Source organism: Entelurus aequoreus, linkage group LG12, assembly GCF_033978785.1.
Source record: "Entelurus aequoreus isolate RoL-2023_Sb linkage group LG12, RoL_Eaeq_v1.1, whole genome shotgun sequence".
NCBI classification, from domain to species: Eukaryota; Metazoa; Chordata; class Actinopteri; order Syngnathiformes; family Syngnathidae; genus Entelurus; species Entelurus aequoreus.
In genome coordinates this window covers 62,781,011-62,851,010 of record NC_084742.1, presented here as the reverse complement: position 1 = coordinate 62,851,010, position 70,000 = coordinate 62,781,011, and the positions used below count along the sequence as shown (strand labels likewise).

The following is a 70,000-nucleotide window of genomic DNA, read 5'->3' as shown; positions in this document are numbered from 1 at the left end:
TTGTCTAAATAAATAATTGTTTTGTATAAAAATATGTCTTGAATTATGAAACATTTTGGATAAAGAATAGTCTTGAATCTACAAATGTTTTGAACCAAGAATTGTCCTGAATCAAGAATCTTTTTGAATCGAGAATAGTCTTGAATCGAAAATTGTTTTGAATCTGGAATCGTCTTGACTCGAGAATCCGCTTGATTCAATAATTGTTTTGAATCGAGAATCGTCTTAAATCTAGAATCGTCAAAAATGGTCTGAAATAGTCTTGAATCGAGTCGTTTTGAATAGAGAATCGTATTGAATCGATAATCGTCTTGAATCGAGAATCACGGAGAATCATCAAGAATCGTCTTGAATCGAGAACTCTTTTGAATCAAGAATTGTCTTGAATCGAGAATCATCGAGAAACGTCTTGAATAATTTGAAATCAGAATTGTTTTGAATAAAAAAAACGTCTTGGATCGAGAACCGTTTTGAATCAAGAATAATTTTGGATAGAGAATAGTCTTAAATTGAGAACAGTCTTGAATCAAGAATTGTTTTGAATCGGGAGTCGTCTTGACTCGAGAATCTGCTTAATTCAATCATAGTTTTGAATCGAGAATAGTCTTCAACCGAGAATCATCAAAAATTGTCTGAAATCGTCTTGAATCGAGTCGTTTTGAATCGAGAATTGTATTGAATCGAGAATTGTATTGAATCGAGAATCGCCTTGAATCAAGAATCACAGATTTAGCAAAAATCATCGAGAATCGTCTTGAATCGAGAACTGTTTTGAATCGACAATTGTCTTGAATCGAGATTCATTGAGAATCATCTTAAAATCGTTTGAAATCAGAATTGTCTTGAATCGAGAATCATCTTGAATAATTTTAAATCAGAATTTTTTGAATAAAAAAAAACGTCTTGGATCGAGAATCGTTTTGAATCAAGAATAATTTTGGATAGAGAATAGTCTTAAATTGACAACAGTCTTGAATCAAGAATTGTTTTGAATCGGGAGTCGTCTTGACTCGAGAATCTGCTTGATTCAATCATTGTTTTGAATCGAGAATAGTCTTCAACCGAGAATCATCAAAAATTGTCTGAAACCGTCTTGAATCGAGTCGTTTTGAATCGAGAATTGTATTGAATCGAGAATCGTCTTGAATCATCGAGAATCATCTAAAAATTGTTTGAAATCAGTATTGTTTTGGATAAAAAAACGTCTTGAATCGAGAATAGTTTTGAATGAAGAATCGTTTTGAATAGAGCATAGTCTTAAATTGACAACAGTCTTGAATCGAGAATTGTTTTGAATCTGGAATCGTCTTGACTCGAGAATCCGCTTAATTCAATAAGTGTTTTGAATCGAGAATCGTCTTGAATCTAGAATCGTCAAAAATTGTCTGAAATCGTCAAAAATGTAGTCGTTTTGAATCGAGAATTGTATTGAATCGAGAATCACGGAGAATCATCAATAATCGTCTTGAATCGAGAACTCTTTTGAATCAAGAATCATCGAGAATTGTCTTGAATCATTTGAAATCAGAATTGTTTTGAATAAAAAAACGTCTTAGGTCGAGAATTGTTTTGAATCAAGAATAATTTTGGATAGAGGATAGTCTTAAATTTACAACAATCTTGAATCGAGAATTGTTTTGAATCGGCAGTAATCTTGACTCGAGAATCCGCATATTCAATCATTGTTTTGAATCGAGAATCATCTTCAATCGAGAATCATCAAAAATTGTCTGAAATCGTCTTGAATCGAGTTGTTTTGAACCGAGAATTGTATTGAATTGAGAATAGTCTTGAATCGAGAATCACGGAGAATCATCAAGAATCGTCTTGAATCAGAATTGTTTTGAACAAAAAAAACGTCTTGGACCAAGAATTGTTTTGAATCAAGATTAATTTTGGATATAAAATAGTCTTGAATATACAATTGTTTTAAATCGAGAATCGTCTTGAATCCATAATCATATTAAATCAATAATCGTTTTGAATCAAAATACGTCTTGAATTAGGAAACGTTTTGTATGAAGAATAGTCCAGAATCTACAAATTAACCAAGAATTTTCCTGAATCTAGAATCGTTTTGAATCGAAAATTGTATTACATCATTAACCGTTTTTTAATCGAAAAACGTCTTGAATGAAGAATCATTTTGGATAGAGAATAGCTTTAAATTGACAACAGTCTTGAATAGAGAATTGTTTAGAAATTCGAATCGTCTTGACTCGAGAATCCGCTTGATTCAGTCATCGTTTTGAATCGAGAATCGTCTTGAATCAAGAATCATCAAAAATGGTCTGAAATTGTCTTGAATCGAGTCGTATTGAACCGAGAATTGTATTGAATTGAGAATAGTCTTGAATCGAGAGTCATTGAGAATCGTCTTGAATCGTTTGAAATCAGAATCGTTTTGAATCAAGATTCATTTGGATATAAAATAGTGTTCAATCTACAATTGTTTTAAATCAGGAATCGTCTTGAATCGAGAATTGTTTTCAATTGGGAATCGTCTTGAATCCATAATCGTATCAAATCAATAATCGTTTTGAAGTTAAATATGTCTTGAATTATGAAACATTTTGAATAGTCCAGAATCTACAAATAAACCAAGAATTGTCCTTAATTTTCCTGAGGGAACTCTCCTGAAGGAATCAATAAAGTACTATCTATCTATCTATAATCAAGAATTGTTTTGAATCGAAAATTGTATAACATCATGAATCGTTTTGAATGAAAAAACGTCTTGAATCGAGAATCATTTTGGATAGAGGACAGTCTTAAATTGACAACAGTCTTGAATTGAGAATTGTTTTGAATCTGGAATCGTCTTGACTCGAGAATCCGCTTGATTCAATAATAGCTTTAAATCGAATGGTTACCCCAAGAATCGTGAGTTTTATGATTCACATCTCTTGAAGCGCCTACAGAGGTCGTGAACTCCAGAGAGTTAAAGAAATGAACAGCATAATGATCCTTCTCTAGTTAGCATACATCGCATGTTTTTATAATTGTAATATTAGAAAATGTTGCAGGCTAATTAAAAAATGACCCCTGGGCCGCCCCTGCTTTTGTCCAACGCAACACACCTGTGGAATACATTGGACTAATGATAATCAGGGCCGGCCCGTGGCATAGGCCGTATAGGCAAATGCTAAGGGCGCCGTCCATCAGGGGGCGCCACGCCAGTGCCACAAATGTTTGAGGGGGAAAAAAAAAGAAAAAAAAAAGTTGGTACTATTATTTCTAAATACAAAAAATAATCCCACGTTAATTAAAATGCAAGGTAAAGCCTATTTAATAGAAATAATATTTGTTACAAAATTACACCCCCCCCCCTCCTATCCCCCCGCACACTGCGCCCCCTCCCTTCCCGTATCATGACTTATTTTGGACGTCACCACATCAAAAAATCAACACAAGATGTCAAAACGGCCAAAACTGTTAGGTGCCCAGGGAAGAAAAAAGAGAAAAGAAGAGGAGAAACGAGAAAAAGACAGAGGTAGCAGGGAGGTAACGTTAGCCTACATGAAATTATTTGTCTGTTACAGAATGTGATAGTAACCTGGCTTTTTAGCATTAAGCTAATGTTACATGATTCGGCAATTGCTAATCAATAAACAGCTAGTTCTGTTTTAACGTCGGGTTAATATTGTGGAGGGGGCTAAATTGTTATGGAAAATAATAATGTAACGTTAGGTAATTACAGTACTCCCACCTTACATTCCTCAGGGACATTTGTATTAGATCTTTTAAGCAGGTGTTTTTTGTTGACATTGTTATTGCCTTCTGGTTAGCTAATGTTTGCCCTGCAGGTAATAGTCACTTTTCCACCCCTTTATATATTAGGTATAGTTGTAAGCCTAGTTGTTAAAGTGCACATCATTAATGTTAATTAAGCAATATCACATGAGAGGGAATGCTGTTTTTTTAAATTTGAGCACTGCTGTGTTTCGGTTAAAGATAATCATAACATTCTCATATAATATTATATGATAGATAGATATATCTACACATATCTAGATAGATAGATATATCTACACATATCTAGATAGATAGATATATCTACACATATCTAGATAGATAGATATAGCTACACATATCTAGATAGATAGATATAGCTACACATATCTATCTAGATATAGCTACACATATCTATCTAGATATAGCTACACATATCTAGATAGATATAGCTACACATATCTAGATAGATATAGCTACACATATCTAGATAGATATAGCTACACATATCTAGATAGATATATCTACACATATCTAGATAGATATATCTACACATATCTAGATAGATATATCTACACATATCTAGATAGATATATCTACACATATCTAGATAGATATATCTACACATATCTAGATAGATATATCTACACATATCTAGATAGATATATCTACACATATCTAGATAGATATATCTACACATATCTAGATAGATAGATAGATAGATATATCTACACATATCTAGATAGATAGATAGATAGATAGACCTACACATATCTAGATAGATAGATAGATAGATATATCTACACATATCTAGATAGATAGATAGATAGATATATCTACACATATCTAGATAGATAGATATATCTACACATATCTAGATAGATAGATATATCTACACATATCTAGATAGATAGATATATCTACACATATCTAGATAGATAGATATATCTACACATATCTAGATAGATAGATATATCTACACATATCTAGATAGATAGATATATCTACACATATCTAGATAGATAGATATATCTACACATATCTAGATAGATAGATATATCTACACATATCTAGATAGATAGATATATCTACACATATCTAGATAGATAGATATATCTACACATATCTAGATAGATAGATATATCTACACATATCTAGATAGATAGATATATCTACACATATCTAGATAGATAGATCTACACATATCTAGATAGATAGATCTACACATATCTAGATAGATAGATCTACACATATCTAGATAGATAGATCTACACATATCTAGATAGATAGATATCTAGATAGATAGATAGATAGATAGATAGATAGATAGATAGATAGATAGATAGATAGATAGATAGATAGATAGATAGATAGATAGATAGATAGATAGATAGATAGATAGATAGATAGATAGATAGATAGATAGATAGATAGATAGATAGATAGATAGATAGATAGATAGATAGATATTATACTGCTGATTGTTAATTTGCTTTCTTTAAGTAAAAAAAAATGTCAAAGACAAAGCTATTCGGTTTCTTGTGAGTATATACACTTCACCTCCGATGTGGGGGGGGGGTGGGGGGGGACGCGCCACCTAAAATCTTGCCTAGGGCGCCAGATTGGTTAGAGCCAGGCCTGATGACAATGACGCATACAAATAGACGCTCTTGAATGGAGTTTTTGACACTTTGAGAACATAATTGAACCTTCCAGAGTCCAATAACCGGAATTAAGGTGTCAAACAGCTCATGGCCTCCAGACCGGAGAGGACTCGGTGCACGCAAAGAAAGAACAGTTGAGTAAGTTGGACTTACCGCTGGAGTTCTTGGCACAGATGAGGTGCTGGTAGGGTTGCAGCACCCCCCAAATCTCCGAGTCCCCGCCGACGGCTTGCTCCAGCGCCTCCAGGCTCAACTTGGGCACGCCGTTGTCCCTCCGCTGCAGCAGCGTGCCGCGCAGGACGCGGGCCGCCAGCTCCCTGAAGAGGCTCTCCACGCACGCCGCCAGGTAGATGGCGGCGTGTTCGTGGACCCTGAGCGCCACGCGGCCGTCCACCATCCAGCGGAAGAACTTCCCCACGGAGAAGACCAGCCCGCAGCGCGCCGACTTGCCGCGGCTCAACTTGTCCGCGGTGCTCATGCTGTAGAGGGAGAGCGCGCTCAGGGCGGCCGCGATGCAGTTGACGGAGACGGTCCAGGAGAGGACCATCTTCACGGCGCTCTGCACCTCCAGCTTGGTGCACTTGGCGTAGCGGAGGCTGAGCCGCTGCGCCTCGCGGGCTACGCGGACGAGCGCGCGGCTGACGAGCACGGAGAGCCGCGCCAGGACCTCCGGAGGCGGAGGCTCCCCGGCGGCCATCAGCTCCTCGTCCCGCCGCAGCGCGTCCTCCACCTCGGCCAGGCTCCACGGCACCTCCTCCGGCTCGGGCAGCTTGGCGCACTCCGGCCCCTCCGTGTCCTCGGCCAGGACGGTGTTGACCGTTTCCAGACTGTTCTGGCGGCTGTGCATGGATTCCGTCAGATGCCAGCGGTTGGCCCCGTGCGGGAAGGACTGAGGCGGGTCGGAGCAGCACAGCGACACGCTGGACGACCGGACCGAGTCCGCGGCTCCACCATACCCGGAGTCCAGCGTTAAGTCCTCCAGCGTCCTCACCGCGGTCTTACCGGCGCCTGCCATCGCTGCGCCGCATGCTGTTGGCTCCGCTGCTCTCGCCCTCCTATACGGAGACTCCCGGGCCTGGCGGGGGTCTCTCACGCTTCCGGGAGCCGCATCCGGTTGCGCCAAAGTGCCCGGAATTGGCGCAGCGTCGGCGGCGAGACGACAACTTTTGCAACCTCCTTCTTCTTCGCTCGATGCTTGGACGTCTGCGTGGAGAGATCCTCCACGCGCACACGCAACTTCTCTTCGTGACTGAGGAGGAGGAGGAGGAGGAAGGGGGGGGGGGGGGGGAATCACCTTCATCGTTATTGATTGACAGCTGCAGAAACACAGATGTCATGAGCATGAATATGAACATAAGTATATAATATATACTATAAAGTCGAATTATGAGATTTAAAAAAAAAAAAAAAAATTATGAGATAAAAAGACAATTATGACACAAAGACAATTATGAAATAAAAAGTCGAATTTATGAGATAAGTCATAATTATGACATAAAAAGACAATTATAAGAATAAAAAGTCGAATTATGAGATTTGAAAAAATAAATAATTATGACATAAAAAGACAATTATGAGATAAAAAGACAAGTATCAGATAAAAAGTCGAATTTATGAGATAAAACGTCAGAATTATGACATAAAAAGTCAATGATAAGAATAAAAAGTCGAGTTGTGAGATTTGAAAAAATAAATAATTATGAGATAAAAAGACAATTATGAGATAAAAAGTCAAATTTATGAGATAAAAAAGATAAATATGAAATTAAAAAGTCGAATTTATGAGATAAAAAGTCATAATTATGGGATAAAAAAGTCGAATTATGAGATTTTTAAAAATAAATAATTATGAGATAAAAAATACAATTATGAGATAAAAAGACAATTACGTAATAAAAAGTCGCATTCGTGAGATAAAAAAAGGTAATTATGAAATAAAAAATCTAATTTATGAGATAAAAAGTTATAATTATGAGATTAAAAAAAGTCATAATTGTGAGATAAGTCGAATTATGAGATTTAAACAAATTATAATTATGAGATAAAAAGACAATTATGAGACAAAAAGACAATTATTAAATAAAAAGTCGAATTTATGAGATAAAAAGTCATAACGATGACATAAAAAGACAATTATAAGAATAAAAAGTCGAATTATGAGATTTGAAAAAATAAATAATTATGACATAAAAAGACAATTATCAGATAAAAAGTCGAATTTGTGAGATAAAACGTCAGAATTATGACATAAAAAGACAATTATAAGATTAAAAAGTCGAGTTGTGAGATTTGAAAAAATAAATAATGAGATAAAAAGACAATTATGAGATAAAAAGTCAAATTTATGAGATAAAAAAAGATAAATATGAAATTAAAAAGTCGAATTTATGAGATAAAAAGTCATAATTATGGGATAAAAAAGTCGAATTATGAAATTTTTAAAAATAAATAATTATGAGATAAAAATACAATTATGAGATAAAAAGACAGTTACGTAATAAAAAGTCGCATTTATGAGATGAAAAAAGGTAATGATGAAATAAAAAATCTAATTTATGAGATAAAAAGTTATAATTATGAGATTAAAAAAAGTCATAATTGTGAGATAAAAAGTCGAATTATGAGATTTGAAAAAAATCATAATTATGAGATAAAAAGACAATTATGAGACAAAAAGACAATTATTAAATAAAAAGTCGAATTTATGAGATAAAAATTCATAACTATGACATAAAAAGACAATTATAAGAATAAAAAGTCGAATTATGAGATAAAAAAGATAAATATGAAATTAAAAAGTCGAATTTATGAGATAAAAAGTCATGGGATAAAAAAGTCGAATTATGAGATTGTAAAAAATAAATAAATATGAGATAAAAATACAATTATGAGATAAAAAGACAATGACGTAATAAAATGTCGCATTTATGAGATAAAAAGTTATAATTATGATATAAAAAGTCGAATTATGAGATTTTAAAAAATCATAATTATGAGATTAAAATACAATTATGAGATAAAAATACAGTTAAGTAATAAAAAAGTCGCATTTATGAGATAAAAAGTTATAATTATGAGATAAAAAGTCGAATTATGAGATCTGAAAAAATAAATAATTATGAGATGAAGACAATTATGAGATAAAAAGTCGAATTTATGAGATAAAAAGTCGAATTTATGAGATAAAAAGTCATAATTATGACATAAAAAGACAATTATAAGAATTAAAAAGTGGAATTATGAGATTTGAAAAAATAAATAATTATGAGATAAAAAGACAATTATGAGATAAAAAGACAATGAGAAAAAAAGTCGAATTTATGAGATAAAAAGTCATAATTATGACATAAAAAGACAATTATAAGAATAAAAATTATGATTTTTTAAAATCTCATAATTCGACTTTTTATCTCACAATTATGACTTTTTTAATCTCATAATTATAACTTTTTATCTCATAAATTAGATTTTTTATTTCATAATTACCTTTTTTTATCTCATAAATGCGACTTTTTATTACGTAATTGTCTTTTTATCTCATAATTGTATTTTTATCTCATAATTATTTATTTTTTTAAATCTCATAATTCGACTTTTTTATCCCATAATTATGACTTTTTATCTCAAATTCGACTTTTTAATTTCATATTTTTCTTTTTTATCTCATAAATTTGACTTTTTATCTCATAATTGTCTTTATCTCAATTTATTTTTTCAAATCTCATAATTCGACTTTTTATTCTTATAATTTTGTTTTTATGTCATAAAAAGTCATAATTTTGACATAAAAAGACAATTATAAGAATAAAAAGTCGAATTATGAGATTTGAAAAAATAAATAATGTCAGGACTAGGTTCTCGGGTTGTGTTTCTCCAGAAGGCAATGGAAAATTGGCGCGTGCAAGACGTGAATTTAAATACATGATTTATTTTTAACACTAATAAACTAAAAAAAAGGAAGCAAACAAATGGCGCGCACAAAGGCGGACATACAAACTTGACTAAGAAACAAAAGACATGCACGTGGGCACAAAAACTATGAACAAAGAAACAAAAACACTAACTGTGGTCTTAATAAACAAAACTTACTTGGCATGTGAAAAAACATGAAAAAGAGCAGCATGGATCATCAGAGTGGCAGGAGTGTGAATGTGTGAGGACGCCAGGACGAACAACAGAAACAGACAGATTTAAATAGTGACGTGATCAGTGAAAACAGGTGCGTGACTCGAAACGTGAAACAGGTGCGTGACAAGACAGGTGAAAACTAATGGGTGACCATGGAAACCAAACCAAACAAGGAAGTGCAACCAGGAACTAAAAAGAGTCCAAAAAACAAACACATGGCCAAAACAAAAACATGAACAGACATGACAAATAATTATGAGATAAAAAGACAATTATGAGATAAAAAGTCAAATTTATGAGATAAAAAAGATAAATATGAAATTAAAAAGTCGAATTTATGAGATAAAAAGTCATAATTATAGGATAAAAAAGTCGAATTATGAGATTTTTAAAAATCATAATTGTGAGATAAAAATACAATTATGAGATAAAAAGACAGTTACGTAATAAAAAGTCGCATTTATGAGATAAAAAGTTATAATTATGAGATAAAAAGTCGAATTATGAGATTTAAAAAAATCATAATTATGAGATAAAAAATACAATTATGAGATAAAAAGACAGTTACGTAATATAAAAAAAAGTCGCATTTATGAGATAAAAAGTTATAATTATGAGATAAAAAGTCATAATTACAAGATAAAAAGTCAAATTATGAGATTTTTAAAAAATCATAATTATGAGATAAAAATACAATTATGAGATAAAAAGACAGTTACGTAATAAAAAAAAGTCGCATTTATGAGATAAAAAGTTATAATTGTGAGATAAAAAGTCATAATTATGAGATAAAAAGTCGAATTATGAGATTTGAAAAAATAGATAATTATGAGATAAAAAGACAATTATGAGATAAAAAGACAATTATGAGATAAAAAGTCGAATTTATGAGATAAAAAGTCATAATTATGACATAAAAAGACAATTATAAGAATAAAAAGTCGAATTATGAGATTTGAAAAAATAAATAATTATGACATAAAAAGACAATTATGAGATAAAAAGACAATTATCAGATAAAAAGTCGAATTTATGAGATAAAACGTCAGAATTGTGACATAAAAAGACAATTATAAGAATAAAAAGTCGAGTTGTGATATTTGAAAAAAATAAATAATTATGAGATAAAAAGACAATTATGAGATAAAAAGTCAAATTTATGAGATAAAAAAATGAATATGAAATTAAAAAGTCGAATTTATGAGATAAAAAAGTCATAATTATGGGATAAAAAAGTCGAATTATGAGATTTTAAAAAATAAATAATTATGAGATAAAAATACAATTATGAGATAAAAAGACAATTACGTAATAAAAGGTCGCATTTATGAGATAAAAAAAAGGTAATTATGAAATAAAAAATGTAATTTGTGAGATAAAAAGTTATAATTATGAGATTAAAAAAAGTCATAATTGTGAGATAAAAAGTCGAATTATGAGATTTAAAAAAATCATAATTATGAGATAAAAAGACAATTATGAGACAAAAAGACAATTATTAAATAAAAAGTCGAATTTATGAGATAAAAAGTCATAACTATGACATAAAAAGACAATTATAAGAATAAAAAGTCGAATTATGAGATTTGAAAAAATAAATAAATATGAGATAAAGACAATTATGAGATAAAAAGATAATTACGTAATAAAAAATACGATTATGAGATTTAAAAAAATTACGTAATAAAAAGTTGCATTTATGAGATACAAAAAGATAATTATGAAATAAAAAATCTAATTTTTGAGACAAAAAGTTATAATTATGAGATAAAAAGTCATAATTATGAGATTTAAAAAAAATCATAATTATGAGATAAAAAGACAATTATGAGACAAAAAGACAATTAAGAAATAAAAAGTCGAATTTATGAGATAAAAAGTCATAATTATGGGATAAAAAAGTAGAATTATGAGATTTTTAAAAAAAAATAATTATGAGATAAAAATAAAATTATGAGATAAAAAGGCAATTACGTTTCAAAAAATACAATTATGAGATAAAAAGTCGTATTTATGAGATAAGAAAAGAATTATGAAATAAAAAATCTCATTTATGAGATAAAAAGTCAAATTTATGAGATAAAAAAATGAATATGAAATTAAAAAGTCGAATTTATGAGATAAAAAAGTCATAATTATGGGATAAAAAAGTCGAATTATGAGATTTTAAAAAATAAATAATTATGAGATAAAAATACAATTATGAGATAAAAAGACAATTACGTAATAAAAGGTCGCATTTATGAGATAAAAAAAAGGTAATTATGAAATAAAAAATGTAATTTGTGAGATAAAAAGTTATAATTATGAGATTAAAAAAAGTCATAATTGTGAGATAAAAAGTCGAATTATGAGATTTAAAAAAATCATAATTATGAGATAAAAAGACAATTATGAGACAAAAAGACAATTATTAAATAAAAAGTCGAATTTATGAGATAAAAAGTCATAACTATGACATAAAAAGACAATTATAAGAATAAAAAGTCGAATTATGAGATTTGAAAAAATAAATAAATATGAGATAAAGACAATTATGAGATAAAAAGATAATTACGTAATAAAAAATACGATTATGAGATTTTAAAAAATTACGTAATAAAAAGTTGCATTTATGAGATACAAAAAGATAATTATGAAATCAAAAATCTAATTTTTGAGACAAAAAGTTATAATTATGAGATAAAAAGTCATAATTATGAGATTTAAAAAAAATCATAATTATGAGATAAAAAGACAATTATGAGACAAAAAGACAATTAAGAAATAAAAAGTCGAATTTATGAGATAAAAAGTCATAATTATGGGATAAAAAAGTAGAATTATGAGATTTTTTTTTTAAAATAATTATGAGATAAAAATAAAATTATGAGATAAAAAGGCAATTACGTTTCAAAAAATACAATTATGAGATAAAAAGTCGTATTTATGAGATAAGAAAAGAATTATGAAATAAAAAATCTCATTTATGAGATAAAAAGTTATAATTATGAGATAAAAAGTCATAATTATGAGATAAAAAGTCGAATTATGAGGTTTAAAAAAATCATAGTTATGAGATAAAAAGACAATTATGAGACAAAAAGATTGAATTATGAGATTTTTTTTAAAAATAATTATGAGATAATTAGACAATTATGAAATAAAATGTCTTATTTATGAGATAAAAATTCATAATTTTGAGCTAAAAAGACAATTGTGAAATAAAAAGTCGAATTTATGAGATGAAAAGTCATAATTATGAGCTAAAAAGACAACTATAAGAATAAAAAGTCGAATTATGAGATTTAAAAAAAAAATCATGAGATAAAGACAATTATGAGATAAAAAAAAAAGATAAATATGAAATTAAAAAGTCGAATTTGTGAGATACAAAGTAATAATTATGAGCTAAAAAGACAACTATAAGAATAAAAAGTTGAATTATGAGTAAAATAAGAGCACTGACAGGAAATAAACACCAACCCAGAAAACACAACCTGACGAGAATGTGACAGATCGTCACAATAACTTTATGAATTATTGTGGCCACTATGTGTTAAATTAAATTAACCTAATAGTTGGGTTATGAATCAACCAACATTGAGTTAGCATATTTCAGCTTTTGGGTTAAATAATTCAACCCAATAGTTTGGTTGGGAATAACCCAACATTAAGTTATCATAACTCCACTTTTTGGTTCAATAATTAATCGCAAAAGTTGGGTTGCAAAATATTAACCCAAAATGTTGAGTTAAAATAACTCAAATAAGGGATTCGTCCTTTTCTAAACCAGCAGTTGGGTTAAAATTGGGTTGTTTTTTTTAACCCAATTTACGAGTTGCAAGTGTTGGGTTACATTTTTGAGTTATTTTTATGAAGAGCAATCCATTTTTTGGGTTATAAGGGTATTATTTGAATTCAATTTCTGGGTTTTCAAAACTATGAACTATTTTTGGGTTGTTTTTCAATGAGTAACACATTTTTGGGTAAAATACTTTTTTATTATTAAAAAGGTACTTTTTTCTTGAAGGGAATTTTACTAAAAATGAATCTTATCAACATTATTTACAATCACACATCTTATGTACATGAAAATATTTGAGCATGCTGTAGAACTACTATGACCATACACGGCTAGTCTTGTAAAAAAAAAAATGCACTCATATCTTGCTTTTTAGTATATTTTAATGGAATAAAAATAATTTTGATCAGTAGTTGTGAAGGAGTAGGACAAACCAGCAGTAAAAAGTATCATTTTTAACCAACTATTGGGTCAATGAGCACTAAATTGCCCAACCCAATAGTTGGGTTTGGAATAACCCAACATTGTAGTGAGCAGAACTCAGCTTTTGTGTTAAATACATTCAACCCAATAGTTGGGTTATGAATCAACCAACATTGAGTTATCATAACTCAACTTTTGGATTAAAGAATTCAACCCAATAGTTTGGTTGGGAATAACCTAACATTAAGCTATCATAACTCCACTTTTTGGTTCAATAATTCAACGCAAAGGTTGGGTTGAAAAAATTTACCCAAAATGTTGAGTTAAAATAACTCAAATAAGGGGTTAGTCCTTTTCTGCAGTTGGGTTAAAATTTGGTTATTATTTTAACCCAATTGACGAGTTGCGAGTGTTGGGTTAAATTTTGGAGTTATTTTTATGAAGAGCAATTCATTTTTTGGGTTATAAGGGTATTATTTTAACTCAATTGCTGGGTTTTCAAAACTATGAACCATTTTTGGGTTCTTTTTCAATGAGTAACGCATTTTTGGGTAAAAGGCTTATTTTTTTATTAAAAAGGTACTTTTTTCTTGAAGGGAATTTTATTAAAGATTAATCTCATTAACATTATTTACAATCACACATCTTGTGTACATGAAAATATTTGAGCATGCTGTATAGAACTATTAGGACCATTCTTGTAAAAAAAAAATGTCCCTCATATTTTGCTTTTTAGTATATTTTAATGGAATAAAAATAATTTTGATCAGTAGTTGTGAAGGAGTAGGACAAACCAGCAATAAAATGTATCATTTTTAACCAACTATTGGGTCAAGGAGAGCTAAATTGCGCAACCCAATAGTTGGGTTTGGAATAACCCAACATTGTAGTGAGCATAACTCAACTATTGTGTTAAATAAATTCAACCAAATAGTTGGGTTATGGATCAACCAACATTGAGTTAGCATAACTCTACTTTTGGGTCAAATAATTCAACCCAATAGTTGGTTTATGAATCAACCAACATAGAGTTAGCATAACTTAACTTTTGGGTTTAATAATTCAACTCAATAGTTGGGTTATGAATCAACCAACATTGAGTTAAAATAACTCAACTTTTGGGTTAAATAAATCAACCCAATAGTTTGGTTGGGAATAACCCAACATTAAGTTATCATAACTCCACCTTTCCGTTAAATAATTCAACGCAAAAGTTGGGTTGCAAAAAATTAACCCAAAATGTTGAGTTAAAATAACTCAAACAAGGGGTTTGTCCTTTTCTGAACCAGCAGTTGGGTTAAAATCGGGTTATTTTGATACCCCAATTTACGAGTTGTGAGTGTTGGGTTAAATTTTTGAGTTATTTTTATGAAGAGCAATTAATTTTTTGAGTTTTAAGGGTATTATTTTAACAAAATTTCTGGGTTTTCAAAACTATGAACCATTTTTGTGTTGTTTTTCAATGAGTAACGCATTTTTGAGTAAGAGGCTTTTTTTTATTATTAAAAAGGTACTTTTTCTTGAAGGGAATTCTATTAAAGATTAATCTCATTAAGATTATTTACAATCACACATCTTAAGTACATGAAAGTATTTGAGCATGCTGTAGAACTACTATGACCATACACGGCAATTCTTGTAAAAAAAAAAAAATGTCACTCATATTTTGCTTTTTAGTATATTTTAATGGAATAAAAACAATGTTGATCAGTAGTTAGGAAGGAGTAGGACAAACCAGCAGTAAAATGTATCATTTTTAACCAACTATTGGGTCAAGGAGCGCTAAACTGCCCAACCCAATAGTTGGGTTTGGAATAACCCAACATTGTAGTGGGCATAACTCAGCTTTTGTGTTAAATACATTCAACCCAATAGTTTGGTTTGGACTAACCCAACATTAAGTTATCATAAATCCACTTTTTGGTTCAATAATTCAACGCAAAGGTTGGGTCGAAAAAATTAACCCAAAATGTTGAGTTAAAATAACTCAAATAAGGGGTTAGTCCTTTTCTGAACCAGCAGTTGGGTTAAAATTGGGTTATTTTTTTAACCCAATTTACGAGTTGCGAGTGTTGGGTTAAATTTTGGAGTTATTTTTATGAAGATCAATTAATTTTTTGGGTTATAAGGGTATTATTTTAACTCAATTGCTGGGTTTTCAAAACTATGAACCATTTTTGGGTTGTTTTTCAATGAGTAACGCATTTTTGAGTAAGAGGCTTTTTTTTATTATTAAAAAGGTACTTTTTCTTGAAGGGAATTCTATTAAAGATTAATCTCATTAAGATTATTTACAATCACACATCTTAAGTACATGAAAGTATTTGAGCATGCTGTAGAACTACTATGACCATACACGGCAATTCTTTTAAAAAAAAAATGTCACTCATATTTTGCTTTTTAGTGTATTTTAATGAAATAAAAACAATGTTGATCAGTAGTTAGGAAGGAGTAGGACAAACCAGCAGTAAAATGTATAATTTTTAACCAACTATTGGGTCAAGGAGTGCTAAACTGCCCAACCCAATAGTTGGGTTTGGAATAACCCAACATTGTAGTGAGCATAACTCAGCTTTTGTGTTAAATAAATTCAACCCAATAGTTTGGTTTGGACTAACCCAACATTAAGTTATCATAAATCCACTTTTTGGTTCAATAATCAACGCAAAGGTTGGGTCGAAAAAAGTAACCCAAAATGTTAAGTTAAAATAACTCAAATAAGGGGTTAGTCCTTTTCTGAACCAGCAGTTGGGTTAAAATTGGGTTATTTTTTTAACCCAATTTACGAGTTGCGAGTGTTGGGTTAAATTTTGGAGTTATTTTTTATGAAGATCAATTAATTTTTTGGGTTATAAGGGTATTATTTTAACTCAATTGCTGGGTTTTCAAAACTATGAACCATTTTTGGGTTCTTTTTCAATGAGTAACGCATTTTTGGGTAAAAGGCTTTTTTTATCATTAAAAATGTACTTTTTTCTTGAAGGGAATTTTATTAAAGATTAATCTCATTAAGATTATTTACAATCACACATCTTAAGTACATGAAAGTATTTGAGCATGCTGTATAGAACTACTATGACCATACACGGGAATTCTTGTAAAAAAAAAATGTCACTCATGTTTTGCTTTTTAGTATATTTTAATGGAATAAAAACAATGTTGATCAGTAGTTGGGAAGGAGTAGGACAAACCAGCAGGAAAATGTATCATTTTTAACCAACTATTGGGTCATGGAGCGCTAAATTGCCCAACCCAATAGTTGGGTTTGGAATAACCCAACATTGTAGTGGGCATAACTCAGCTTTTGTGTTAAATACATTCAACCCAATAGTTTGGTTTGGACTAACCCAACATTAAGTTATCATAACTCCACATTTTGGTTCAATAATTCAACGCAAAGGTTGGGTCAAAAAATTAACCCAAAATGATGAGTTAAAATAAGTCAAATAAGGGGTTAGTCCTTTTCTGAACCAGCAGTTGGGTTAAAATTGGGTTATTTTTTTAACCCAATTTACGAGTTGCGAGTGTTGGGTTAAATTTTGGAGTTATTTTTATGAAGATCAATTAATTTTTTGGGTTATAAGGGTATTATTTTAACTCAATTGCTGGGTTTTCAAAACTATGAACCATTTTTGGGTTCTTTTTCAATGAGTAACGCATTTTTGGGTAAAAAGCTTTTTTTATCATTAAAAAGGTACTTTTTTCTTGAAGGGAATTTTATTAAAGATTAATCTCATTAAGATTATTTACAATCACACATCTTAAGTACATGAAAGTATTTGAGCATGCTGTAGAACTACTATGACCATACACGGCAATTCTTGTAAAAAAAAAAAAAGTCACTCATATTTTGCTTTTTATTATATTTTAATGGAATAAAAACAATGTTGATCAGTAGTTGGGAAGGAGTAGGACAAACCAGCAGGAAAATGTATCATTTTTAACCAACTATTGGGTCAATGAGCGCTAAATTGCCCAACCCAATAGTTGGGTTTGGAATAACCCAACATTGTAGTGGGCATAACTCAGCTTTTGCGTTACATAAATTCAACCCAATAGTTGGGTTATGAATCAACCAACATTGAGTTAGCATAACTCAACTTTTGGGTTAAATAATTCAACCCAATAGTTTGGTTTGGAAAAACCCAACATTAAGTTATCATAACTCAACTTTTTGGTTAAATAATTTAACGCAAAATTTGGGTTGAAAAAATTTTAAAAATCTTGAGTTAAAATAACTCAAATAAGGGGTTTGTCCTTTTCTGAACCAGCAGTTGGGTTAAATGTGGGTTATTTTTTAACCCAACATGTTTTATTTAGTGTGTATAGTGCTCTGTCAACAAACCCCCACTCTGCATTGAGCTGCTGTGAGTGGTCCCTTTGATTGTTGGGTTCAAGTTAATGCGGCCCGCGGGCCGTAGTTTGCCCGCGTCTGTCCGATGTGCTACAAAGTTGCTGTTTTTGTGAAATCCCAAACCTCTTTACAACCTTCACAAAGCTGCCAAACAGGCAGAGATCCACTTTAGCTTTAACATCAGGTGCTTGTATAAATATTTTAGCATGAGTAACATCTGGCACTAACGCAGGCTCGCTCGGAGCAGCTCGTAAGAATTTATCTTCTCCGCAGTAACGCAAAAAAAGACTGTGAGTCGACTCCCGAGGACCTGCTGAGATGAACAGTTGGCAGAATGATGATTCATGCGTTGTCATGGCCAGTGAGCTTCCCAACACTGCAACCCAAATCATCAACTTCATAACGCAGACATCATCCCTTGTTGGTGATGCGTAGACACTCTGTGTTTATGTGCACCACAGGACCAGAGAGAGCTGACACGCGACACTCGCACCTGACACAACAATACCGCATCTTGCCGACTAACTGATGATGCAGGAAGTGGGCAGCTGTCAGATGCATCCCTGCGTGCAATGTGGAACCTCTAAAGCTCATTTATTAAACCCCTGTTGCCTGGTAACAGCAAATCATCATCATGCTTTTCCCCCCCCGGCAAGAATAACAAACATTTTTTTCCCCATGCAGGATGAGTGTGACAGTCATGGAGTTGTAGACTAAAACATTTTTGAATACGCACTAAAAATGTTGGCTTCGAAAAATAACCCGATTTTAACCCAACTGCTGCTTCAGAAAAGGACAAACCCCTTATTTGAGTTTTTTTAACTCAACATTTTGGGTTGAATTATTTAACCAAAAAGTTGAGTTATGATAACTCAATGTTGGGTTATTCCCAACCAAACTATTGGGTTGAATGATTTAACCCAAAAGTTGAGTTATTCTAACTCAATGTTGGTTGACCCATAACCCAACTATTGGGTTGAATGTATTTAACACAAAAGCTGAGTTATGCTCACTACAATGTTGGGTTATTCCAAACCCAACTTTTGGGTCAAGGAGCGCTAAATTGCGCAACCCAATAGTTGGGTTTGTAATAACCCAACATTGTAGTGAGCACAACTCAGCTTTTGTGTTAAATACATTCAACCCAATAGTTGGGTTATGAGTCAACCAACATTGAGTTAGAATAACTCAACTTTTGGGTTAAATCATTCAACCCAATAGTTTGGTTAAAAATTATACATTTTACTTTTTTAAAGAAAAAAGTACCTTTTTAATTAAAAAAAAAAAAAAGCCTTTTACCCAAAAATGCGTTACTCATTAAAAAACTACCCAAAAATGGTTCAACATTTTGAAAACCCAGAAAATGAGTTAAAATAATACCCTTATAACCCCAAAAAATGGATTGCTATTCATAAAAATAACTCCAAAATTTAACCCAACACTCGCAACTCGTAAATTGGGTTAAAAAAACAATCCAATTTCAACCAAACTGCTGCGGTTCAGAAAAGGACTAACCCCTTATTTGAATTATTTTGACTCAACATTTTGGGTTAATTTTTTCCACTCAACTTTTGCGTTGAATTATTGAACCAAAAATTGTGAATGATAACTTAATGTTGGGTTGTTCCCAACCAAACTATTGGGTTGAATGATTTAACCCAAAAGTTGAGTTATGCTAACTCAATGTCGGTTGTTTCATAACCCAATTATTGGGTTGAATGTATTTAACACAAAAGCTGAGTTATGCTCACTACAATGTTTGGTTATTCCAAACCCAACTATTGGGTTGCGCAATTTAGCGCTCCTAGACCCAATAGTTGGTTAAAAATTATAGATTTTACTTTTTTAAAGAAAAAAGTACTTTTTTAATTAAAAAAAAAAGCCTCTACCCAAAAATGTGTTACTCATTGAAAAACAACCCAAAAATGGTTCATAATTTTGAAAACCCAGAAAATGAGTTAAAATAATACCCTTATAACCCCAAAAAATTGATTGCTATTCATATAAATAACTCCAAAATTGAACCCAACACTCGCAACTCGTAAATTGGGTTAAAAAAACAATCCAATTTCAACCAAACTGCTGCGGTTCAGAAAAGGACGAACTCCTTATTTGAGTTATTTCAACTCAACATTTTGGGTTAATTTTTTCAACTCAACTTTTGCGTTGAATTATTGAACCAAAAAGTTGTGAATGATAACTTAATGTTGGGTTGTTCCCAACCAAACTATTGGGTTGAATGATTTAACCCAAAAGTTGAGTTATGCTAACTCAATGTCGGTTGATTCATAACCCAACTATTGGGTTGAATGTATTTAACACAAAAGTTGAGTTATGCTCACTACAATGTTGGGTTATTACAAATCAAACTATTGGGTTGCGCAATTTAGCGCTCGTTGACCCAATAGTTGGTTAAAAATTATAGATTTTACTTTTTTAAAGAAAAAAGTACATTTTTAATTTAAAAAAAGCCTTTTACCCAAAAATGCGTTACTCTTTGAAAAACAACCCAAAAATGGTTCATAATTTTGAAAACCCAGAAAATGAGTTAAAATAATACCCTTATAACCCCAAAAACTGGATTGATATTCATAAAAATAACTCCAAAATTTAACCCAAAGCTTGCAACCCGTAAATTGGGTTAAAAAAATAATCAAATTTCAACCCAACTGCTGCGGTTCGGAAAAGGACTAACCCCTTATTTGAATTATTTTAACTCAACATTTTGGGTTAATTTTTTTAACCCAACTTTTGCGTTGAATTATTGAACCAAAAAGTTGTGAATGATAACTTAATGTTGGGTTGTTCCCAACCCAACTATTGGGTTGAATGATTTAACCCAAAAGTTGAGTTATTCTAACTCAATGTTGGTTGACCCATAACCCAACTATTGGGTGAATGTATTTAACACAAAAGTTGAGTTATGCTCACTACAATGTTGGGTTATTACAAATCCAACTATTGGGTTGCGCAATTTAGCGCTCGTTGACCCAATAGTTGGTTAAAAATTATAGATTTTACTTTTTTAAAGAAAAAAGTACCTTTTTAATTTAAAAAAAAGCCTTTTACCCAAAAATGTGTTACTCATTGAAAAACAACCCAAAAATGGTTCATAATTTTGAAAACCCAGAAAATTAGTTAAAATAATACCCTTACAACCCCAAAAAATGGATTGCTATTCATAAAAATAACTCCAAAATTTTACCCAACACTCGCAACTCGTAAATTGGGTTAAAAAAATAACCCAATTTCAACCAAACTGCTGCGGTTCAGAAAAGGACCAACCCCTTATTTGAGGTATTTCAACTCAGCATTTTGGGTTAATTTTTTCAACCCAACTTTTGCGTTGAATTATTGAACCAAAAAGTTGAGTTATAATAACTCAATGTTGGGTTATTCCCAACCAAACTATTGGGTTGATTGATTTAACCCAAAAGTTGAGTTACGCTAACTCAATATTGGGTTATTCCAGACCCAACTATTGGGTTGTGCAATTTAGCGCTCCTTGACCCAATAGTTGGTTAAAAAAGATACATTATCTTATCTACATAAATGTAAATATATAAAAGTAAGGCCTGCATTTGCTAATTGGCTTAATGGTTTACAATTTTCAATCAAATCTTGGAGAATGATTAAGAGTACAAAAGCCCTTAAATTGATATCTTTGTTTAAAACATTTAAAATGATTTAGTTAGCCCTTTTGGTCTTTTTATTTTTATGTGGTATTTTTTATTATTACCGTATTTTTCGGACTACAAGTCGCAGTTTTTTTCATAGTTTGGCCGGGGGTGCGACTTATACTCAGGAGCGACTTATGTGTGAAATTATTAACATATTACCGTAAAATATCAAATAATATTATTTAGCTCATTCACGTAAGAGACTTGACGTATAAGATTTCATGGGATTTAGCGATTAGGAGTGACAGATTGTTTGGTAAACGTACAGCATTTTCTATATGTTATAGTTATTTGAATGACTCTTACCATAATATGTTACGTTAACATACCAGGCACGTTCTCAGTTGGTTATTTATGCCTCATATAACGTACACTTATTCAGCCTGTTGTTCACTATTCTTTATTTATTTTAAATTGCCTTTCAAATGTCTATTCTTGGTGTTGGCTTTTATCAAATACATTTCCCCAAAAATGCGACTTATACTCCAGTGCGACTTATATGTTTTTTTCCTTCTTTATTATGCATTTTCGGCCGGTGCGACTTATACTCCAAAAAAATACGGTATTATTTATTAATATTTAATACTCTCGTTATTTGCTTTTGTTTTCTTTCCTTGATGTTGATAGTGCCTTGACTTTTGTGTGACTTATAAATGTATGTTTGTTCAATAAAAAATAAAAAAATTTAAAACTACTGCCCCCTATCTTGCTGGCCTTGCAACTACACCTACGGACTCAAACAGCAACAACACCACGGCTAACAAAGTGGGCGTTTTGTAAGAATATACCTTTTTATTAACGTGTCGAATTAAAACATATGCAAATACTGTCATCGCATGTGTGTCGTGTGCGGTATGACAATAAAGTTCCTTCAAATCTTGAAAAAAGTAAGTTGTTGTGGTGTTTTACTGACACCCAGTGGCTGCATCTGTCACTACACCCAGCGTCCAACAAGTGTTTATGTAAGGTACACACGTGACGCATTTTTTATTCATATATATGACTAGATAATGCACACATTTATGCGCAAAACATGCAGATTTCCTAAAAAACAAACTGCACCTTCATTTATTAGTTCCTATTATAAGTTTTGGTGTCTTCGAAAAGTTTTAGGCCTCAAACACTACCCGCCAAAATGTGCGCCTACCACTACTGCCCCCTATCTACATAAATGTAAATATATAAAAGTAACGCCTACATTTTCTAATTGGCTTAATGGTTTACAATTTTCAATCAAATTTTGGAGAATGATTAAGAGTACAAAAGCCCTTAAATTGATATCTTTGTTAAAAACATTTAAAATGATTTAGTTAGCCCTTTTTGTCTTTTTTTCATATTATTATTTATTAATATTTAATACTCTCGATATTTGCTTTTGTTTTATTTCCTTGATGTTGAAAGTGCCTTTAATTGTGTGTGAATTATAAATGTATGTTTGTTGTTCAATAAAAAAATCAAACATTTTAAAACTACTGCCCCCTATCTTGCTGGCCTTGCAACTACACCTACGGACTCAAACAGCAACAACACCACGGCTAACAAAATGTAAGTTGTTGTGGTGTTTTACTGACACCCAGTGGCTGCATCTGTCACTACACCCAGCGTCCAACAAGTGTTTATGTAAGGTACACACGTGACGCATTTTTTATTCATATATATGACTAGATAATGCATACATTTATGCGCAAAACATGCAGATTTCCTAAAAAACAAACTGCACCTTCATTTATTAGCTCCTATTATAAGTTTTGGTGTCTTCGAAAAGTTTTAGGCCACAAACACTACCCGCCAAAATGTGCGCCCACCACTACTGCCCCCTATCTCGCTGGCCTTGCAACTACACCTACGGACTCAAAGAGCAACAACACCGCGTTTTGTAAGAATATCCCTTTTTTTTTATTAACGTGTCGATTTAAAACATAAGTGACTAATGCTGTCGCGGACGAGCCCACGCCACAGCAGTCCCGTGTTTAGGAAGCGTGGGGGGGGGGGGAGAAGAAAAAAAAAAAGCACGCTGCAGAAACGTGACCACGCTCAGGAACGTGCGGTGGCTCCCGACCAATCAGAAGCCGCGGAGCCAAATGCGTCATCGGGTGGGCGGAGACACGGCAGAAGGTGCGGCGCGAGGAGCGAGCGACCGTACGTTGTGCGTTTCCTGCGAGTAAATTCTGTTTTTTAGCCTCCAAAAACACCTGCTACGGCACCGGAGACGAGCGACAAAGAAGCGAGGGGAGTTTAGAAGAGCTAAGTGGATATTTGTATTCCAACCAGTCGACCTTTTTTGACTTAAACGCCGTTTTTCAGTGTATTTACATAACCATCTTTCCAGAAGCCTCGACGGCGACAACATTACACTCAAGCGTCGAGTCACTCACGGTTCGTTTCTTCTACTCTTTTAACATAAACGGTCTCTTAAGTGCAGTTCTGCGTAAACTAATTTAACTGTTCACGCATTTTGTGTTTTTTTTTGTTTGTTTTTTACCCCCACAAAAACAAGTTATACAACGAGGTGGGCTCGCGTTCTAGCCGCGCAGGTCCTAGCGCCCGCCCGCTCGTCAGTCACGTTGCGGTAGCGCGTCTGTTGGCCAAATGCTTCAGTCTCCGACACGTACCAAGTTCTTTGTCACCATGGAAAAGGTTTTATTAGAGCAAGGCTAACTCCACGCGGGTTGAGGAAAATCGAACAAAAACGCCCCGACTTGCAGTAGCCCACAGCCGTGCGTGGACGTGTCGTGTATTTTGCATACCAAAGTGTAGTTAGAGGTGGAGTGAAGAAGACAACATTTCCAAGCAGAAGACATCCGTCCAATTGAGTGATGGTCGTTAATACGATCCACTGGTTCAGAAAGGGCTTGCGGCTCCACGACAACCCATCCCTCAAGGAGTCCCTGCTGGGGGCCGACACCGTCCGCTGCGTCTACATCCTCGACCCCTGGTTTGCCGGCTCGTCCAACGTCGGGATCAACAGGTGGAGGTGAGTCCCGCCACAGGTAGTCCACACAGGACTCAGGCACTAGAACAGGATGTCTAAAGTGCGGCTCGGGGGGCCAAGTGGCCGAGTCATACCAAAGAATTGGGGGTTAAATCACCAAAAGTGATTCCCGGGCGCGGCCACTGCTGCTGCTCACTGCTCCCCTCACCCCCCAGGGGGTGATCAGGGGTAATGGGTCAGATGCAGAGAATAATTGTTGCCACACCTAGTGTGTTTGTGTGACAATCGTTGATACTTTAACTTTAACACATTCTAAAGACAAAATAAGAACATCCATCCATTTTCTACCGCTTGTCCCTTTCGGGGTCGCTCTGGGTTTTATTTGTAAAAAGCACTTTACTTTGAGTAAACAACCTCAAAGTGCTACAGTGTATTATAAAAAAAATAAAACAGCCAAATAGCTACAACTAGTATACATATCAGTGTTTCCCACACATTAATTTTTTTGTGGCGGCCCGCCATGAAAGAATTACATCCGCCACAAATAAAACAATTTAAATAAAAAAAATCCTTTTTTTTTTTGTCCTCTCCCGCTTCTCAGGCAAATCATATAGTTGATGTAGATGCCCATATCGGCTGTTCAGATTTACTTTACAAAAGAGAAGTGTAGGATACTTCTCTTGTTGCCTTATTTGTATTTGACCACTACTGTTTTCTGTTTATTTGTTACTGACTGTGGCAGGACACCTCTGCCTCTGTTTCACTTTATGTTGCTGGTAAATAATATGGTTGATGTAGTAGTAGGCTAAAGTTAAATTATTTAGTATGCACTAATTAAAGGGGCAGAGCTTTAAGAGACATTTTAGCTTTTATATTTTATAAGATATATTTTTTTTTAGGAACCACAATTAATAAATATATTTCAGTGAATAACTTATTGTTCAAATCTGTATATAAATATGTACATAAAGTGTTGTAATTATATTGTAAAATGGATGAATGGATGGACGTTTAAAACAAAACCGTTATTATTAATTAGTAAGTATACATTTTTTGAGCCTTTTTAGAGAAAATCATTTAATTGTAGTGAATTATGCAAATTACTCGATGATGTCATGTTGACCACGCCCATAGCCACGCCCCCACCGCCACAGGTATCTTGGCAGTTTATGGGAAACACTGGTACGAATGCTGAAATGTGCAAGCCAAACTTAAATGGAAGCCTTTGTAAAAAGTTAAAGTACCAATGATTGTCACACAGAGATTATCCTCTGCACTTGACCCATCTGAGGGGAGCAGTGAGCGGCAGCGGTGGCCGCGCCCAGGGATAACTTTGGTGATTTAACCCCCAATTCCAACCCTTGATGCTGAGTGCATCAAGTCCCATTGTTATGGTCGTTGGTATGACTCGGCCGGGGGTTTGAACTCACGACCTACCGATCCCAGGGCGGACACTCCAACCACTAGGCCACTGAGCAGGTGTGCTAACAGTTGGAATGTGTCAAGCACCAAGTCATATGACTATGAAGTGTACACATGTGAAATAAATAAGTCTGTTAAAATGTTATAGTACGTTATAATGTTAACATTAGCATGCTAACAGTTAGCACAGACCTGGGCAAAATACGGCCTATTAAGATTTTCAATCCGGCCCGGCCACATTCGTTGTTTTATTGTTCTTAGTTAATATTGTAAATCCTGCTTTCTTTATTTTAATGTACATTTTGGGTGTCCAATTCAGTAAAAAAAACTGTAAAATTCCATCCCGTTTTTTTTTAGGTGGTCTGTCATATAGTTTTTAGAACTCTATCGGACATTGTGACTTTTGGTATTAATGTTCCTGGAAAAAAGGGACCCAAACACACAAACTGTACAGTAGATTTTTACAGATAAATGTGTACATATAATTTATACACACAATTACCTTGGCCCCCCCAGACACATTGTTTTCTCTCAATGTGGCCCCTGAGTCAAAATATTTGCCCAGCTCTGAGTTAGCATGTTTCAAGTACCAAGTTAGATGACTTTGAGGTGTTTGGCTGTAAAATTGGGTATACAAGTTAGCATGCTAGAATGCAAACCTTTACATGCTAACATTTAGCATGTGTTGAATACCAAGTTATAAACTGGAGACGTATAAAAGTTGACATATCAACGTTAGCATGCTAACACTTAGCATGTGTCAAATACAAAGTTATGAGTCTAAGGCATTCAACTGCAAAATTGGCAAAAAAAAAGTTAGCATGCTAATTAAAGATTAAAGTACCAATGATTGTCACACACACACTAGATGTGGTGAAATTTGTCCTCTGCATTTGACCCATCCCCTTGGGGAGCAGTGGGCAGCAGCGGCGCCGCGCCCGGGAATCATTTTGGTGATTTAACCCCCAACTCCAACCCGTGTTGCTGAGTGCCAAGCAGGGAGGTTATGGGTCCCATTTTTATAGTCTTTGGTATGACTCGGCTGGGATTTGAACTCCAACCTACCGATCGTTAGTAATGCTGCCTGAAACTGAGCCAATCAGTGGCCAGGATACTGAACAGCGTGGCCTGAGTGTTTTGGTCACGTCTAGTGGCCAATTCTACTTTAGCATTAGTATTTTTAGTTCATACAGTCATATGAACTAAACGAAAGGGACAAGCGGTAGAAAATGGATTGTATTGGTTTTAGTATCTTTAATATACAAAACCCAAAATCAGTGACGTTGGCACATTGTGTAAATCGTAAATAAAAACAGAATACAATGATTTGCAAATCCTTTTCAACCTATATTCAATTGAATAGACTGCAAAGACAAGATACTGGTAAACTTTATTTTTTGCAAAGATTAGATCATTTCGAATTTGATGCCTGCATTATGTTTCAAAAAAGCTGGCACAAGTGGCAAAAAAGACTGAAAAAAGTTGAGGAATGCTCATTAAACACTTATTTGGAACATCCCACAGGTGAACAGGCTAATTGGAACAGGTGGGTGCCATGATTGGGTATAAAAGCAGCTTCCATGAAATGCTCAGTCATTCACAAACAAGGATGGGGCGAGGGTCACCACTTTGTCAACAAATGCCTGAGCAAATTGTCCCAACAGTTTAAGAACAACATTTCTCAACGAGCTATTCGTAATATCATCAAAAGGTTCAGAGAATCTGGAGAAATCACTGCAGGTAAGCGATGATATTACGGACCTTCGATCCCTTAGGCCAGGGGTAGGGAACCTGTGGCTCTTTTGATGACCGCATCTGGCTCTCAGATAAATCTTAGCTGACATTGCTTAACACGATAAGTAATGAATAATTCCGCTGGTAATCACAGTGTTAAAAATAACGTTCAAAATACAAAACATTCTCATGCATTTTAATTCATCCATCCGTTTTCTACCGAGAAGTGGCATTAATGGTAAGAAGTATTTTATTTATTATTGTATTGGTTAGCTTCAGAATAACAATGTTAATAAAAAGAATAAGAGACTTATTATACTCTAAAAATGTTGGTCTTACTTAAAAATGCACGCATTTAGTTGTATTCAGTGTTACAAAATATTATATGGCTCTCACAGAAATGTATTTTAAAATATTTGGCTTTCATGGCTCTCTCAGACAAAAAGGTTCCCGACCCCTGCCTTAGGCGGTACTGCATCAAAAAGCGACATCAGTGTGTAAAGGATATCACCACATGGGCTCAGGAACACTTCAGAAAACCACTGTCAGTAACTACAGTTGGTCGCTACATCTGTAAGTGCAAGTTAAAACTCCTACTATACAAAGCGAAAAGCCATTTATCAACAACACCCAGTAACGCTGCCGTCTTCGCTGGGCCCGAGCTCATCTAAGATGGACTGATGCCAAGTGGGAAAGTGTTCTGTGATTTATTTGTTTTGGTCATGCTTAATTTGCATACATGATTACACTCATCAACTCCCAGAAGGAGTAGGAAGAAGTCCGTTTTGGTTAACATTACCCCTTTTTAAAACTATAGCAATTATGATAATTGGTTCTTACCATGTGTTGACCATGTCACCTGCTGTTTACATAATATCATAGAACATGTGTTCACTTCCTGCAGTGTTTCCTCTGAATGAAGCACAAGCTTCAACTTCAGGGTTTCCCACACATTCATTTATTTGTGGCGGCCCGCCACGAAAGAATTACGTCCGCCACAAATAAAAAATAAAAACTTTATTTTTTTATTTTATTTTTTATTTTTATTTTGCCCTCTCCAGCTTCTCAGGCAAATCATATAGTTGATGTAGATGCCCATATCGGTTGTTCAGATTTACTTTACAAAAGAGAAGTGTAGGATACTTCTCTTGTTGCCTTATTTGTATTTGACTTTATTAAATGTATTTATATTAGAAACACAACATGTGTATATAACAAAGGGTGCAAAGTCTGCACATGGTTAAGTGTAGGGAGTAAAACTGATGGCAGTCTTTGACAAGGATGGCTTTTATTGTGCGGGCGTCCCCTGCTGTAACTGGCGAGGGTCTGCAACAGAGCATCCACGTTTTTATTATATAACTGAATGACGCAGATGCTGTTGTTGTGTGCAGGAAAACAACAACAACCACTCGAGCGTTCAGCAAAACTTGATCTCGTGAACTGTCCACGTTATTACTGAAGTGGGTCAATGTGTTTGTAGGCCCCCCCCTCCAACCCCCCCGCTCCACCCTCTGCCTCATTCCTGTCTGTGTGACCTACTTCTGCAGTGAGCCCACCCAACTATTTCCACAGAGCACAGTCGCCGTGAGCGCTAATCCTTACAGAGCCGCTTCCGTCACATACTGATGGTGTCGAGGGGCTCGTGTTTGCCCCCCAAAGTGGAGGAAATACAGGAAGTTGCACTTGAAATTGTGAGTTGCTTGACGGCGCCAACACGGGCCAGCTGACAACAGATTTGATTTGTTAGTTACTACTAGTAGACCGATTAAAGGGCTGCAGCTATTGATTATTTAGTCAGCGAGTAATCTATCCAGTAATTGGTGTAGTTGATTAATTTTTAATCAATTACATGTAGGCGCAACCCTGATACATCTTTTGTCTTTTAACAACACACAGAGGACCAATAAAAGACCAGCTGATCCTGATCTTAAATATTAGTTTAGGTGTGATAATAATTTAGAGAATATAAAAATTTGACATCAATAACTAATTCAAGGGTGCTTGAAAGGTTTGAACTAGAAATGTCCGATAATGACTTTTTTGCCGATATCCGATACTCCGATATTGTCCAACTCTTAATTACCGATACCGTGGAATTAACACATCATTATGCCTAATTTTGTTGTGATGCCCCGCTGGATGCATTAAACAATGTAACAAGGTTTTCCAAAAATAAATCAACTCAAGTTATGGGAAAAAAATGCCAACATGGCACTGCCATATTTATTATTGAAGTCACAAAGTGTTTTTTTTTTTTAACATGCCTCAAAACAGCAGCTTGGAATTTGGGACATGCTCTCCCTGAGAGACCATGAGGAGGTTGGGGGGGGGTGTATATTGTAGCGTCCCGGAAGAGTTAGTGCTGCAAGGTTTCTGGGTATTTGTTCTGTTGTGTTTATGTTGTATTACGGTGCGGATGTTCTCTCGAAATGTGTTTGTCATTCTTGTTTGGTGTGGGTTCACAGTGTGGCGCATATTTGTAGCAGTGTTAAAGTTGTTTATACGTCCACCCTCAGTGTGACCTGTATGGCTGTTGACCAAGTATGCCTTGCATTCACTTGTGTGTGTGAAAAGCCGTAGATATTATGTGACTTGGCCGGCACGCAAAGGCAGTGCCTTTAAGGTTTATTGGCGCTCTGTACTTCTCCCTACGTCCGTGTACACAGCGGCGGTTTAAAAAGTCATACATTTTACTTTTTGAAACCGATACCGATAATTTTGAAACCTATACCGATAATTTCCGATATTCCATTTTAAAGCATTTATCGGCCGATAATATCGGCAGTCCGATATTATCGGACATCCCTAGTTTGAACATTTAAAATGAGTTAGAAAGTGCTTGAATTGAAATGATATCATGAATAAGTTACAAAACCCAAAACTTTTTGATGATATTACAGACCGTAGATGGTGAAATCCCTAAATTTCTTGCAATAGCTGGTTGAGAAATGTTGTTCTTAAACTGTTGGATAATTTGCTCACGCATTTGTTCACAAAGTGGTGACCCTCGCCCCGTCCTTGTTTGTGAATGACTGAGCATTTCACGGAAGCTGTTTTTATGCCCAAAATAACAAAGTTTACAAGTTCGAACGTTAAGTGTCTTGTCTTTGCGGTCTGTTCAATTGAATATAGGTTGAAAAGGATTAGCAAATCATTGTATTCTGTTTTTATTTACCATTTACACAACGTGCCAACTTCACTGGTTTTGGGTTTTGTACAATGAATTTCTGAATTTGTGAGTACTGCATATTCACTAACTTCTGGAACACTGTGAGGAAAAGAGTTTATATTAAAAAAAATTTCAGGACATTTTCATCCAGGTCATTAGTGGGCTTCCACCTACCGATTTTGGTTGCTATGGCAACAGCTCCATTGCTAGTTCCACTTATTTTCGTGTGTGTTTGCTCTGCCCACACAAAGCTAACAAACATGTTTATTTCCTTTGCTCTGTGAAAAAATTCATTTATTTCCTCCTTAGATTCCTGCTGCAGAGTCTGGAGGATTTGGACTCCAGCCTCCGTAAACTCAACTCCCGTCTCTTCGTGATAAGAGGCCAACCCACCGACGTCTTTCCCAGGCTCTTCAAGGTGACGCCGTTATCCCGTGTAACCGTGCCAAGCAGACACCAACACGAAAATAATCTCCCCTCTTTTTCGCTACCCCAGGAGTGGAAAATATCCCGTCTGTCTTACGAATATGACTCGGAGCCCTTTGGGAAGGAGCGAGATGCCGCCATTAAGAAGCTGGCGTCAGAGGCCGGCGTGGAGGTGACGGTGCGCATCTCCCACACGCTCTATGACCTGGACAAGTGAGTGCACGACCCCCCGCCCCAACACCTCATTCCTTCGCCGACCACCACTCAGCTGTAATTTCCCCCTGCAGGATCATCGAGTTAAACGGCGGTCAGTCGCCCCTCACCTACAAGCGCTTTCAGACCCTCATCAGTCACATGGACGCCGTGGAAGTGCCCGCCGAGTCCATCACGGCCGAGATCATGGGGAAGTGCTCCACGCCGCTGTCCGACGAGCACGACGACAAATTTGGCGTGCCGTCGCTGGAGGAGCTGGGTGAGTGAAGACACGGACGATACTGAGCGGCTGATATCGAAGACGAGTGTGTGACGTGTGATGCTCCTCTTGCAGGTTTCGATACGGAAGGCTTGTCGTCGGCCGTGTGGCCTGGAGGAGAAACAGAAGCCCTCACGCGGCTGGAAAGACATTTGGAGAGGAAGGTTAGTCAATTTAACTACCTGTTGTTTTACTAATAGTCATGGTCACTTTCGCTATAATATTAAGTTTGTGTTTATTTATGCATACAACATGATACATCATGCAAACAACATGATACATCACACATGCATGCATACAACATGATACATCACACATGCATGCATGCATACAACGTGATACATCACACATGCATGCAAACAACATGATACATCACACATGCATGCATACAACATGATACATCACACATGCATGCATGCATACAACATGGTACATCACACATGCATGCATGCATACAACGTGATACATCACACATGCATGCATACAACATGATACATCACACATGCATGCATACAACATGATACATCACACATGCATGCATGCATACAACATGATACATCATGCAAACAACATGATACATCACACATGCATGCATACAACATGATACATCACACATGCATGCATGCATACAACGTGATACATCACACATGCATGCATACAACATGATACATCACACATGCATGCATACAACATGATACATCACACATGCATGCATGCATACAACATGGTACATCACACATGCATGCATACAACATGATACATCACACATGCATGCATACAACATGATACATCACACATGCATGCATACAACATGATACATCACAATTTCCAGTTTCTCTATTCAACATGTTCGAAAAGGAGTTTGATATTGAAATGACATCCACATCCTAGCTTTGTGTTTTAGCTGACAAAGCGAAGTAGTGTAATATCTAACAATACATCTGATTAATAATGACTCATTTCTCTTTTAAGAATACGCAGAGGGCCAATAAAGGATTAGCTGCTCCTGCAATTTGTTATTCTTATAGCCCGACCTTTGTGTTTACTTCAGGTATGGAAGTAAACACACAGGTCTGGTTATAAGAATAACAAATTGCATCATTTTTTGAAGACCTAATTAACCTCTTTGGATTACTAATAAGCTGATCCTAATCTAAAATAGCAGTTTTAATGTGACAATAATTTAGAGTATGTAAAAATGAGTGTCAATACCTAACTCTAGGCTGCTGGAAAGGCTTGAACATTTAAAAATGAATTAGAAAGTGCTTGAATTTTGTTAAATGGTGTTTTTTACCCTATGTCATATGTGACCCGTGCTGGCAAAATGAGTCGGAATGCGCACAGGCTAATTTTGAGCTACAAGTATATAAGTGAAAAAACTTGGTTGAAATTGAGATTTTCACAAAAATTAGTCCATAAAGCCACAATCTAGCGATCCCAATCATCGAAATAGCAAGAAAACATCTTAAATCACCTTTATTTGAAGGTTTTGTACGAGGTATGTCTTCAGAAATTAGTCTTTTGTGTTAAAATTCCTTGAGAAAATCCAGTGTTTTCAACGCTCACTCACGTCAATAAGGGGGAATCCCACTAGCCATATTTGTTATCATTGTGACGCCAAGTTTACCTACTTTCTAAAAATGAGCATGGAATTCCCGATGACGCCATTCTGAACCAATACAATTTGAGTTTTTAAACCTGTCCCGACGTAAACAAATCCGGCTTGTTGCTAAGGGTCGCTGTGAGGCGTACCCTCATTGGTTGAATCACCCCGCGCGGTGCATTGTGGTATCATGGCTGCGCCCTGATGAAAAACAACACAGTAATTCGAGCGGAATATTATGTAAAAAAAGGTGATTTTCAAACATTTAATTATTATTTTTGTGGATAAGTTAGACTGTTTTACATTCCGTAATGGATTTAGAAGGTGGAGAGGATACACAGGCGGTTGCAAGTGCGCTAAATTCACTGCAGTCGGCGAATCTTCTTAGGGCTGCTGGTCAGGAATATTACGGACAGCTGACCAGCTGACAAACTGACCAGTGAACAAAAAAACTGTGACATAACAGTGTTGAAATTTTTGTACATAACCGTTTTCAATAGAGTTGAATTATATTTTTCCTTTAGACATGGGATTTGACTTTAATTGTACCAATTTTGGTGTTGCTACAAGGACTTTTAAGGTATGGTTGCTATGGAGTTTTGTTTTGGAACATTCTGTTCTGGAACAGTAAACTTTAAGCTGGTTTTTCTCAAAACGGACCCTCAAACTTGGTCGACTTCAATCGGATGTAACTCGGTCATTTTCTGTCCGATTCCAACAAACCATATATCATTTTGAAGGTCTTTAGATGGAGAATGTGTAAATAACAATAACTCAGTTTTTAAAATGTCCTCATTGTGACTCATTTTGCCAGCACAGGTCACATATTTTAGCAGGAGTGCACAAAAAAATTGATTCACATCCGAATCGCTATTCTTATTCTTCCCAATTCTAAATCAATTAATATTTTTTCTACAAATTGAATTTTAAAAAAATCTTTGGAAAAAATAGATACATTTAAAAAAACAAACTAATGGTTTTCAGGCAATCTCCATGCAACCAGATGGAGCTTTTCTAACCTGTCATTATAATTATTCTACCAAGTAATATATTGCGAGAATCCGTTTGAATCGAGATTTGATTGTGAATTCAATCGTCACCCAGGAATCTGAATCAGATCTAATTGTTAGGTGCCCAAAGATTCACTCCCCTATATGTTGTCATGTTTTACCCTATATTTTGTCATGTATATTTTCTTATAATTGATCTCATATTTTGTCATATCCTATCCTATTTCTTCTCATATTTTACCCTTAATTTAGTCATATTTTTGCTTATATTGTTATATTTTATCTTCTGTGTTGTTATATTTAACAGTCATTTCTAGAGATAAATGCTTTAAAATGTAATATCGGAAATTATCGGTATCGCTTTTTTTATTATCGGTATCGTTTTTTTATTTTATTTATTTATTTTATTTTTTATTAAAGCAACATAAAAAACACAAGATACACTTACAATTAGTGCACCAACCCAAAAAAACTCCCTCCCCCATTTACACTCATTCACACAAAAGGGTTGTTTCTGGTTCCTACATTATACATCAATATAGATCAATACAGTCTGCAAGGGATACAGTCCGTAAGCGCACATGATTGTGTGTGCTGCTGGTCCACTAATAGTACTAACCTTTAACAGTTAATTTTACTCATTTTCATTAATTACTAGTTTCTATGTAACTGCTTTTATATTGTTTTACTCTTTTATTCAAGAAAATGTATTTAATTTATTTATCTTATTTTATTAATTTTTTAAGAAAGGACCTTATCTTCCCCATACCTGGTTGTCCAAATTAGGCATAATAATGTGTTAATTCCACGACTGTATATATCGGTATCAGTTGATATCGGTATCGGTTGATATCGATATCGGTAATTAAGAGTTGGACAATATCGGAATATCAGATATCGGCAAAAAAGCCATTATCGGACATCCCTAGTCATTTCCCAAAGATAGACCCTAAAGTGTAACTTCCTGTGAGTCCTTCCTGGTAAATTTCTGATCAACATATTGGTCAATTTGGAGGCGGGATCTTGATTCTATTGGCTTTTGAATGAATCTTCATCATTCAGATGTTGCGTTCAGGGCCACGCGGTATAGGGAGATAAACAGTTGTTTATTGTCAAGTGGGCATGTCCAAAGTCTTGATCTTGATCCTCCAGGCTTGGGTGGCCAACTTCGAGCGTCCCAGAATGAACGCCAACTCTCTCCTGGCCAGCCCGACCGGCCTCAGCCCCTATCTTCGCTTCGGTTGCCTCTCCTGCCGGCTGTTTTACTTCAAACTCACCGACCTCTACAAGAAGGTATGTCCCGGTACACAAACATGGCTTCTCCTCCTACGCCTCCTCGATTGATGCAGTTTATTAATAACTCTCTCCCAAAGGTGAAGAAGAACAGCTCGCCGCCGCTCTCGCTGTACGGCCAGCTGCTGTGGCGCGAGTTCTTCTACACGGCGGCCACCAACAACCCCTGCTTCGACAAGATGGAGAGCAACCCTATCTGCGTGCAGATCCCGTGGGACCGCAACGCCGAGGCCCTGGCCAAGTGGGCCGAGGGCCGCACGGGCTTCCCCTGGATCGACGCCGTCATGACCCAGCTGAGGCAGGAAGGCTGGATCCACCACCTGGCCCGGCACGCCGTGGCCTGCTTCCTGACGCGAGGGGACCTGTGGATCAGCTGGGAGGAGGGCATGAAGGTGGGCGAGAGGATGAGACGTGGGAATGTTCTCCTTTTTCAAAGTGGAGGTGATCTAACTTGGGCTTTTTTATTTGGAGGTGTTCGAGGAGCTGCTGCTGGACGCCGACTGGAGCGTGAACGCCGGCAGCTGGATGTGGCTCTCATGCAGCTCCTTCTTCCAGCAGTTCTTCCACTGCTACTGTCCTGTGGGCTTCGGACGCCGCACCGATCCCAACGGAGATTACATACGGTAAGTGGCACACTTCCCGTTGGTGTGCTTGCGTCTACTCGTGACCTCATTGTTGTCTCCATACCAATATTTTGGTACCGGTACCAAAATGTATTTCAATACTTTTCTAAAGAAAGCAGACCACAAAAATGGCATTATTGGTTTTATTTGAACAAAAAATCTAAGGGTACATTAAACATATGTTTTTTATTGCAATTTTGTCCTTAAATAAAATAGTGAACCTATTAGACCAGTGGTTCTCAAATGGGGGTACGCGTACCCCTGGGGGTACTTGAAGGTATGCCAAGGGGTACGTGAGATTTTTTTTAATATCCTAAAAATAGCAACAATTCAAAAATCCTTTATAAATATATTTATTGAATAATATTTCAACAAAATATGAATGTAAGTTCATAAACTGAACATCAAATCAAGTAGGCTATTCCATTCATTACAATGCAATATTCAGTGTTGACAGCTAGATTTTTTTGTGGACATGTTCCATAAATATTGATGTTAAAGATTTCTTTTTTTGTGAATAAATGTTTAGAATTAAGTTAATGAATCCAGATGGATCTCTATTACAATCCCCAAAGAAGGCACTTTAAGTTGATGATTACTTCTATGTGTAAAAATCTTTATTTACAGTATAATTGAATCTCTTGTTTATTTTTTAACACGTTTTTAGTTATTTTTATATCTTTTTTTCCAAATAGTCCAAGAAATACCACTACAAATGAGCAATATTTTGCACTGTTATACAATTTAATAAATCAGAAACTGATGACATAGTGCTGTATTTTACTTCTTTATCTCTTTTTTTTCAACCAAAAATGCTTTGCTCTGATTAGGGGGTACTTGAATTAAAAACATTTTCACAGGGGGTACATCACTGAAAAAAGGTTGAGAACCACTGTACTAGACAACTTGTCTTTCAGTAGTAAGTAAACAAACAAAGACTCCTAGTTAGTCTGCTGACGTATGCAGTAACATATTGTGTCATTTATACACCTATTATTTTGTCAACATGAGGGAAAAACTACCAAGTAGTTACAGGATCATACATTGGTTCTATTTAGAGATGTCCGATAATAAATGCTTTAAAATGTAATATCGGAAATTATCGGTATCGGTTTCAAAAAGTAAAATGTATGACTTTTTAAAACGCCGCTGTGTACACGGACGAGAAATACAGAGCGCCAATAAACCTTAAAGGCACTGCCTTTGCGTGCCGGCCCAATCACATAATATCTACGGCTTTTCACACACAAGTGAATGCAAGGCATACTTGGTCAACAGCCATGCAGGTCACACTGAGGGTGGACGTATAAACAACTTTAACACTGTTACAAATATGCGCCACACTGTGAACCCACACCAAACATGAATGACAAACACATTTCGGGAGAACATCCGCACCGTAATAAATGATAAATAAATGATAAATGGGTTATACTTGTATAGCGCTTTTCCACCTTCAAGGTACTCAAAGCGCTTTGACAGTATTTCCACATTTACCCATTCACACACACATTCACACACTGATGGCGGGAGCTGCCATGCAAGGCGCTAACCAGCAGCCATCAGAGGCAAAGGGTGAAGTGTCTTGCCCAAGGACACAACGGACGTGACTAGGAAGGTAGAAGGTGGGAATTGAACCCCAGTAACCAGCAACACTCCGATTGCTGGCACAGCCACTCTACCAACTTCGCCACGCCGTCCCTAACACAACATAAACACAACAGAACAAATACCCAGAACCCCTTGCAGCACTAACTCTTCCGGGACGCTACAATATACACCCCCCGCTGTAAAAGCCAGTAATGTATGAATTTGATGTCATTATTAATTATGTAAATTGTTTTAAGTAAACTATTGATTTTACAGTTAAAAAATTTACATAAATGGTTTTTTACTGTACAATATAGATTGTTTGTTTTTTTTTAACAACATTTTACGGTAAATGGAAAAAACAGTACAACTGTATTTTGGGGGGGTTTACGGAAAAAGCTGGCAGCTTAGTTGCTAGAATTTTTGTGTTAAATTAACATTTGTTTTTACAAAATTATATTGTCAATGGAAAAACAGTACAATTTATTTTCTTATTCTGGCAACTTATCTGCCAGTTTTTCCACAGTAAAAACAAATGTACGGTCTTACCATTTACTATAATACACCGTTATAAACAAGATTTTACCGTAAAAATATGGCAGCTCAGTCAACAGAATTTTATCGCCAAAAAGGTTAGATTTTTTTAAAATATGCTGTAAAGAACACCGTAAAATGTATTGTCGTTTTTAATAATTTGATGGGTAGTTTGCTGTGAAGTTAAGTATTTTTATTTAGACAAAAACAAGTTTGGAAAGTATGATAATATACTGTAATATTTGTTGCAATATTGGATACTATTAAAGTTTAAAAGGCATGCAATTTCAAGCAGTACATATATTTTTTCAGTCAAAATGAAAATAATCCATTACATTTAGTGAGAAAATATGAAGTACTTTATTGACACATATAATTTCCAGGTGTTTGCGGGCCAGATAAAATGATGGCGGCCTTGAGTTTGACACCTGTGTCTTAAAGCACCTCTTCCTGAGGGTGTTTCAGTGTTATAACTTCACCTTCATCGTCAGTTTTTAAGCCAAAATGCGCCCATTCTCCCTTTTCTGTCTACACACTGTGTCTGCTTGTAAGTACTCCGTGTGTGTGCGCGCTGCCGAACATGCTCCTCTGCTTGTAAAACCAGCAATGTCACGACATGATGTCATGCCCGGGAACCGGTACTTTTCAAACAGAGTATAGTATCGTTTTTGATTCATTAGTAGCGCGATACCGTACCAGTAGCGGTATACCCTTCAACCCTACCTCACACTGTACTTAACAACCCGTGTCTTTCCCTCAGCCGCTACCTGCCCGTCCTGAGGGGATTCCCGGCCAAGTACATCTACAACCCCTGGAACGCTCCGGAAGGCGTGCAGAAGGCGGCCAAGTGCATCATCGGCGTGCATTACCCCAAGCCCATGGTGAACCACGCCGAGTCCAGCCGCCTGAACATCGAACGCATGAAGCAGATCTACCAGCAGCTCTCCTGCTACAGAGGCCTCGGTGAGGACCAGGAACCTCCACATGAACCAAGAAGGACTTGTCTCTAACTCTGCTTCTTTAGGTCTGCTAGCGTCTGTTCCTTCCACCGCCAGTGGGAACGGCAACAACCCGCCGTCTTCAGATGCCATGGGATATTCTGTCGAGGCTCCGTCGAGTAAGTCAACTTTAACCCCTCCTTGCTCCTTTGGGACTTTTTTTGCTTTTATTGACCTTCATGTTGCTGTGCATTTTCAGGCTATCAGATGCCGGCTCAGTCCCAAGGAGATTGGCAAAGCGGCGCCATGATGTACCTGCAGGGGGACTCCCAGAGCACACATCAGCATGGTGGGCGGGGCTTCCAAGGATCCACACTTTGTATGCTGAGAACTTCCAATCCCAATAAAAACTGTTTATATTGCAGGTTTTGCCAGCGCTGGCAGAATGTGTTACACTCCAGGCAGCCGACAGAGTCCCGCACTTCAAAAAGGTAAAGATGGCTGCTCCATATACCAGTGTTTTTCAACCATTGTGCTGCGGCACACACCTGTGTGCCGTGGGAGATTATGTAATTTCACCTATTCGGGTTAAAAATATTTTATGCAAACCAGTAATTATCATCTGCAAATAAAGTGCCGTTGTTGAGTGTCTGTGCTGTCTAGAGCTCGGCAGAGTAACCGTGTACTACTCTTCCATATCAGTAGGTGGCAGCAGGTAGCTAATTGCTTTGTAGATGTATCTACAGTATTTTTCGGACTATAAGTCGCTTCGGAGTATAAGTCGCACCGGCCAAAAATGCATAATAAAGAAGGAAAAAAACATATATAAGTCGCACTGGAGTATAAATCTCATTTTTTGGGGAAATTTATTTGATAAAAGCCAACCCCAAGAATAGACATTTGAAAGGCAATTTAAAATAAATAAAGAATAGTGAACAACAGGCTGAATAAGTGTACGTTATATGAGGCATAAATAACCAACTGAGAACGTGCCTGGTATGTTAACGTAACATATTATGGTAAGAGTCATTGAAATAACTATAACATATAGAACATGCTATACGTTTACCAAACAATCTGTCACTCCTAATCGCTAAATCCCATGAAATCTTATACGTCTAGTCTCTTACCTGAATGAGCTAAATAATATTATTTGATATTTTACGGTAATGTGTTAATAATTTCACACATAAGTCGCTCCTGAGTATAAGTCGCACCAAACTATGAAAAAAACTGCGACTTATAGTCCGAAAAATACAGTAATGCTTAAACCAAAAATAAACAAAAGGCGAGTGCTCCTAAAAAAGGCATTGAAGCTTAAGGATGGCTATGCAAAACGAAACTAAAACTGAACTGGCTACAGAGTAAACAAAAACAGAATGCTGGACGACAGCAAAAACTTACAGCGTGAGGAGCGTAGACGGCGTCCACAGAGTGCATCCGTACGTGACATGACAATCAACAATTTCCACACAAAGGATAGTGTCCGCGCAACTTCAACAGTCTTGATTGCTAAAACAAAGCAGGTGCGGGGAACAGCGCTCAAAGGAAGACATGAAACCGCTACAGGAAAATACCAACAAAACAGGAAAAGCCACCAAAATAGGAGCGCCAGACACCGCACACAGGAAAACTCCAATAAACTCCAAATAAGTCAGGGCGTGATGTGACAGGTGGTGACAGTACACCTACTTTGAGACAAGAGCTATAGTGATGCAAGCTTGGTTATGCTTTGAATTCATATCCAACAATTGCAACAATGACTTTATACTGTCAATATCAACTACCTAGTTTAAATTTGTTATGTTTTCTGCTGGTGGTCTACCTCCGCATTTTTTCAATTAACAAAAAATGTGCCTTGGCTCCAAAAATGTTGAAAAACACTGCCATATACTACTGTAGTAAATATCACAACTGATGCACTACCCCTTATGTCCACCAGTTAGTGCTGGTACTGCGTGGAACTAAGTCATTGTGTAGATTGAATTGTAGTGGAAATGAGAACGTATCTTTACTTAAATGACATCTAAATGATGGCTACATGATATCCAATTGATAGCTACATGATAGCTCAGTGACATTTAAATTATATCTAAACGATCACAAAGTAATATGCAAACAACCAGTAAGTGATACCTTAAAGTTTACCTAGTGATGGTAATAACTAAATTATTGTTTAATGGTTGATACAAGATAGTTAAATTGCATCCAAATAATAGCTTAATTACATCTAGATGATCACTAAATGATAACTACATAATATCTATCCGATAGCTGCACCATCTAAATGATCGCTAAGTCATAGCTAAATGATTGTTAAGTCATAGCTGAATGATTGTTAAGTCATAGCTGAATGATCGCTAAGTCATAGCTGAATGATTGCTAAGTCATAGGTGAATGATCGCTAAGTCATAGCTGAATGATCGCTAAGTCATAGCTGAATGATCGCTAAGTCATAGCTGAATGATCGCTAAGTCATAGCTGAATGATCGCTAAGTCATAGCTGAATGATCGCGAAGTCATAGCTGAATGATCGCGAAGTCATAGCTGAATGATCGCGAAGTCATAGCTGAATGATCGCGAAGTCATAGCTGAATGATCGCTAAGTCATAGCTGAATGATCGTTAAGTCATAGCTGAATGATCGTTAAGTCATAGCTGAATTATCGTTAAGTCATAGCTGAATGATCGTTAAGTCATAGCTGAATGATCGTTAAGTCATAGCTGAACGATCGCTAAGTCATAGCTGAACGATCGCTAAGTCATAGCCGAACGATCGTTAAGTCATAGCCGAACGATCGTTAAGTCATAGCCGAACGATCGTTAAGTCATAGCCGAACGATCGTTAAGTCATAGCCGAACGATCGTTAAGTCATAGCCGAACGATCGTTAAGTCATAGCCGAACGATCGTTAAGTCATAGCCGAACGATCGTTAAGTCATAGCCGAACGATCGTTAAGTCATAGCCGAACGATCGTTAAGTCATAGCCGAACGATCGCTAAGTCATAGCCGAATGATCGCTAATTCATAGCTGAATGATCGATAAGTCATAGCGGAATGATCGCTAAGTCATAGCTAAAGGATCGCTAAGTAATCATGAAGTCTTAGCGAAGTGATAGCGATACGATAGCTACATAATAGCGCAAATTACATCGAAATGATTGTTAAATGTTAACTAACTGTGGCTAAGTCATAGCTAAATGATCACTAAGTCATAGCTAAATGATCACTAAGTCATAGCTAAATGATCACTAAGTCATAGCTAAAGGATCACTAAGTTATAGCTAAATGATCGCTAAGATATAGCAAAGTTAAATGCTAGCTACATGTTTGCTAAAAACGCTGCTTGGTCATCACTGTCCAGGTCAGTGGATCAGATCTGTGACACGTTCATAGATATTTTGGACTTTATCCTTCAAGACAGACCAAACATGCAAACTATGTCGATGTTTTCACTTTCTCAACACTCTGTTTACTTTCGCTTTCCTTTCCTAATTAGCCTTCCATGTCTTAACAGGGCCTGAGCTCCAAACGAGCAGCAAACGCCACTGCGAAGACCCCGGAAAAAGCAAAAGCTCCAAAATCCAGAGACACTAACCTGCAGAAGAGTTGGTCACTCCTACTTTTACTTCTGCTTAGTGGAGGGAAGGACTTCAGCCCACTTCCTGTTCCTCCTGCTCCTGGTAGGAACCTTCATGTGGTGACACCACATCGCCATCCAGTGATCCACTTGTGTTTTCTCACACGGCCCTGCGCCTGTGTTGGATATAAAGAACTTTCTCACATACAACCTGTACATATCTGACTATTGTATGTGCGTCTTGTGTAGCCATACATCCATGATATATATTTTTGATATGACAAAACGTGTGATCGCTGTTTCTTCTTGGACATTTTTCATACAAAAAATGAATAAAAAGATGACAAAAATGTAAAAAATATCATAAAGCAGCTTCATGTAGAATTCATTTCCGTCTGTTTTGAGCCTGTAAGAATTCTTGATTTCAGTGCAAATAGACTTAGTGGAAACATCCATCAGTGTAGCAGTAATACTGCCTCCATCTCATGTGCTTGTTGGATTAAAACCACGTCAACACACTAATGCTGTCATGACTTTTTATCCTGAAAGGTGTCAAGTTGTCCATCCATCCATCCATTTTCTTCTGCTTATCCGAGGTCGGGTCGTGGGGGCAGCAGCCTAAGCAGAGAAGCCCAGACTTCCCTCTCCACAGCCACTTCGTCCAGCTCTTCCCGGGGGATCCCGAGGCGTTCCCAGGCCAGCCGGGAGAGATAGTCTTCCCAACGTGTCCTGGGTCTTCCCCTTGGCCTCCTGCCGGTCGGTCGTGCCTTAAACACCTCCCTAGGGAGGCTTTCGGGTGGCATCCTGACCAGATGCCCGAACCACCTCATCTGGCTCCTCTCCATGTGGAGGAGCAGCGGCTTTACTTTGAGCTCCTCCCGGATGACAGAGCTTCTCACCCTATTTCTAAGGGAGAGCCCCGCCACCCGGCGGAGGAAACTCATTTCGGCCGCTTGTACCCGTGATCTTGTCCTTTCGATCATAACCCAAAGCTCATGACCATAGGTGAGGATGGGAACGTAGATCGACCGGTAAATCGAGAGCTTTGCCTTCCGGCTCAGCTCCTTCTTCACCACAACGGATCGATACAGCGTCCGCATTACTGAAGACGCCGCACCGATCCGCCTGTCGACCTCACGATCCACTCCTCCCCCACTCGTGAACAAGACTCCGAGGTACTTGAACTCCTCCACTTGGGGCAAGATCTCTTCCCCAACCTGGAGATGGTACTCCACCCTTTCTCGGGCGAGAAGAGAACCATGGACTCTGACTTGGAGGTGCTGATTCTCATCCCAGTCGCTTCACACTCGGCTGCGAACCGATCCAGTGAGAGCAGAAGATCCTGGCCAGATGAAGCCATCAGGACCACATCATCTGCAAAAAGCAGAGACCTAATCCTGCAGCCACCAAACCAGATCCCCTCAACGCCTTGACTGCGCCTAGAAATTCTGTCCATAAAAGTTATGAACAGAATGGGTGACGAAGGGCAGCCTCGGCGGAGTCCAACCCTCACTGGAAACGGGTCCGACTTACTGCCGGCAATGCGGACCAAGCTCTGACACTGATCATACAGGGAGCGGACCGCCACAATCAAGACAGTCCGATACCCCATACTCTCTGAGCACTCCCCACAGGACTTCCCGAGGGACACGGTAGAATACCTTCTCCAAGTCCACAAAACACATGTAGACTGGTTGGGCAAACTCCCATGCACCCTTAAGGACCCTGCTGAGAGTATAGAGCTGTTCTACTGTTCCACGACCAGGACGAAAACCACACTGTTCCTCTTGGATCCGAGGTCCGACTATCCGGCGTAGCCTCCTCTCCAGTACACCTGAATAGACCTTACCAGGAAGGCTGAGGAGTTGGGTCAAGTTGTACTTCACACAATTGTGCAACAGGGAGTTACAGAGAAACGCCTGACTTTTACAGAAGAAACATTCAATTCCCATCTTAAAACTCATTTGTATACTCTAGCCTTAAAATAGACCCCCCTTTTTAGACCAGTTGATGTGCCGTTTCTTTTTTTTGCTGGTCCGGTGGCCATGGATGAAGTGCTGGCTGTCCATAGTCAAGACCCGGGGTGGACCACTCGCCTGTGCATCGGTTGGGGACATCTCTGCACTTTTGAACCGTCTCCGCTCGGGATGGTCTCCTGCTGGCCCCACTATGGACTGGACTCTCACACTATTATGTTAGATCCACTATGGACTGGACTCTCACTATTATGTTAGAACCACTATGGACTGGACTCTCACTATTATGTTAGATCCACTATGGACTGGACTCTCACTATTATGTTAGATCCACTATGGACTGGACTCTCACACTATTATGTTAGATCCACTATGGACTGGACTCTCACTATTATGTTAGATCCACTATGGATTGGACTGTCACACTATTATGTTAGATCCACTATGGACTGGACTTTCACAATATTATGTTAGATCCACTATGGACTGGACTTTCACAATATTATGTTAGATCCACTATGGACTGGACTCTCACACTCTTATGTTAGATCCACTATGGACTGGACTTTCACTATTATGTTAGATCCATTATGGACTGGACTCTCACTATTATGTTAGATCCACTATGGACTGGACTCTCACTATTATGTTAGATCCACTATGGACTGGACTCTCATACTATTACGTTAGATCCACTATGGACTGGACTCTCACTATTATGTTACATCCACTATGGACTGGACTCCCACTATTATGTTAGATCCACTATGGACTGGACTCTCACACTATTATGTTAGATCCACTATGGACTGGACTCTCACACTTTTATGTTAGATCCACTATGGACTGGACTCCCACTATTATGTTAGATCCACTATGGACTGGACTCCCACTATTATGTTAGATCCACTATGGACTGGACTTTCACAATATTATGTTAGATCCACTATGGACTGGACTTTCACAATATTATGTTAGATCCACTATGGACTGGACTCTCACTATTATGTTAGATCCACTATGGACTGGACTCTCACACTATTATGTTAGATCCACTATGGACTGGACTCTCACTATTATGTTAGAACCACTATGGACTGGACTCTCACTATTATGTTATATCCACTATGTACTGGACTCTCACTATTATGTTAGATCCACTATGGACTGGACTCTCACTATTATGTTAGATCCACTATGGACTGGACTCTCACTATTATGTTAGATCCACTATGGACTGGACTCTCACACTATTATGTTAGATCCAATATGGACTGGACTCTCACTATTATGTTAGATCCACTATGGACTGGACTCACACTATTATGTTAGATCCACTATGGACTGGACTCTCACACTATTATGTTAGATCCACTATGGACTGGACTCACACTATTATGTTAGATCCACTATGGACTGGACTCACACTATTATGTTAGATCCACTATGGACTGGACTCTCACACTATTATGTTAGATCCACTATGGACTGGACTCTCACTATTATGTTAGAACCACTATGGACTGGACTCTCACTATTATGTTAGATCCACTATGGACTGGACTCACACTATTATGTTAGATCCACTATGGACTGGACTCTCACACTATTATGTTAGATCCACTATGGACTGGACTCTCACAATATTATGTTAGATCCACTATGGACTGGACTCTCACACTATTATGTTAGATCCACTATGGACTGGACTCTCACTATTATGTTAGATCCACTATGGACTGGACTCCCACTATTATGTTAGATCCACTATGGACTGGACTTTCACAATATTATGCTAGACCAGGGGTCGGCAAACCGCGGCTCTAGAGCCGCATGCGGCTCTTTAGCGCCGCCCTAGTGGCTCTCTGGAGATTTTTCAAAAATGTATGAAGAATGGAAAAAGATGAGGGGAAAAAAATCTATTTTTTTGTTTTAGTATGGTTTCTGTAGGAGGACAAACATGACACAAACCTCCCTAATTGTTATAAATCACACTGTTTATATTAAACATGCTTCACTGATTCGAGTATTTGGCAAGCGCCGTTTTGTCCCACTAATTTTGGCGGTCCTTGAACTCACCGTATAGTTTTACATGCATAACTTTCTCCGACTTTCTAGGACGTGTTTTATGCCACTTCTTTTTCTGTCTCATTTTGTCCACCACACTTTTAACGTTGTACATGAGTGCACAAAGGTGAGTTTTGTTGATGTTATTGACTTGTGTGGAGTGCTAATCAGACATATTTGGTCACTGCATTAATGCTAGCTAATCGATGCTAACATGCTATTTAGGCTAGCGATATGTACAATGATATTGCATCATTATGCCTCATTTGTAGCTATATTTGAGGTCATTTAGTTTCCTTTAAGTCCTCTTAATTCAATTTATATCTCATGACACATGTAATATGGCTTTTAATTTTTTGCGGCTCCAGACAGATTTGTTTTTGTATTTTTGGTCCAATATGGCTCTTTCAACATTTTGGGTTGCCGACCCCTGTGCTAGACCGACTCGACGTCCATTACATCCGGTCCCCCCTAGAGGGGTTGGGGGGTCACCCACATCTGCGGTCCTCTCCAAGGTTTCATAGTCATTCACATCGACGTCCCACTGGGTTGTGAGTTTTTCCTTGCCCTTATGTGGGCTCTGAACCAAGGATGTCGTTGTGGCTTGTGCAGCCCTTTGAGACAGTTGTGATTTTGGGCTATATAAATAAACATTGATTGATTGATTGATAAAGAAGGGAAACTGGTGGAGATCCATCAGCTTTATTGTTGTATTGAAACTAACATCTGCTGGGAAGGTGGCAGAAGAATTCCGCTATTAAATAGCGACATTCTTTTGGGCAGCTATTTGTAGTCGTGAGACAAACACAGTTGTCCCTGGACTGGGACCACCTGCTGTGCTCTGGGCATGTTTCAGCAGAGCTCGACAGGTGTTGAAGTCCAAGGCCTCGTTTAGCTTCTCTTCACGTCAAGATTAGGAGCGAGACTGAAACTCAACACGACTGCAGATAATGAGTTTTTTTTTGTTTTGTTTTGTTTTTTTGCATGGCAGCAGCCATCAGCGTCACAGGCCCAAGGAGGCGCATGGGGGGGGGGGGGATTTTTTTTAAATTGGGATTCCTGGGCGCCAGAGAGCACCTGTCCCTCCTGTCACTTAGCTAGCTCATCCTTCCCAAAAGTGCCTTTTGTCCTGGTCTACAAATAACACGTCTGTGTTTAAATGTTACAGCTCGGGAGCCATTCCTCCGACTAATCCACCCTGGAGCGTAGAGCCTCGGAAAATCACCGATGTTTGAATTACTTTCCAAAGTGGAGACATTAAGGAAGATGACGGTAACGTGAAGCTCATCTTGCTGATGGTTGTTCCCGCAGGAAGTGGAGTGTGGCTGAAAGTGGAGTGTGGCGCCAAGCCTCCTTTAAACACACGACACTGGGAATTGAAGGAAGCTGGAGAATTTTTGGGGGGGGTATTTTGCCTATCATTCTAAATTCTTATGCAAGACAAGGATTTAGACCGGTGCAATGGACGTTAAGTGGATCTAGCATAATAGTCCAGTCCATAGTGGATCTAACATAATATTGTGAGAGTCCAGTCCATAGTGGATCTAACATAATAGTGAGAGTTCAGTCCATAGTGGATCTAACAAAATAGTGTGAGAGTCCAGTCCATAGTGGATCTAACATAATAGTGTGAGAGTCCAGTCCATAGTGGATCTAACATAATAGTGAGAGTCAAGTCCATAGTGGATCTAACATAATAGTGAGAGTTCAGTCCATAGTGGATCTAACATAATAGTGTGAGAGTCCAGTCCATAGTGGATCTAACATAATAGTGTGAGAGTCCAGTCCATAGTGGATCTAACATAATAGTGTGAGAGTCCAGTCCATAGTGGATCTAACATAATAGTGAGAGTCCAGTCCATAGTGGATCTAACATAATAGTGTGAGTCCAGTCCATAGTGGATCTAACATAATAGTGATAGTCCAGTCCATAGTGGATCTAACATAATAGTGAGAGTCCAGTCCACAGTGGATCTAACATAATAGTTAGAGTCCAGTCCGCAGTGGATCTAACATAATAGTGAGAGTCCAGTCCTTAGTGAATCTAACATAATAGTGAGAGTCCAGTCCGTAGTGGATCTAACATAATAGTGATAGTCCAGTCCATAGTGGATCTAACATAATAGTGATAGTCCAGTCCATAGTGGATCTAACATAATAGTGAGAGTCCAGTCCACAGTGGATCTAACATAATAGTGAGAGTCCAGTCCGTAGTGGATCTAACATAATAGTGATAGTCCAGTCCATAGTGGATCTAACATAATAGTGATAGTCCAGTCCATAGTGGATCTAACATAATAGTGATAGTCCAGTCCATAGTGGATCTAACATAATAGTGAGAGTCCAGTCCGTAGTGGATCTAACATAATAGTGAAAGTCCAGTCCATAGTGGATCAAACATAATATTGTGAGAGTCCAGTCCATAGTGGATCTAACATAACATCGAGGGAGTCTAGTCCATAGTGGATCTAACATAATAGTGAGAGTCCAGTCCGTAGTGGATCTAACATAATAGGGAAAGTCCAGTCCATAGTGGATCAAACATAATATTGTGAGAGTCCAGTCCATAGTGGATCTAACATAACATCGAGGGAGTCTAGTCCATAGTGGATATATCATAATATTGTAGGAGTCCAGTCCATAGTGGATCTAACATAATAGTGTGAGTCCAGTCCATAGTGGATCTAACATAATAGTGAGAGTCCAGTCCATAGTTTTAGACCAGTTGATCTGCCGTTTCTTTTATTTTATTTTCTACTCTGCTCCCAACCCGGGGTGGACCGCTAGCCTGTTCATCGGATGGGGACATCTCTACGCTGCTGACCCGTCTCCGCTCGGGATGGTTCCTGCTGGCCCCACCATGGACTGGACTTTCGCTGATGTGTTGGACTTTCACAATATTATGTCAGACTACTCGACATCCATTGCTTTCGGTCTCCCCTAGAGGGGGGGGGGGGGGGGGGGTTACCCACATATGCGGTCCTCTCCAAGGTTTCTCATAGTCATTCACATTGACGTCCCACTGGGGTGAGTTTTCCTTGCCCGTATGTGGGCTCTGTACCGAGGATGTCGTTGTGGCTTGTACATCCCTTTGAGACACTTGTGATTTAGGGCTATATAAATAAACATTGATTGATTGATTGATTGATTGATAGTGGGGCCAGCAGGAGATCATCTTGAGTGGAGACAGGTCAGCAGTGCAGAGACGTCACCAACTGATGCACATATGAGTGGTCCACCCTGGGTCCCGACTTTGGACAGCTAGCGCATAATCTGTGGTCACCGAATGAAGAACACATTTGTACCGTATTTTCCGGACCATAGGGCGCACCGAATTATTTAAGGCGCACTGCTGATGAGCGGGTCTAGTCGGGTCTATTTTCATACCGGATTATAAGGCGCATTAAAGGGGTCATATTATTATTACTTTTTTCTAAACGTAAAATACTTCCCTGTGGTCTACATAACATGTGATGGTGGTTCTTTGGTCTAAATGTTGCATAGATGATGTTTTACACATCATCTTCAAGTCGCTTTCTGACAGTCGCTTTTGTGGGCGGTCTTATTCACGTGTCTCACCTTCGACGGCGTCTTCTCCCCCGTCGTCTTTGTTGTAGCGGTGTAGCGTGCAAGGACGGGAGTGGAAGAAGTGTCAGAAGATGGCGCTAACTGTTTTAATGACATTCAGACTTTACTTCAATCAATAACGGAGCAGCATCTCCTCATCCGTTGTTTGTTTTTTGATTGATTGATTGATTGATTGAGACTTTTATTAGTAGGTTGCACAGTGAAGTACATATTCCGTACAATTGACCTCTAAATGGTAACACCCGAATAAGTTTTTCAACTTGTTTAAGTCGGGGTCCACTTAAATTGATTCATGATACAGATATATACTATCATATATACTATCATCATAATACAGTCATCACACAAGATAATCACATTGAATTATTTACATTATTTACAATCAGGGGTGTGGAGGGAGGGGGGGGGATGGACATCAAGTAGTGGACATAGAGAGAGAGAGAGAGAGAGAGAGAGATCAGAAGGCATATGAAAAAGAATCTGCATTTGATTGTTTACATTTGATTATTAGCAATCCGGGGAGGGTGTTAGTTTAGGGTTGTAGCTGCCTGGAGGTGAACTTTTATTGCGGTTTTGAAGGAGGATAGAGATGCCCTTTCTTTTATACCTGTTGGGAGCGCATTCCACATTGATGTGGCATAGAAAGAGAATGAGTTAAGACCTTTGTTAGTTCGGAATCTGGGTTTAACGTGGTTAGTGGAGCACCCCCTGGTGTTGTGGTTATGGCGGTCATTTACGTTAAGGAAGTAGTTTGACATGTACTTCGGTATCAGGGAGGTGTAGCGGATTTTATAGACTAGGCTCAGTGCAAGTTGTTTAACTCTGTCCTCCACCTTGAGCCAGCCCACTTTAGAGAAGTGGGTAGGAGTGAGGTGGGATCTGGGGTGGAGGTCTAGAAGTAACCTGACTAGCTTGTTCTGAGATGTTTGGAGTTTTGATTTGAGGGTTTTGGAGGTGCTAGGGTACCAGGAGGTGCATGCGTAATCGAAAAAGGGTTGAACGAGAGTTCCCGCCAGAATCCTCAAGGTGCTTTTGTTGACCAGAGAGGAAATTCTGTAGAGAAATCTCGTTCGTTGGTTAACCTTTTTGATTACCTTGTTTTTAGTGGTGATGGTTTCACATCAGTGACAGCCGCTCACTGCTACCATCATTAAAATGCTAGTACTCCTTTTTACGCCATCACCGTGGATTAACATGTCCACCAATTTGTGCGCCTACAGGCTGCCCCTATAGCACGTCACCGAGCTGATTTATGGAAGTATTTTGGTGCGCTAGCTGCTTCCACAGCTTATCAGCAGCCTTTTATTGGCCACGGTTATTACGCCGCGCCGCGCAAGTGTGTGTACGCAACTGTTGGACATCCGAAAAGGTCTCTCATTTTGTCCTTACAAGGGAATGAGGCGTGCCCAGGGGTCAGACTACAGCAAGGGGGTCTTTAGGAGGTATGCAAGCCTGAAAGACTTGGAGAAAATAGATGCTTCCATCTGTCTCCAAATCTGCCCCGTTGCTGACCCACTCCCCTGGAGACTCTGCTGGGTCACATGGTCCCTGCAAAGCCTTAAAAAAGGCCCAAATAGCGCGCCCGTGAGTCCAGTCTTCAGACACCCAGCTGGTCTTGGTGGTTCTGGTGATTTGCGGAGAGCCACCTTAAGACATGTCAGACACAGAGGAGTACGAACAGGAGGATGAAGAGCAGGAGGAGTACGAAGAGGAGCTGGAAGAGGAGACAGAACAGGAGGAAGAGTCCAAACCTCGACACAAAACCACTTATGTACCAAACATCGCCCCCCCGAAGCTGCCGGATGGCGAGAAGGTGGACTTCGACGACCTGCACCGCAAGAGACTGGAGAAGGACTTCAATGACCTCCAGAGCCTCATTGAGGTGCATTTCTCCAACCGCCAGAAGGAAGAGGAGGAACTGGTGGACCTGCGCAACCGCATCGAGCGCCGCCGCTCCGACCGCGCCGAGCAACAGCGGGTCCGCGCCGAGGAGGAGCGGGAGCGCCAGGCCAGGGTGACCGAGGAGCGGGCGAGGCGCGAGGAGGAGGCGGCCAAGCTCCGCGCCGAGGAGGAGGCCAAGAAGAAAAAGATCTTCACCAACAAGTCCTTCGGCGGCTACCTGCAGAAGGTGGACCAGAAGAAGGGCAAGAAGCTGACGGCGCGCGAGGAGAAGAAGAAGGCGCTACTGGAGCGCCGCAAGCCGCTCAACATCGACCACCTCAACCAGGAGAAGCTGGCGGAGAAGGCGCAGGACCTCTGGGCGTGGCTCCATGGGCTCCACGCTGAGAAGTTCCAGCTGGCGGAGAAGCTCAAGCGACAGAAGTACGACATCTACGTTCTCAGGAACCGCGTCAGCGACCACCAGCGCGGCTCCAAAGCGTCCAAGACCACCCGCGGGGCCAAGGGCAAGTCTGGGTCCTGGAAGTGAGGAAACCTTTCCCGGACTTGTTGTCTTGTTTGTATCCGACTTTTTTTCGAGGACATATTCTGGGGCAGGCGTTAATGCTGAGGGGCGGAGTCACTGACGTCGATCTAATTTATTCACATAGTGATTATTAAAGTTGGCGATCTGCAGCCTCCACCAGAAACTGTTTTGTCGTGCTTTCAGAAATCATACTTTCATAACATTTGTATTTGTAGCTTCCGTTCAGTCTTGGGAAATTAACCCAACTGTTGGTTCGGAAAAGGGCAAACCCCTTATTTGAGTTATTTTAACTCAACATTTTGGGTTAATTTCTTCAACCCAACTTTTGCGTTGAATTATTTAACCAAAAAGTTGTGTTATGATAACTTAATGTTGGAAAATTAACCCAACTGTTGGTTCAGAAAAGGGCAAACCCCTTATTTGAGTTATTTTAACTCAACATTTTGGGTTAATTTCTTCAACCCAACTTTTGCGTTGAATTATTTAACCAAAAAGTTGTGTTATGATAACTTAATGTTGGAAAATTAACCCAACTGTTGGTTCAGAAAAGGGCAAACCCCTTATTTGAGTTATTTTAACTCAACATTTTGGGTTAATTTCTTCAACCCAACTTTTGCGTTGAATTATTTAACCAAAAAGTTGTGTTATGATAACTTAATGTTGGAAAATTAACCCAACTGTTGGTTCAGAAAAGGGCAAACCCCTTATTTGAGTTATTTTAACTCAACATTTTGGGTTAATTTCTTCAACCCAACTTTTGCGTTGAATTATTTAACCAAAAAGTTGTGTTATGATAACTTAATGTTGGAAAATTAACCCAACTGTTGGTTCAGAAAAGGGCAAACTCCTTATTTGAGTTATTTTAACTCAACATTTTGGGTTAATTTCTTCAACCCAACTTTTGCGTTGAATTATTTAACCAAAAAGTTGTGTTATGATAACTTAATGTTGGAAAATTAACCCAACTGTTGGTTCAGAAAAGGGCAAACCCCTTATTTGAGTTATTTCAACTCAACATTTTGGGTTAATTTCTTCAACCCAACTTTTGCGTTGAATTATTTAACCAAAAAGTTGTGTTATGATAACTTAATGTTGGGTTGTTCCCAACCAAACTATTGGGTTGAATTATTTAACCCAAAAGTTGAGTTATGCTAACTCAATGTTGGTTGACCCATAACCCAACTATTGGGTTGAATGTATTTAACACAAAAGCTGAGTTATGCTCACTACAATGTTGAGTTCTTCCAAACCCAACTATTGGGTTAGGCAATTTAGCGCTCCTTGACCTAATAGTTGGTTAAAAATTATACTTTTTACTGCTGGTTTGTCCTACTCCTTCACAACTACTGATCAACATTATTTTTATTCCATTAAAATATACTCAAAAGCAAGATATGAGTGACATTTTTTTTTTTTTTTTTTTTTACAAGAATTGCCGTGTATGCTCAAATACTTTCATGTACATAAAATGTGTGATTGTAAATAATGTTAATAAGATACATTTTTAGTAAAATTCCCTTCAAGAAAAAAGTACAGTTTGACTTTAAGAAATCTTGTTACCCTAAAATGCGTTACTCATTTTCATGGTTCATCGTTTGGAAACCCAGAAAATGAGTTAAAATAATACCCTTATAACCCCAAAAATGGATTGCTCTTTTTAAAAATAACTCCAAAATTTAACCCAACACTCGCAACTCATAAACTGGGTAATCATAATAACCCAGCATTTTTTCGTTTGTAACATATAAACAACATTTAATTTTAATATATAATCATGAATTCTGATAGGTTATTATTGTGGTTATGCAATTATAATTATTATTAGTTCTATAGTGTCCACATGAGGGCGCCAGAGCACCTGCTGGTACAGCAGCCCATGTTATTAATATTCTGTCTGTAGTTTGAGCATGTGGAGCATTTTTTCCAAATCAACAAGTTGTAGTTCATCCAGGCTGCCATCGGAGGTGGCGCTGAAGCACTTCTGTATTGTCACTCGGGCCGCAGACCCCAGCGCTGTCGTGCTCTCAAGGCCATGACAGGCCCATTAAGAGCCCTTCCCAGACATGGCTGCCGGTTTCCATGGAGACTGGGAGAGGCCTCGCATACTGTCAGGCCTTGTATGCCCGTCTCCTGCACACCCACACCCTGCCACTTGAGCTTCAAGGTGGGCGCTTTGTATTGATGGCGGCGTGAGGGGGGGGGGCAAAAAGGCCCATAATTGACACATTAATGGGCTCTCCGGCCACACGTGCAAAGAAGGACATGTTTCCTCAAGTCTGCATTGACCGAGCAACATGCGGCCGATGGAAGATAATACACCTGATCTAGCTTACCTGCCGCGGTGTCCAACCAACACGGTGATGAATCCAATTTAGCTTGAAAAGAAAACGACGCCTTGTGGTGATGCATACTGAGAGGTGTGTGTGTGTGAGCCGAACAGCAGCTGTGGATCACGAAGGGGACTAACTCATTAGCGTCCCCCTGATGAGACTATGTGTTGTGTGATTGACAGCCTTCAACTCTGACCGGGGTTATGTGCTTTTCTTCAACTTAATCTCAATGTTGACACACCTGAGCACGATTGTGTTGAATTAATTCTGAGGAAAACATATTGAATCACCCTAAGGCAGGGGTGTCAAACTCATTTTAGCTCTAGGGCCGCATCAGAATGAGAATAGTTTTTATTGCCATTGTTTGAGAACGGGTTCACAAACTAGGAATTTTTCTTGGTGCAACATAAAACACAGATAACACGGAATAGGTAATAAAATGAGCTGTAACTGAGCTATCAGATCTTGTTATTGTTCGTGTGTCTGATGGCCGAGGGGGAAAAACTGTTGAGGTGGCGGGATGCAATGGACGTCGAGTGGATCTAACATAATAGTGTGAGAGTCCAGTCCATGGTGGATCTAGCATAATAGTGAGAGTCCAGTCCATAGTGGATCTAGCATAATATTGTAGGAGTCCAGTCCATAGTGGATCTAACATAATAGTGAGAGTCCAGTCCATAGTGGATCTAACATAATATTGTGAAAATCCAGTCCATAGTGGATCTAACATAATAGTGAGAGTCCAGTCCATAGTGGATCTAACATAATATTGTGAGAGTCCAGTCCATAGTGGACCTAACATAATAGTGAGAGTCCAGTCCATAATGGATCTAACATAATAGTGAGAGTCCAGTCCATAGTGGATCTAACATAATATTGTGAGAGTCCAGTCCATAGTGGACCTAACATAATAGTGAGAGTCCAGTCCATAGTGGATCTAACATAATAGTGAGAGTCCAGTCCATAGTGGATCAAACATAATATTGTGAGAGTCCAGTCCATAGTGGATCTAACATAATATTGTGAGAGTCCAGTCCATAGTGGACCTAACATAATAGTGAGAGTCCAGTCCATAGTGGATCTAACATAATACCGTGGGAGTCTAGTCCATAGTGGATCTATCATAATATTGTAGGAGTCCAGTCCATAGTGGATCTAACATAATAGTGAGAGTCCAGTCCATATTGGATCTAACATAATAGTGAGAGTCCAGTCCATAGTGGATCCAACATAATAGTGAGAGTCCAGTCCATAGTGGATCTAACATAATAGTGAGAGTCCAGTCCATAGTGGATCTAACATAATAGTGAGAGTCCAGTCCATAGTGGATCCAACATAATAGTGAGAGTCCAGTCCATAGTGGATCTAACATAATAGTGAGAGTCCAGTCCATAGTGGATCCAACATAATAGTGAGAGTCCAGTCCATAGTGGATCCAACATAATAGTGAGAGTCCAGTCCATAGTGGATCTAACATAATACAGTGGGAGTCTAGTCCATAGTGGATCTATCATAATATTGTAGGAGTCCAGTCCATAGTGGATCTAACATAATAGTGAGAGTCCAGTCCATAGTGGATCCAACATAATAGTGAGAGTCCAGTCCATAGTGGATCTAACATAATATTGTGAAAGTCCAGTCCATAGTGGATCTAACATAATAGTGAGAGTCCAGTCCATAGTGGATCTAACATAATAGTGAGAGTCCAGTCCATAGTGGATCCAACATAATAGTGAGAGTCCAGTCCATAGTGGATCTAACATAATATTGTGAAAGTCCAGTCCATAGTGGATCTAACATAATAGTGAGAGTCCAGTCCATAGTGGATCTAACATAATAGTGAGAGTCCAGTCCATAGTGGATCTAACATAATAGTGAGAGTCCAGTCCATAGTGGATCTAACATAATAGTGAGAGTCCAGTCCATAGTGCATCTAACATAATAGTGAGAGTCCAGTCCATAGTGGATCAAACATAATATTGTGAGAGTCCAGTCCATAGTGGATCTAACATAATATTGTGAGAGTCCAGTCCATAGTGGACCTAACATAATAGTGAGAGTCCAGTCCATAGTGGATCTAACATAATACCGTGGGAGTCTAGTCCATAGTGGATCTATCATAATATTGTAGGAGTCCAGTCCATAGTGGATCTAACATAATAGTGAGAGTCCAGTCCATAGTGGATCTAACATAATAGTGAGAGTCCAGTCCATAGTGGATCTAACATAATAGTGAGAGTCCAGTCCATAGTGGATCTAACATAATAGTGAGAGTCCAGTCCATAGTGGTGCCAGCAGGAGATCATCTTGAGTGGAGACGGGTCAGCAGCGCAGAGACGTCCCCAACTGATGCACAGAGGAGTGGTCCACCCCGTGTCCCGACTTTGGACAGCTTGCGCCTCATCTGTGGTCACCGAATCTGTGCTCCACGAAAGAGAGGGGGGCAGAGCAGAAAAGAGACGGCCGATCAACTGGTCTAAAAAGGGGAGTCTATTTAAAGGCTAGAGTATTCAAATGAGTTTTAAGATGGGACTTAAATGCTTCTACTGAGGTAGCATCTCTAACTGTTACCAGGAGGGCATTCCATAGTATTGGAGCCCCAATAGAAAACGCTCTATAGCCCGCAGACTTTTTTTGGGCTCTGGGAATCACCAATAAGCCGGATGTCACGTGCGGGGGGTCGCAACTTGCTGCGAGGTTTGTTTCCCCCGGGATGCAAACGGACCACTCCGGACAGGACGTGCAGGTAGGAACATGATTTATTCTCAAAAAACTCGAACAAGTGCCAAAACAGAAAACAAGCCGACGGAACAACGTGCCGATCGCACTCGAAGCTAAGGCTACCACTTAGCATAGGCAAAAGACAAGGAATACTCACGTAACTTGTTGCATGAAGCAAACAATGAAGCCAGGCCGACCGACCGGCAAAGGCAGGCTTAAATAGTCCCTCTGATTAGTGCTCGGAAAACAGGTGAGCGTTCCGAGCACCAATCAGAGACAGGTGGAAACAATAAGCACCCATGGTGACTAAAAACAAACAAGGGTGCACAAAAACAGGAACTAGGGGAGTCCAAAACTAACAGAATATAACAAAAACATGATCCGGGCCACGGATCATGACACCGCAGTTCTTTGAACGCAGATTTCTTGCCGGGACATATGGTACAATACAATCAGCAAGATAGGATGGAGCTAGACCGTGTAGTATTTTATACGTAAGTAGTAAAACCTTAAAGTCACATCTTAAGTGCACAGGAAGCCAGTGCAGGTGAGCCAGTATAGGTATATATATATGTATATATGTATATAAAGGTATATACAGAATAGGTGTAATATGATCAAACTTTCTTGTTCTTGTCAAAAGTCTAGCTTATAGCTTATAGCTTAAAGTTTATACTTATTTTTATGGTCTTAGTCGTTTTCATAATATGGCCATCAAATTTTAGCTTAGGGTACAAAATAGCACCCAAATATTTAAATTCCTTTACCTGCTCTATTTTATTTTGATTCATGTTGACCCGAATTTCGTTGAATGATTGTTTCTTCAAAGAGAACACACATTGAGACTGTTTTGTTACAATTTAGGGTTCAAACAGTTAATTTGAAGCCATGTTGCTATTTGAATATGAAGCGACTGGGATGGGAATCAGCACCTCCAAGTCCGAGTCCACGGTTCTCGCCCGGAAAAGGGTGGAGTGCCATCTCCGGGTTGGGGAGGAGACCTTTCCCCAAGTGGAGGAGTTCAAGTACCTCGGAGTCTTGTTCACGAGTGAGGGAAGAGTGGATCGTGACATCGACAGGCGGATTCGGTGCGGCGTCTTCAGTAATGCGGACGCTGTATCGATCCGTTGTGGTGACGAAGGAGCTGAGCCGGAAGGCAAAGCTCTCAATTTACCGGTCGATCTACGTTCCCATCCTCACCTATGGTCATGAGCTTTGGGTTATGACCGAAAGGACAAGATCACGGGTACAAGCGGCCGAAATGAGTTTCCTCCACCGGGTGGCAGGTCTCTCTCTTAGAGATAGGGTGAGAAGCTCTGATGAGGTGGTTCGGCCATCTGGTCAGGATGCCACCCAAACGCTTCCCTAGGGAGGTGTTTAGGGCACGTCCGACCGGCAGGAGGCCACGGGGAAGACCCAGGAAACGTTGGGAAGACTATGTCTCCCGGGTGGCCTGGGAACGCCTCGGTATCCCCCGGGAGGAGCTGGACAAAGTGGCTGGGGAGAGGGAAGTCTTGGCTATTTAATTCAAGATGAGGTGGTTCGGGCATCTGGTCAGGATGCCACCAGAACGCCTCCCTAGGGAGGTGTTTCGGGCACGTCCGATTGGTGGGAGGCCATGGGGAAGACCCAGGAAACGTTGGGAAGACTATGTCTCCCGGGTGGCCTGGGAACGCCTCAGGAACCCCCGGGAGGAGCTGGACAAAGTGACTGGGGAGAGGGAAGTCTTGGCTATTTAATTCAAGATGAGGTGGTTCAGGCATCTGGTCAGGATGCCACCCGAACGCCTCCCTAGGGAGGTGTTTCGGGCACGTCCGATTGGTGGGAGGCCACGAGGAAGACCCAGGAAACGTTGGGAAGACTATGTCTCCCGGCTGGCCCGGGAACGCCTCGGGATCCCCCGGGAGGAGCTGGACAAAGTGGCTGGGGAGAGGGAAGTCTTGGCTATTTAATTCAAGATGAGGTGGTTCGGGCATCTGGTCAGGATGCCACCCGAACTCCTCTCTAGGGAGGTGTTTCGGGCACATCCGACTGGTAGGAGGCCACGGGGAAGACCCAGGAAACATTGGGAAGACTATGTCTCCCGGGTGGCCTGGGAACGCCTCGGTATCCCCCGGGAGGAGCTGGACAAAGTGGCTGGGGAGAGGGAAGTCTTGGCTATTTAATTCAAGATGAGGTGGTTCGGGCATCTGGTCAGGATGCCACCCGAACGCCTCTCTAGGGAGGTGTTTCGGGCACGTCCGACTGGTAGGAGGCCACGGGGAAGACCCAGGAAACGTTGGGAAGACTATGTCTCCCGGGTGGCCTGGGAACGCCTCGGTATCCCCCGGGAGGAGCTGGACAAAGTGGCTGGGGAGAGGGAAGTCTTGGCTATTTAATTCAAGATGAGGTGGTTCGGGCATCTGGTCAGGATGCCACCAGAACGCCTCTCTAGGGAGGTATTTCGGGCACGTCTGACTGGTAGGAAGCCACGGGGAAGACCCAAGAAACGTTGGGAAGACTATGTCTCCCGGGTGGTCTGGGAACGCCTCGGTATCCCCCGGGAGGAGCTGGACAAAGTGGCTGGGGAGAGGGAAGTCTTGGCTATTTAATTCAAGATGAGGTGGTTCGGGCATCTGGTCAGGATGCCACCAGAACGCCTCCCTAGGGAGGTGTTTCGGGCACGTCCGATTGGTGGGAGGCCACGGGGAAGACCCAGGAAACGTTGGGAAGACTATGTCTCCCGGGTGGCCTGGGAACGCCTCAGGAACCCCCGGGAGGAGCTGGACAAAATGGCTGGGGAGAGGGAAGTCTTGGCTATTTAATTCAAGATGAGGTGGTTCGGGCATCTGGTCAGGATGCCACCAGAACGCCTCCCTAGGGAGGTGTTTCGGGCACGTCCGATTGGTGGGAGGCCACGGGGAAGACCCAGGAAACGTTGGGAAGACTATGTCTCCCGGGTGGCCTGAGAACGCCTCGGTATCCCCCGGGAGGAGCTGGACAAAGTGGCTGGGGAGAGGGAAGTCTTGGCTATTTAATTCAAGATGAGGTGGTTCGGGCATCTGGTCAGGATGCCACCAGAACGCCTCCCTAGGGAGGTGTTTCGGGCACGTCTGATTGGTGGGAGGCCACGGGGAAGACCCAGGAAACGTTGGGAAGACTATGTCTCCCGGCTGGCCTGGGAACGCCTCGGGATCCCCCGGGAGGAGCTGGACAAAGTGACTGGGGAGAGGGAAGTCTTGGCTATTTAATTCAAGATGAGGTGGTTCGGGCATCTGGTCAGGATGCCACCCGAACGCCTCCCTAGGGAGGTGTTTCGGGCACGTCCGACTGGTAGGAGGCCACGGGGAAGACCCAGGAAACGTTGGGAAGACTATGTCTCCCGGCTGGCCTGGGAACGCCTCAGGATCTCCCGGGAGGAGCTGGACAAAATGGCTGGGGAGAGGGAAGTCTGGGCTTTCTCGGAGAACCGTTAGAAGATGGATGGATGGATGGATGTTGCTATTTCAGCAAAAAAATACAGAAAACCTAATTAAAGCTATCTTTAACACCTAAACGGGGGAAAAAACAAAGTTCTAAAGAAAAGCAATGGTGAACTGTGGATGACGGAATGAAAGTCATTTTCAGTAATGAATCTCAAATCTGCACTGGTGAAGGTGAAGATGTGAAGATGATAGTTATAAGGTCGACTAGTAATTGATGATATGGGAGCTGCATGTCCGGTAATGGCACTGGGGAGATGGCTGTCATTACACCTTCAATAAATGCATACGTTTACATCGACATTTTGGACATGTCTCTTATTCCATCAATGGAAAAGATGTTTGGGGAATATGACATCATTTTTCAAGATGACAATGCATCTAGTTACAGAGCAAAAACTGTAAACCCTTGAAGAAAGATACACAAAGTCAGTGTCGTTGCCTGCAAATAGTCCGGATTTCAATACAAAATCTGTGGTGGGAATTGAAGAAAACTGTCCCTGACAAGACTAACTCGCAAAGCTGATCTGACAACAGCAATCCGAGAAAGTTGGAGCAAGATTGATGAAGAGAACTGTTTGCCACTCGTTAAGTCCACGCCTCAGAGGCTGCAAGCTGTTGTGAAAGCCAGACGTGATGCAAGGAAGTACTGCTGGTGGGTTTTTAATGATTCCATATTTATTTTCCTCAGAGTTGAGTCATTTCATATATTTTTTCACTCTGCACACTGGGTGATTTTGATAACCCAATTTATGAGTTGCGAGTGTTGAGTTGAATTTTGGAGTTATTTTTATGAAGAGCAATCCATTTTGGGGGTTATAAGGGTATTATTTTAACTCAATTTCTGGGTTTTCAAAACTATGAACCATTTTTTGGTTGTTTTTCAATGAGTAACGCATTGTAGGGTAAAAGGCTTTTTTGGTTTGTTTATAAAAAGGTACTTTTTTATTGAAGGGATTTTTATTAAGGATAATCTCATTAACATGATTCACAATCTTATGTACATGAAAATATTTGAGCGTGCTGTATAGAACTACTATGACCATACACGGCAATTCTTGTAAAAATAAATGTCACTCATATCTTGCTTTTGAGTATATTTTAATGGAATGAAAATCATTATGATCAGTAGTTGTGAAGGAGTAGGACAAACCAGCAGTAAAATTGATCATTTTTAACCAACTATTGGGTCAAGGAGCACTAAATTGCGCAACCCAATAGTTGGGTTTGGAATAACCCAACATTTTAGTGAGCATAACTCAGCTTTTGTGTTAAATACATTCAACCCAATAGTTGGGTTATGGATCAACCAACATTGAGTTAGCATAACTCAACTTTTGGGTTAAATAATACAACCCAATAAATTGGTTGGGAACAACCCAACATTAAGTTATCATAACTCCACTTTTTGGTTCAATAATTCAACGCAAAAGTTGGGTTGAAAAAACTAACCCAAAATGCATCCATCCATCCATCCATCCATCTTCTTCCGCTTATCCGAGGTCGGGTCGCTGGGGCAGCAGCCTAAGCAGGGAAGCCCAGACTTCCCTCTCCCCAGCCACTTCGTCCAGCTCCTCCCGGGGGATCCCGAGGCGTTCCCAGGCCAGCCGGGAGAGATAGTCTTCCCAACGTGACCTGGGTCTTCCCCGTGGCCTCCAACCGGTCGGACGTGCCCTAAACACCTCCCTAGGGAGGCGTTCGGGTGGCATCCTGACCAGATGACCGAACCACCTCATCTGGCTCCTCTCCATGTGGAGGGGCAGCGGCTTTACTTTGAGCTCCTCCCGGATGACAGAGTTTCTCACCCTATCTCTAAGGGAGAGACCCACCACCCGGCGGAGGAAGCTCATTTCGGCCGCTTGTACCCGTGATCTTGTCCTTTCGGTCATAACCCAAAGCTCATGACCATAGGTGAGGATGGGAACGTAGATCGACCGGTAAATTGAGAGCTTTGCCTTCCGGCTCAGCTCCTTCTTCACCACAACGGATCGATTACTGAAGACGCCGCACCGATCCGCCCGTCGATCTCACGATCCACCCTTCCCTCACTCGTGAACAAGACTCCGAGGTACTTGAACTCCTCCACTTGGGGCAAGGTCTCCTCCCCTAACCCGGAGATGGCACTACACCCTTTTCCAGGCGAGAACCAAGGACTCGGACTCAGAGATGCTGATTCCCATCCCAGTCGCTTCACACTCGGCTGCGAACCGATCCAGTGACAGCTGAAGATCCTGGGAAGATGAAGCCATCAGGACCACATCATCTGCAAATAGCATGCCCAAAATGTTGAGTTTAAGTAACTCAAATAAGGGGTTCGTCCTCGACCCAGCAGTTGGGTTAAAATTGGGTTAGTCAGTATTTCTGACTGCCACAACTTATTTCCTAGATCATTGTTAGTGTTTCTCAAAGCCAGAAAGTTGCTGATTGAAATGTAGTTTTGGGTCATGTCTATCTACAAATTTAAACATCTGATTACTGGTGATGTCATCCTTTTTGCCAGGGCTTGTACTAGAGAGGGTGTGACATGTGGGGTGTAGCGCTGTCGTGCCTCAACTGTGGAGGGAATCAGAGGTCACTCGGCCTTCTGTGGACGCCCGGGGCGACAACGTGACCAATTACCACATCAAGCTTTGTGACTGGTAGCCCTCAGCGGGCATTTTGGTGTTGCGTTGGGTATTGAAACACCCACGGTGACCAAACTGCAAGGTGAAAAATATAAGAGATGCCTTAGCTCAGTCATTATTGATTGACTCCTGTCAGCTCACATCTTGTTTTCCCAGCAGGAAATCAATGCCATTTTTCTGTACACACTTTTTTTTTTTGGACAAAAGTTGAGCGGACCAAAAACAGTTTTTATATAAACAGTAAAATTATTGTGATAGTTCAAATCTTGCAGTAGTTAAAAGTACCATTGCAATGCTGAAGGTGGGCTACAGCTTCGATGTTAATGTTTTAAATAAAGGTTCAGCAGTCTTGGTTAAACGTTTTAACCTATTTGCCTAGACCTCTGCCAAGCATTTATTATATTTGTTTTATTGTATTCATTTAAAAGGATCAGTACAAACTAATGATTATTTAAATGTATGCAAAAGGCTTTTGTCATCTGTCACCAACACGCATACCACTAAACCACTGGTGCGTTTATGGCCACACAAAAAGTCGGACAACTCAAACACCACACAAAGTTACACTATGACTCCTCAGTCATACGTGTGCTTATTCTACTGTCATTTATTGTTAATGTTATTTTATTGATATTAATCATGGAATGTTGTTACTAGAGAAAGTTACAGGAATGCACACTTCATCCTATGCTTACATTTCATTGTGCAACATGAGGATGTTTAAGGGCAACTAAATGTGATCTCTGAAAGGGGTACAAATGATTTACAAAGCAGGACCCCCACCCAGACATATTGTACAATACTAATCCGCAGCTTATGAAAAACAAGATTTATTTTCTTTTCATTACAAGTGGGCCAAATCACAAATATTACAAAATAATCTCATGAAAATGACTACTCTCATTTGAGTGTTATTATAAAAGATTGGTTTGAGACAGGCGTGCTGCTGGTATTGCCACGTGTGATGTTGCTCACATGTGCTCCACTGAATGCTCAGGGACTTTTTGTGTTTGCTCACACACATGAACAATTAGACGGAACATTGCTCCGGATGGTTCTTTTCCTCTTTGGTCCGAAAGGACACGACGTCCACAGTTTCCAAAAACAATTTGAAATGTGGACTCGTCAGACCACGGAACACTTTTCCACTTTCCAACATGCTTCACCACCATACCCCTTCTGATGCCAACCTCCTCTCCCCACCACTCAGAACCAAGCTCCGGACCTGGGGTGATAGAGCCTTCTCCATTGGTGCTCCCACCCTCTGGAACTCTCTTCCCAAAGCCATCCGTGACTGCTCAGACCTTCCTACCTTCAAAAGCCTTCTCAAAACACACCTATTCAGATCTGCTTTCAACCTGTGATTAGTGTTCTGTGTCTTGTAATGTCCCGTCTTGTAAATGTCCAGTATTATTATGTATTTTACAATGTACTGCTTTTATATTTCCTGTATTTTATATTATTACTTTGAAATGTTTTATATTTGAATTTGTATCCTGTAAAGCAGGGGTCACCAACCTTTTTGAAACCAAGAGCTACTTCTTGGGTACTGATTAATGCGAAGGGCTACCAGTTTGATACACACTTAAATAAATTGCCAGAAATAGCCAATTTGCTCAATTTACCTTTAACTCTATGTTATTATTAATAATTAATGATATTTACATTTAATTGAATGGTTTAAAAGAGGAGAAAACACGAAAAAAATGACAATTAAATTTTGAAACATAGCTTATCTTCAATTTCGACTCTTTAAAATTCAAAATTCAACCAAAAAAAGAAGAGAAAAACTAGCTAATTCGAATCTTTTTGAAAAAATTAAAACAATTATTTATGGAACAACATTAGTAATTTTTCCTGATTAAGATTAATTTTAGAATTTTGATGACATGTTTTAAATAGGTTAAAATCCAATCTGCACTTTGTTAGAATATAGAACAAATTGGACCAAGCTATATTTATAACAAAGACAAATCATTATTTCTTCCAGAACAAAAATTTTAAAAAAAATTCAAAAGACCTTGAAATAAGATTTAAATTTGATTCTACAGATTTTCTAGATTTGCCAGAATAAATTTTTTGAATTTTAATCATAATAAGTTTGAAGAAATATTTCACAAATATTCTTCGTCAAAAAAACAGAAGCTAAAATGAAGAATTAAATTAAAATGTATTTATTATTCTTTACAATAAAAAAAATAAATTTACTTGAACATTGATTTAAATTGTCAGGAAAGAAGAGGAAGGAATTTAAAAGGTAAAAAGGTATATGTGTTTAAAAATCCTAAAATCATTTTTAAGGTTGTATTTTGTCTCTAAAATTGTCTTTCTGAAAGTTATAAGAAGCAAAGTAAAAAAAATAATGAATTTATTCAAACAAGTGAAGACCAAGTCTTTAAAATATTTTCTTGGATTTTCAAATTCTATTTGAGTTTTGTCTCTCTTGGAATTAAAAATGTCGGGCAAAGCGAGACCAGCTTGCTAGTAAATTAATAAAATTTAAAAAATAGAGGCAGCTCACTGGTAAGTGCTGCTATTTGAGCTATTTTTAGAACAGGCCAGCGGGCTACTCATCTGGTCCTTACGGGCTACCTGGTGCCCGCGGGCACCGCGTTGGTGACCCCTGCTGTAAAGCGTCTTTGAGTACTCTGAAAAGTGCTATTCCAAATAAAATGTGCTATTATTATTATTATTATTATTATTATTATTACATGTTGGTGCACGTACCAAGAAAGAACGTGGATGTACTCTAAAATGCTCTTCAAATACTGTATTTAGCACCAGGAGGACGCCAGCATGAAGAATGCTCCATTTGTCAGCCCGTGGATGAATTAGCCTGCCCGGGAGATGCCAGCGTTTTGGGGCTTAGACTTCAGCCTCCTCCAAATTGAGATGGGACTTGGAGATGAAGGAGATTTGGACGGGGCATTCATCTTCACCACCTCCCTCCAACTTTTAAAGGCACCCCCCCCCCCCTGAGGTCTTGTAGAGATTTGATGTAGTTGTGTATCATCTCAGCAGCATGGATCCTGAGCCAATATCACTCTGTTTCATCTCCTGGCTGAGAAGAGCATTAGTCGGTATCATCTCCGTGTTTCTTCTGCTGCAATTATAGGACACCTGCCAGTCCCTAAAGAACATTTGTCTCGAACCTTCTTAGCCGCGGCACGCCAGTCCGCTCAGAATAACTAATGCCATTAGTTGACTGACGCGGGGCTCTGGGCGACGTGGAGCAGGTCGCACCACGTCTCTGCGTGGGTCGATCGCTTATCAATGGACGGGGAGCACGTTTCATTTAGATTCATGTTCACGCCCGCCGCCACGTCTTTTCTGTGATTCATTGCCCGCTCCCACGCGTATAGGCTAAAGCGCCGCCAGGGTAGATGAATCACAGTCCTCCTGGGCCGTTATTACCACGTCTTATGCGGATGGTGGTGCGTTAGCAGCACCTGTTGGAGCTGCGGTGACACACTCTAGATGGGGCCCGTAATGCTCTAATTGCAGTGGTCGGATCTAATTTGAGACCGGGTTCTGCGTGGGGAATGAGTCAGAAGAAGCGGTACAACTTTGCTACCAACCGCAGTGCTATGGACTATGGTACCGAAAGGGGTGGAACTATGGATACAATGGAACCCGTCCATTTCCTAACTTTTCTGTTTACAAACCTTTAGACCAGGGGTCCCCAAACTTTTTGACTCGGGGGCCGCATTGGGTTAAAAAAATTTGGCCGGGGGCATATATATATATATATATATATATATATATATATATATATATATATATATATATATATATATATATATATATATATATATATATATATATATATATATTAGGGCTGCAACTAACGATTCATGTGATAATCGATTAATCTGTCGATTATTACTTCGATTAATAATCTGATAAAAGAGACAAACTACATTTCTATCCTATCCAGTATTTTATTTTAAAAAAAACAGCATACTGGCACCATACTTATTTTGATTATTGTTTCTCAGCTGTTTGCAAATGTTGCAGTTTATAAATAAAGGTTTAGTAAAACATTTTTTTTTTTAAATAATACAAAAAACTAAAAAATAAAAAATAATTAAAAAAAATAAAATAAATAAAAAAACCTCTGCGCATGCGCATAGCATAGATCCAACGAATCGATGACTAAATTAATTATAATTAATAATCGATTTTAATCGATTTAATCGATTAGTTGTTGGAGCCCTAATATATATATATATATATATATATATATATATATATATATATATATATATATATATATATATATATATATATATATATATATATATATATATATATATATATATATATATATATACATATGCACATTTTGACTCGGGGGGGCCAAATTTTGAGGAAAAAAATGTGTCTGGGGGCCAGTATATACATATATATGTATATATATATATATATATATATATATATATATATATATATATATATATATATATACATATATATGTATATATATATATATATAAAAATATATCCATATATATATATATATATATATATATATATATATATATATATATATATATATATATATATATATCCATATATATATATATATATATATATATATATATATATATATATATATATATATATATATATATATATATATATATATATATATATATATATATACATATATATATATGTATATATATACATATATATACATATATATATATATATATATATATATATATATATATATATATATATATATATATATATATATATATATATATATATATATATATATATATATATATATATATATGTGTATATATACATATATACTTTGTCTTTATAATCCGTTTTGTCATTTAACATCAATTAACATTGATGTTCATCAACATTTAACATTGACACGTTATCGATGGGAAAATTCATTTTTAGACAATATGAAGAGTAACAAGTGGTAGAAAATGGATTAGAAAGGAAAGATTTTTTAAAAAAAAACAAAAACTTTTTTTTTTTTTTTAACTTGGGACTTCCTGTGGGCCGGATTTTGGATGCTGGGGGGCCAGATACGGCCCGCGGGCCGTAGTTTGGGGACCCCTGCTTTAGACCGTGCCAAATATGCTTCTATGTGGCATTCTCTGGATGAGCTTCAAGAGGTAGTCACCTGAAATGGTTTTCACTTCACAGGTGTGCTTGAAGCTCATCCAGAGAATGCCAAGAGTGTGCAAAGCAGTAATCGGAGCAAAGCGTGGCTATTTTTGAATAAACTAGAATATGAAACCTGTTTTCAGTTATTTTAACTTTTTTTGTTGAGTACATAACTCCACATATGTTCATTCATAGTTTTGATGTGACAATCTACAATGTAAATAGTCATGAAAATAAAGAAAAGGCATTGAATGAGAAGGTGTGTCCAAACTTTTGGCCTGCCAGCCATCCCTGTGCTTCAGTGCCTTTTCCTAGCGGGACTTGCCTTTTGTTCATTTTTGTTTTAGACTTACACTTAGACTTCCTTTTATTGTCATTCAAATTTGAACTTTTGCAGTACAGATAAGAACGACATTTTGTTGCATTAGCTCATGGTAGTGCAGGATAAAAGAGCAATAAGGTGCTGATATAAATAAATAGATTACTGTACGGATAAATATATTGCACTTTTGCATACGCATTACATACCTTTTTACCTGCATGCTGTCTCCCGCTGTGCTCTGCATATCGGGATCACGACA

General features: G+C 38.5%; 3 protein-coding genes across 4 annotated transcripts in view; 2 read left to right on the top strand and 1 right to left on the bottom strand.

The window, feature by feature from the left end:
- Positions 1-6,631, bottom strand: part of LOC133662420 (ankyrin repeat and BTB/POZ domain-containing protein 3-A-like) — a 382,948-nt gene extending 376,317 nt beyond the window's left edge. The window contains exon 1 of one of the 2 annotated variants that reach the window (XM_062066402.1): positions 5,550-6,631. In XM_062066402.1, coding sequence (XP_061922386.1) covers positions 5,550-6,411 — 862 coding nt within the window. In that variant the 5' untranslated portion in view covers positions 6,412-6,631. The remainder of the gene's footprint in view (positions 1-5,549) is intronic. The other variant, XM_062066401.1, reaches the window with a different exon arrangement.
- A 17,224-nt stretch (positions 6,632-23,855) lies between these two features.
- cry1a (cryptochrome circadian regulator 1a) lies at positions 23,856-43,617 on the top strand. Its single transcript, XM_062066400.1, has 13 exons — positions 23,856-24,739; positions 31,332-31,440; positions 31,519-31,661; positions 31,736-31,920; positions 31,996-32,084; positions 35,686-35,826; positions 35,907-36,218; positions 36,298-36,449; positions 39,334-39,536; positions 39,598-39,690; positions 39,771-39,860; positions 39,937-40,002; positions 43,029-43,617. Exons 1-13 carry the CDS (start codon positions 24,582-24,584, stop codon positions 43,106-43,108), a joined length of 1,821 nt encoding a protein of 606 aa, XP_061922384.1. The 5' UTR covers positions 23,856-24,581; the 3' UTR covers positions 43,109-43,617.
- Positions 43,618-51,512: 7,895 nt separating this feature from the next.
- tnnt2c (troponin T2c, cardiac) lies at positions 51,513-53,403 on the top strand. Its single transcript, XM_062067112.1, has one exon. The coding sequence runs from the start codon at positions 52,377-52,379 to the stop codon at positions 53,148-53,150; it is 774 nt and encodes a 257-aa protein (XP_061923096.1). The 5' UTR covers positions 51,513-52,376; the 3' UTR covers positions 53,151-53,403.
- Positions 53,404-70,000: the final 16,597 nt, after the last annotated feature.

Bases quoted from the DNA above. Each gene is read 5' to 3' on its own strand.
- tnnt2c (XM_062067112.1), top strand. From the start codon at position 52,377: ATGTCAGACACAGAGGAGTACGAACAGGAGGATGAAGAGCAGGAGGAG.
- cry1a (XM_062066400.1), top strand. From the start codon at position 24,582: ATGGTCGTTAATACGATCCACTGGTTCAGAAAGGGCTTGCGGCTCCAC. The intron at 31,921-31,995 runs GTGAGTGAAGAC...CTCCTCTTGCAG, and splicing joins GCCGTCGCTGGAGGAGCTGG to GTTTCGATACGGAAGGCTTG. The intron at 40,003-43,028 runs GTAAAGATGGCT...ATGTCTTAACAG, and splicing joins GAGTCCCGCACTTCAAAAAG to GGCCTGAGCTCCAAACGAGC.